Source organism: Tasmannia lanceolata, unplaced genomic scaffold (genome assembly GCF_043159265.1).
Source record: "Tasmannia lanceolata isolate RefF3 unplaced genomic scaffold, GAP_Taslan_0.1 ptg000037l, whole genome shotgun sequence".
NCBI lineage: Eukaryota > Viridiplantae > Streptophyta > Magnoliopsida > Canellales > Winteraceae > Tasmannia > Tasmannia lanceolata.
In genome coordinates, this window is record NW_027518714.1 from 50,813,136 (window position 1) to 50,885,224 (window position 72,089).

At 39.8% G+C, this 72,089-nt stretch overlaps 3 protein-coding genes across 4 annotated transcripts; 2 read left to right on the forward strand and 1 right to left on the reverse strand.

Annotated features, from left to right (window-relative positions):
- Positions 1 to 672: 672 nt before the first annotated feature.
- Positions 673 to 26,930, reverse strand: ELO3 (radical SAM domain-containing protein / GCN5-related N-acetyltransferase (GNAT) family protein). Its single transcript, XM_077371595.1, has 9 exons — positions 26,379 to 26,930; positions 20,321 to 20,390; positions 20,045 to 20,217; positions 19,392 to 19,566; positions 17,705 to 17,871; positions 17,073 to 17,292; positions 16,859 to 16,963; positions 2,050 to 2,202; positions 673 to 947 (listed from the first exon to the last, which is right to left on the reverse strand). The coding sequence occupies exons 1-9, from the start codon at positions 26,861 to 26,863 to the stop codon at positions 789 to 791; spliced, it is 1,707 nt and encodes a 568-aa protein (XP_077227710.1). The 5' UTR covers positions 26,864 to 26,930; the 3' UTR covers positions 673 to 788.
- Positions 26,931 to 35,666: 8,736 nt separating this feature from the next.
- Positions 35,667 to 38,478, forward strand: LOC143860804 (small ribosomal subunit protein bS21c-like). The gene is made up of 2 exons (XM_077371622.1): positions 35,667 to 36,190; positions 37,957 to 38,478. Exons 1-2 carry the CDS (start codon positions 35,748 to 35,750, stop codon positions 38,069 to 38,071), a joined length of 558 nt encoding a protein of 185 aa, XP_077227737.1. The 5' UTR covers positions 35,667 to 35,747; the 3' UTR covers positions 38,072 to 38,478.
- Positions 38,479 to 51,705: 13,227 nt separating this feature from the next.
- Positions 51,706 to 53,173, forward strand: LOC143862337 (uncharacterized). Of its 2 annotated transcripts, XM_077373362.1 has the most exons (3): positions 51,706 to 52,172; positions 52,287 to 52,416; positions 52,607 to 53,173. In XM_077373362.1, the coding sequence occupies exons 1-3, from the start codon at positions 51,899 to 51,901 to the stop codon at positions 53,064 to 53,066; spliced, it is 864 nt and encodes a 287-aa protein (XP_077229477.1). In that variant the 5' UTR covers positions 51,706 to 51,898; the 3' UTR covers positions 53,067 to 53,173. The 2 variants fall into 2 exon arrangements, 1 of the variants encoding a protein (XP_077229477.1); XR_013240260.1 differs by lacking the exon at positions 51,706 to 52,172 and having other exon boundaries at positions 52,283 to 52,409; positions 52,607 to 52,745.
- Positions 53,174 to 72,089: the final 18,916 nt, after the last annotated feature.

A 72,089-nucleotide genomic window follows, 5' to 3' on the forward strand; every position in this document is an offset into this window, starting at 1 on the left:
CACCGGATTTCGGCTGAAATTTCAAATTTTCGGTATAAATTTCGATTTCGGTGGGGTCCGAAACGGGTACCGAAACCGAAATTTCAAACCATGCTCACTACCTCCCTTTTTTTTATTTTTCTTTCAGCAGTTGACTGGAAGCTACAGTTCCAGTAGACTCCATTTATTTTTCCCAGCAACAGGGATAGTTATCCAAAGATTGACCGGCAATATCCTCATGCTAAACAATACCATTAAGTCAAATATCAAATCAGAATCCATAATAATCTTAGTTATGTTAATGATGCATTTAAGGTTCTAGAAATGAAACATATGGGTAAGGGTTTGATGCATCCCTAAACCAAACAGTTCATGGTATAATTATTAGAGGATTGCTAAACTCATAGGAAGCCCTTGCAGAAATCAGCTGAAAGGGCGCCCCCATTGGCTGCAAGTCACCAAAATGCATTTATAATGGCTGCAAGGGTCAAAGAGTTTGGTGACTTCCAGCCAATGGGGGGGCCTTTCAGCTGATTTTTGCAAGGGCGCCCCTGAGTCTAGCACTCCTCTAAATTATTATTAGATAGACTATCTTTTATATTAGGTGTAGAAAAAGAGAAATGAAAAGCAGGAAAAAAAGCCCAGTGATAATTTTTCCTTTTTTTTCTTGTGGTTTTGAGCTTAACCCCCAACTTAAAAGGTTAATGTTTATTACTTAACAATAAACAATCAAGAAAAAAGGAGCAAGGCTTAAATATAAACTAAAGCACATTCCAAAATAGGCGTCAAAATTGTTGTGGTTTCATATATTACACAAGATGCTTTACCATGTAAGGACCTTCAAGCTCGTAGCCCAATTTCCTATAATAATGGCGGGTTCCAACGCCTGAGATTACAGCTATTTTTGTGGATCGATGCTCCCTGTGAGCAATCCTCTCTGCCTCTTCCATCAGGAGTGTGCCGTATCCCTGCATGTACCAAACACCGCAAGCTGAATCAGCGGAAACCATAAACTTACAAGCAAATGTAGGGAAAAGAAAGTTACAGAAGTTGGGATTGTTTTTTTTTTTTTTTTTTGAGAGAGAGAATACAAGTTGGGATTGTTAGATCTTGCATAGCACAATGCCCACTTCAAAGCATTGTTTCAAAATGCAGCCAAAGCAAATCCTAGTCAATTCAGCATCCTAGTCGATTCGGCACAACACGGCTGAGTACTCGGTTGACGCAGTTATAACTCAGGAGTTGAAGGAATTTTCAATGACTTTGTCAGGCAAATGCAGCATTGGACAAGAATGCGGCGCTAAAAGAGAGTTGACTTGGGGGAGTCCATGATGACACACAGGAGTTTTGAAACTCACCTCCAAAGAGCCTATATGATTCAATGAGAGTGGCATTTGTTTGAACCATTATAGCTATTTTGACCAATAGCAGTATACATGAATTATCCAGTATGAACATCGGCATAATACCATCTCGGACGCAATATGTTGGGCCACAACAAATATCCGGGTATTCAGGCTGACGCTTCACATATTATTCAAAAAAAAAAAAGCTGACATTTCACATGATTGAATTGGCAAAGATAACAAAGCACCCTTTCATAGTGGCAGGGCGAAGTGTGTCACATCATGATTTAAGCCTTGAGTTTGCGACATTTAATGTTCTTAATGAAGTGAAGAATCTTACTTAGAAAAGAACTTCCAATTTTTTTCATGGTCCAAGGCCAATTATGTGGCAGATTTGCTAGCTAAGGCTGCGGTTGAAGAGATGAGTTTTGAATTGAGCAACCTATGCCCTTATTGTAGTTGCTTTTATTTTTCTTAAAAGATTGTGTTTTCTAAAAAAACGAAAAAGAATTTTCAGTTCTAGAGCGACTAAGTTAATCATTTTTTTTGAATGGCAGTTACTAAGTTATTCATCCTTGCATAGTTTTGGGATTTTTTATTTTTCTTTTGTAATACTAGAGTTTTTATATGATTATATGTTAGACAAGAAAAAATGCCTACTGGCTGTCAATTATTATAGCTTCATCCCCCAAAGAGTTCAATGTGTAGTGTTCTCAATGCGTACCTGGTGCTGCAGTTTGTCGGCATCACGTCCGTGCACTGGAACTGCAGTTCCATAAACATGAAGTTCACGTACGATTGAGCACCTTCCCATTAGTTCTGGGCATGTTGTGTTCCGCCCGCATTTACGCAAGCGTAACAATCCAACAAGAATATCCTGCATACAGGCTCAAATCCAGTCAGGAATGGTGCATTTCACAGGGACTATTAGTTCCTCTTTTTGAAGCAGTAATGAATTTATTACGAGAAAAAAGAAGAAGAAAAAAGACATCAAGGCAGAAAGGACAAAGTAGTTCCCACAAGTTTGAGTCATCAGATCAAGGAAAGGCTATACACTATCCATGAATTATTGTGACAAGACAAATTATGAGAACAAAAGCATAATAACTAAATAAATATTGAACAAGATGTGAAACTTTACTGCCTTCCTTGGATGCCACAAAAATTGGTCCTTATTTGGAATTTTTTTTTTTTTTGAATGGTAAAAAATGGGGGCAGCGCCCACCAAAGGTGTTGCAAGTAATGCAACCCTAAGCCCGTAGGGCGGGGGTAGCTGCTGAAAATAAAATAATTGTTGAGTTTATTTTATTTGCAAATGGAATATTATATCATTTCTGAAGCTATTATAAGTTTATAACCATTATTTGCAAATAATCATATGCAACTTCAAAACCATATGCATATAAGATTTTTGTCCACATAATTTTTTGAAATATCCAAAAGGCCCTTGGATAGCCTGAGTTGGGGAAGGACTAAAGTTTTTCAGGTAATGCTGGTATCCCCCCTCTCCCAAAGCAAAAAAAAAAAGGGTACCCTGAATAGCACTAGGCGTTGTAGTACTCATAGTACTCATGTTGTCATATTAAAAATTAAAAACCACCTTTCTTTTTCTTTCGAGAAAATGAGTATTTTATTGAAAGAAAACAGAAGGCTCCCCGACCGAGGTGGTCAGAGCTACAGTAGGGAAAACATAAAAACAAGGGAAACAAGAAAGAAGCAAACAGACGGAAGAAAGTGAAAAATCTCTAATCTCTCCTGAGAAACATCAGTATGAGCCAAACGATCTCCGCATGTGATGAAATGAGTAGTAATCCTCTGACAATTTTATTTTAGAATTTAGGGCCCCGATCATACAAGTAGCTGGAATCACACCAAAATTATTTATCATAAATTCTCATTTGATGTATGTCATCCTCTATCTTTTCATTTCCTTCTTTTGGGAAGAAAAACACAGGCTTTCAAATATTCTCGAAAAACTCAATTGGATCTCGAAAAAGTTCTAGATGCACAAGCATAAAATCGGGGATCTTCAATAGTTTTGGTCTCCTTAGTTTGATAAGAAAGGTTGACATATTGATTATGATCACATTATGAAATTGCATAGTGTGTGTTAGAATAAGTCTAGCCTAATATGGGCATTCTTGTCATTGTAGTTAATCTCTTCTTATATAAATACTTAGTGAGGGGGAGTTTAGCTCTCTAACTCACTTTTCTCCTTTCTTAATTTCTCTTAACATGGTATCAGAGCCCTAGGGTTTCTGATCCCTAGGGACAACCATCAGCCTCCATCTTCTCCATCTGCATCCCTAACCCTAATCCTTCCCTTCGAAACCCTAACCCTAACCCATCTTCCTCTTCCTCCATCTCCCGCCTCCCTCTTCCACTCATCCCACCACCTCCTCCCTCGCGACCCTCTCTCTCTTCCTCTATGGGTTCCCCACGCCCGCCCAACACCCCTTTCCCCTCTCAAGCCGCCCCGACCACCTCTGCCCATTTCCCCCCTCCCACGACACCCCTTGTGGGTCCCCCCCCCCCCCGCGACACCTCCTTTGGCTCGCCCCACCACGCCAAGCACCCCCCCCGCGCTACCCTCCCTGTACATTTTCCCACCCCCACGACACCTTCTGTGTCCCATCCCAATCCACGCCCCCCCCCCCCTCTCTCACACATTCCGCCCCCCAGTCACTAGCCTCCATTCCCCTTATTGTGACCCTTCTCACTTATCGTACGTCCTCCCTCATTCCTTCTCCCATTCTCGACACTTTATAACCCTAATTTTCTCCATGTATTGAGATCCCTCACTCCTACGAGGTCCCATCTTCTTCACTTCACTCGTCTCCTTCATGGCTCCATTGTTTCTAGTGGTCCTTATCTATGGAATCGTAATATGACCGATTGCTTCCTTTAGTTGGCTTGTCCTCGTTGTAGTTCAGTCTCTTAAGGCCAATTGTTGTGGGCATTTATGTTTCTCTTCTCCTTTGTGTCATTATGGATCCACCTGTCATTGTGGATCCCTCTTTGGGCATGACCACTGATGTCCGTCCCCAACCTACTTCTTCGGCTAGCTCTTCTCTCCCTTCTCATAACTTGACACCAGTGGAGAACTCCTATCCTCAGCTGACCACTCCCAAACTTGATGGAACCAACTACTTACCCTAGAAAGTTGCGATTGAGACATACCTCCTTGAACGGGGTAAGGTCAGTTTTCTTCGTCGGGATCCTCCCCCGCCCAAGGGCCTACCTAAACTCGCTGGAACAGGAAGATGCATTGATTCAGAGTCATCTCTGGCAAAGCATGACCCCTGCCATTTCCTCCACCATGATACTGTGGGACCCGATCCTGCGAGAGGGGCGCAACTCGCCTCTCTCTTGGTCTTTCGGTACCCACGCGAGCGGCGTGCACTTTTGATTATCGATATTAATCATCTTTTTCATGAACTTGAGACTACAAAGGCAATCCGAATTTCACACAAAAGAGAATAACCAGAGTCGCCACCTAGGTAAGGGACCTAGGACCCATAAGTGACACTGCGATCTGCGTTCCCAGAGTCTATATCCGTTACCTGATTACGAACGGAAGGTATGATAAATGCACCATATGCACCGTTCTCTCCTGTTAATCCGGTCTTCAATTCCAAAGGTTAACTCACTTGAATTTCTTTTAAAAGGCTCATTTAAACTCTCTCAATGTAATCTACTGAACATGCACCCTAACTGATCTAATTTGGATGTGGTTCCTAGATACATCTTTTGATTCTCTTGATTTGGTTCAATCTATGTGAAAGTTCTCTTTCCTATCAATAGTAAACAAAACAATAGTAAATCCGCATTACGCACAAACAAAAATAAGAAATCAAATAACAAATAAATAAAATTAGGGAAAAAAAGATTCAAGAGGCCTATAACGATCACCATAAAGACGGATGAGCCAACTTGATATTTTGGCATTATCATCACAAAGAAGAGATTCCGAATTTGAGTTCCTTCATATCTTCAGGGATGATTGAATCAAGGGGCTAAGAAGCTTCAAATTTTCTATTACATATCCGTTGCAACCAGTATTTTGGTGTTTCCGCTTGAACCGTATGAGATGAAATTCTCATATACGGTTCTCAGAGGGGGAGTCCCCTTGGTTTACCTATCTCAATAAAGTATATGAATGGTTCGAGGAGCGTCTCGAGATAACGTATATGGGGGAAATCCTAAGTGATTTAATTGATTTATGTTTAACTTTAGTTTATTTAATTTAGGATATGAAAATGATCAAGAAGTAAATAAAACACAACTCTAAAACCCTACTGAGGTGTGTATAGGGTCGATCTGAGCTTGAAGTGCCATCCAAGTTGCCTACATACCCAAGCCTCACTAGGATCAAGATCGACGTAGTTCGGTGACCTAAACTAAGCTACATATGCCTAACTCATCTAGGACACCGATCTAGACTGCACTAACTGTTTCAAGAGTTTATGAGAGATTAATTAATTCAAGTTGATTACATTTTCTTATCTTAGGACTCCGTCTACGATGCAATTCCTATATGGTCCTATCTAAATGCAAAGATTTCCCTAAACTAATGCAGGTGAGTCCTACAACCTAGGTTAACTAGGCATGTCCTATAGGGGAAGAGAGTTAACTACGTGAAACCTAATCTAAGGCTCAGTTGCTAACAAGAGCAACCGGCTGTGATTGAGGCTTACCAGATTCCTAACTCTACGACTCCCTAAGACCTAAAACTCGACGTGACCTAAGTTTTCCTAAAGGGGCTCTAAAGGTTCCTACGAAGTGGGAACGTGATCCAACGGTTCCAGAATTGATCTGAACTTGGGTTTGATCAACCCAACTTATTAAGCTGATTAATTTCAACTTTTTAAGGGTTCCTAACACCTAGAAATTCAAGGTATTCTAAGGCTCTAAGGGATCTCCACTCATATTGAGGTTTTGACCGATTTAACAGGGTATAAAGACATTAATTGATTTTTAAGGGTTTTCACTTCAGTACTACATATTCTGCTCATTCTGGAATATTTCATCATTCTGGAATTTTTGAGAATTTTTTGATTTATTACCATTTTTAATGATTTTTAACAATATTCTCAATTTAGCAAGGTTTGGATTAAAAACATCAAATCTCATTCAATTTGGTCCAAAACAGTAACATAGCATGCTCATAACAGTGGAAAATTTCAGTAAATATTTCAACCATTTTTACTGGAGTTTACTATTTTTAATTAATTTCTTTAGATTCATGCTGATTTGAATAAAAATCATTAAAAATACTAAATCGTGCTCAAAAATTCTGAAAAATTCACAATATGATATTAATAGATCAATCCATGTTATTCCAGAAGATTAGCTTCTGAAAAGTTCATTTGATAACAAAGAGCCACACATGTAGAAAACACTTACTTTCCATTAAATAATTCAAGAAAATAGTGAATAATTAAGAAATTCCTTGAAAACTTTTCTATGAACATAAAATATCAAAAAAATACTAGAAATAAAATTTCGTTGAATTTCAAGTTGATTTGATATACCAACGAATTTTTCTTGGCAAAATAATCTTTTTCGAGGCATTTTTCGAAGAATTCTTAGACCACCAAGATGAGAAGAATTCGATTGGAATTGATCTAAATAATACTCAGAAAACATAAGCCACGGAAAAATTTAGGGTTTTAGATTAGTTGCTTTGAAAAACGACTCAAAAGGTGATTCAAACCCTATTTCTTTAAATCTTCTTTTTTTTATTAATTAAAACGACTTTTCCACCACCAAAATCAGTAATAACATGGCTTGATCTATTGAATATCATTTTAGATCTATAGCAAAAAATATCACATGTATTTTCTATGAAAAAACATGGAAAAACAGACAAAGTACACCCTTAAACGCCACTACGAACTAATCATGAATTGTAGATGTACCGACCTTTGATTCGCTAATCCAAACGCGTGAAATCCTCACTTAAGAATCCGCCAAATATGATGTCCGAACGAGAAAGAGAAGTAGGCCAATGAGTCTCTTTTGTGTGAAACCCACTTTGCCACCCCCCTCCCCCCCCCCCCCCCCCACAAAAAAAAAAAAAAATTTAGGGGCTGATCGAATTTTTTCCAAAGAGAGGGGAGATCCACGAATTTTGTGACAAAAAAAAACCCAAAAAAAAGTCCCTTGCATTGATTGCTTTTTGGGTTTATATAGATATTGAGATGAGAGAAAGAAAGCAACTTTCTATTCTCATGACCTTCTAATTTTGCTGTGTTTCTTTATTGTGTTGCCGTTTTTAAAAAATATTAATTTGTCTTAAAAAGAAAGACTATAAATATCTTATACAAATTAGACAAATTGATATACTTTGCATTTCTAAATATTGTAGTTTCCAAAATCAAAAGAGAATGCGAGATATAATGGTGATTCCCGTCCAAAAAGCACTGCCCAACTTTAAAGCTCGTTTTTTACCTATTTAGTGGAAAAATCAGGAAAAGTTGTAAACTAGAAAGTTTTAGCCCTTCTTGAGATGTTTCTAACGAATATAAGTGCAAAATATTTGGACGAGTGGTTAAAAAGTTATGGTCATTTTAGTGGGCTGGAATTCCCGTCCAAATGGTACTGCTCGATTTTCAACCTCATTTTTTACTTATTTCGTGGAAGAATCACGAAAAGTTGTAAACTAGAAAGTTATAGCCCTTTTCGAGATGTTTCCAACAAGTATAAATACAATTTTTTGGGAGAACTTGTTAAAAAGTTATGGTCATTTTAGTGAGCTGGGTCTGTTATGTCTTTCTCTATAAGTGAGGTAATTCACTTTAAACATAAAAATAGTGGTCCCCCAACCATTGTGGTCGAATTAAAGAAATGAGAGCGGGCTCACACCATGTGTTAGGCACATGGGTGGGACCCACCATATGACCGAAATAGATGGTTCACCCCTATATCAATTGATTTTCAGTATTTCGATCATACGGTGTGAACATATTTAAAGCTCTCAAGTCCCCCCTCCTCATATACGATAACCTGTCTGATTTTCACCGTGGTCTTCCATAGTTTGAACATCCCAAACACTTATGATTTCTCTTTGAGAGCATAGACTCAAGTCTTCCTCGTTGCATCGTCGATGAAAGTAACGAAATATCTCTTACCACCATAAGAGAGTTCTTGAGCCGGTCCCCATATATCAGTATGTACCAACTCTAGCTTTTGCCCTAGTTGTGTCGCCCTTTCAACTGGAAACTGAAGGCCTTCTGTTTCCCTTGGAGGCAGCTCTCACAGAAATCCATTTCCACCTTCTTTAGCTCTAGAAGCAACTGCCTTGAATCCATCTCCACCATCTATTTCGGTCATATGGTGGGTCCCACCCATGTGCCCAACACATGATGTGGGCCAGCTCTCATCTCTTCAATTCGACCAAAATGGTTGGGGGACCATTATTTTTATGTTTCAAGTGAATTACCTCACTTATAGAGAGAGACTTAACAGGCTCAGCTCACTAAAATGACCGTAACTTTTTAACTTCTCTAAAAAATTTGTACTTATACTTGTTGGAAACATCTCGAGAAGGGCTATAACTTTCTAGTTTACAACTTTTCGTGATTCTTCCACGAAATAAGTCGAAAATGAGGTTGAAAATTGAGCAGTACCATTTGGACGAGAATTCCAGCCCACTAAAATGACCATAACTTTTTAATCACTTGTCCAAATATTTTGTACTTATATTTGTTGGAAACATCTCGAGAAGGGCTAAAACTTTTTAGTTTACAACTTTTCATGATTTTTCACTAAATAGGTCAAAAACGAGCTTTAAAGTTGGACAGTGCTTTTTGGACGAGAATCACCATAATATCTTGCATTCTCTTTTGATTTTGGAAACTACAATATTTAGAAATGCAAAGTATATCAATTTGCCTGATTTGTATAACATATTTGTACTTTCTTTTTAAGACAAATTAATATTTTTTTAAAACGGCAACACAATAAAGAAACAAAGCAAAATTAGAAGGTCATGAGAATAGAAAGTTGTTTTCTTTCTCTCATCTCAATCTCTATATAAACCCAAAAAGCAATCAATGCAAGGGACTTTCTTTTGGGCTCTTTTTGGCCACAAAATTCGTGGATCTCCCTCTTTGGGAAAAATTCGATCAACCCCTAAATTTTTATTTTTATTTTTTTTTTTTGGGGGGGGGGGTGGGGGTGGCAAAGTGGGTTTCACACAAAAGAGACTCATTGGCCTACTTCTCTTCCTCGTTCGGACATCATATTTGCGGAGGAATTCGGCAGAGATTCTACAACAAAGCGTCGTCAAAGGGATTCTTAAGCGAGGATTTCACGCGTTTGGATTAGCGAATCAAAGGTCGGTACATCTACAATTCATGGTTAGTTTGTAGTAGCATGTTTAAGGTGTACTTTTTCGGTTTTTCCATGCTTTTTCATAGAAAATACATGTGTTATTTTTTGCTATGGATCTAATATGATATTCACTAGATCAAGCCATCTTATTACTGATTTTGGTGGAGGAAAAGTCGTTTTAATTAATAAAAAAAAGAAGATTTAAAGAAATAGGACTTAAATCACTTTTTGAGTCGTTTTTCAAAGCAACTAATCTAAAACCCTAAATTTTTCATGGCTTATGTTTTCTGAGTGTTATTTGGATCAAAAGAGTATTGGAAATACAAAATTCCAATCGAATTCTTCTCATCTTGGTGGTTTAAGAATTCTTTGAAAAATGCATCGAAAAAGGTTATTTTGCGAAGAAAAATTCGTTGATATATCAAATCAAGTCGAAATTCAATGAAATTTTATTTCCAATAGCTTTTTGATATTTTAAGATCATAGAAAAGTTTTCAAGAAATTTCGTAATTATTCACTATTTTTCTTGAATTATTTATTGAAAATTTCGTAATTATCATATTGTGAATTTTTCTGGATTATCATGGAAAGTAAGTGTTTTCTGGAATAACATGGATTGATCTATTAATATCGTATTGTGAATTTTTCAGAATTTTTGAACATGATTTAGTATTTTTAATTATTTTTATTCAAATGAGCATGAATCTAAAGAAATTCATTAAAAATAGTAAACACCCGTAAAAATTGTTGAAATTTTTACTGAAGTTTTCCATTGTTATGAGCATGCTATGTTACTGCTTTGGACCAAATTGAATGAGATTTGATATGTTTTTAATCCAAACCTTGCTAAATTGGTAATATTGTTAAAAATCATTAAAAGATTGTAATAACTCAAAAAATTCTCAAAAATTCTAGAATGATGAAATATTCCAGAATGAACATAATATGTAAAGAACTGAAATGAAAACCCTTAAAAATCAATTATGTCTTTATACCCTGCTAAATCGATCAAAACCTCAATCTGAGTGGAGAACCCTTAGAGCTTTAGAATACCTTGAATTTCTAGGTGTTAGGAACCCTTAAAAGCTGAAATTAATCAGCTTAATAAGTTGGGTTGATCAAACCCAAGTTCATATCAATTCTGGAACTGTTGGATAACGGTCCCACTTCGTAGGAACCTTTAGCCTTTAGGAAAACTTAGGTCACGTCGAGTTTTAGGTCTTAGGGAGTCGTAGAGTTAGGAGTTCGGTAAGCCTCAATCACAGCCGATTGCTCTTGTTAGCAACTGAGCTTTATATTAGGTTTCACATAGTTAACCCTCTTCCCCTATAGGACATGCCTAGTTAACCTAGGTTCTAGGGCCCACCTGCATTAGTTTAGGAAAATCTTTGCATTTAGATAGGACCATATACGAATAGCATCTTAGACGGAGTCCTAAGATAAGAAAATGTAATCAACTTGAATTACTTAATCTCTCATAAACTGTTGAAACAGTTAGTCCAGTCTAGATCGGTGTCCTAGATGAGTTAGGCATATGTAGCTTAGTTTAGGTCACTGAACTACGTTGAGCTTGATCCCAGTGAGGCTTGGGTACGTAGGCAACTTGGATGGCACTCCAAGCTCAGATCGACCCTACACACACTTCAGTAGAGTTTTAGAGTTGTGTTTTATTTATTTTTTGATCATTTTCAAACCCTAAATTAAATAAAATAAAGTTGAACATAAATCGATTAAATCACTTAGGATTTCTCCCAAATTCGAATTTTAGGAAAACTTTCACATAGATTGAACCATACCAAGAGAATCAAAAGATGCATCTAGCAACCACATCGAAATTAGATCACTTAGGGTGCATATCCAGTAGATTACATCGAGAGAGTTTAAATGAGCATTTTAAAAGAAATTCAAGTGAGTTAACCTTTGGAATTGAAGACCGGATTACCGGGCGAGAACGGTCCATTCATCATACCTTCTGTTCTCGTAATCAGGTAACAAAATTAGACTCTGAGAACGCAGATCATTGCAGTGTCACTTATGGGTCATAGGTCCCTTACCTAGGTGGCGACTCTCATCATTCTCTTGGGTGAAATTCGGGTTGCCTTTGTAGTCCCAAGTTAATGAAAAAGATGATCTATATCAATAATAAAAAAACGCACGCCGCTCGCGTGGGTACCGAGAGACCAAGAGAGAGGTGGATCGCGCCCCTCTCGTGGGATTAGGTCCCACAGACTAGCGACTCTCCGAACAGGATCCACAGATACTCCTCCCGACTGCGAAGGAGATCTGGGATCAGACCGCCTTGACCTATTCTGGAGTTGAGAACCTCACCCGTATTTGTGCCACTGATTCTGAATGAATGCGTTTGCGTCGCGGTGACATGTTTCTTGAGACTCACTATGCGCAGTTTATTTCTTTATGTCAGCAACTTGACGTTTTCATGCCTCTCACTTCTGATGTTAATGATTCTCCGCCTGCGGCGAGAACAGATTCGAGTGGGACACTATCTGGAGAGCCTAGGCCAGGAGTTTACTCATTTGCGTCATCAGATTCTCAGGTCAGGCAACATTCCGTCGTTGCGAGAGGCCTATTCTCGTACAAAGCAGTGTCTTGGCGAGTCTCCATCACGGCTCCTTGCTGACAGTTTTGTTCTAGCGGCATATGATGGTCGTGGTGGTACTCGCCCTATCAGGGGAGATGGTTCTTTTCACAAGCTCGTTGACCTTGGTGGTGGCCGTGTTGGTAGTGGACGTGGTCGTCCTTATTGTACCCACTGCCAACGTGATGGCCACCAGATAGAGACTTGCTATACGCTTCACCCTGAGCTTCGTCTGCCTCGATCCGCTCATCTCACGACAGCTAACCCCTCTGACATAGTTGCTTCTGGACCTACCTCTACACCTGTTGATGATTCCTTCAGTTTTACGAGGGTTGATTATGAGGAGTTACAGCGGTTTCGACATAGTGCCTACCATCCCACTGCAGGCTTTGCTCAGCAAGGTAGTTCTCCCACGACCTTAGTTTCTCGATCTGGGTCCTGGATCACTCAGGAGCCTCAAATCATATGGCTGGTAACTCATCTCAGCTCTCTTCTTTTCGTTCATTTCCCTTTGATTTTCAATCAATTACTCTAGAAATGGATCTACCAAGGAAGCAGGATTCTTCCCTGGGAGCCTTCGATTTCCGTTTCGATTCCCGCTTTCGATTCCTGCTTTGGAAACCTTGGGATCTACTACTCCCATTACTGGTATTGGCACCACGTATCCTTCCCCTCACTAACCATTATCATCTGTCTTATGTGTTCCTAAGTCACCCTTCAGTTTACTTTCTGTTAGTCAACTTACGGAAAATCTTGCTTGGTCCTCATTTTTCCCTATTGTGTGCTCAAGATCTTTCGACTGGGAAGACGATTGGATCGGGACGTGAGGTGGATGGCCTATACCACCTTGATTGCAGTCCTTCTACTACCGCTTTACATAGTTCCGTGGATGCCTTTCAGTGGCACTGTAGACTTGGTCATCCCTCGCTTCAGCGCCTCCGGCAGACATCCTTAGCGCCTGCTTCTATCTCTTCGTTTCAGTGTGAGTCTTGTGAACTCGGGAAGCATCACAGAGTGTCTTTTCCTTCCCGGGTCGTTAGTCGAGTTGATAGTCCTTTTCATTTGGTTCATTCGGATGTATGGGAACCTTCTAGGGTCGCGTCAAATAATGGATTTAAGTATTTTATTGTCTTTATTGATGATTATCCATGTATGACATGATTGTATTTAGTGAAAGACAGCTCTCAGGTCTTCTCTGCTTTTAAAACCTTCCATGCTGAAATAAAGACTCAATTTGGTTGCAATCTTAAATGTCTCCATACTGATAACGCTCGGGAGTTTTTCTCTGGTACTCATGGCTTTCAAGACTATCTCTCCTCTTCTAGTATTACTCATCAATCCTCCTGTGCTTACACCTCGCAACAGAATGGTGTAGCCGAGCGGAAATTGTGATATCTCCTTGAGGTAACCCGTACTCTACTCTTTTAGATGCGGGTCCTTAAATCCTTTTGAGGGGAGGCTATTCTGACTGCGTGTTTTCTGGCGAATCGTTTTCCATCCTCTGTACTGGGTGGTACCTCTCCCTATCACACCTCATACCCACAGCAGGATCCCTTTCCTCTTACGCCTCGTGACTTTGGGTGAGCCTGTTTTGTTCATCATTTGGGTCCTGGACGGGATAAACTTGATCCTCGTTCAGAACGGTGTGTCTTTCTGGGATACTCTAGTACCCAGAAAGGCTACCGCTGCTACAGTCATCATCTGCATAGGTGGTTTGTGTCAGCCGATGTTACATTCTTTGAGTAAGAACCCTTCTTTAGTTCTAGCTCCGTTGCTAGCTCCCACAGGACGGATCCCGAGATCTCCTCTTCTCTTCCTGTGCTTCTGGACATTGCTCTGGATCCCTCATCATTAGCTTCTGACTGCCCTGCTAGTCCAGTTGAATCAAGTGTCCCATTTTGGCTCCACCAACTACTACGAAACACTATCAGCAGCGTCAGAAGCAACACAGGCCACCTCCATCTCAACCCAACATATCATCTTCACAGCCAGAGATCCCATTACCCCCTAGCCAGGTATCATCTCTTCCTACTGTTGTTGTGTCTGATTTCCTATTGCTTGTTTGCCTCTCGTACTCGTTCTCATTCTACTGCCCATCCTATATCTGATTTTGTTTCATATGATCGTCTAACTCCTACTTTCAAAAGTTTTGTGCTCTCTGTCTTCGGCTGTGTTACCACAGTCTTTGGATGAGACTCTGGCTCACCTAGGATGGCGCGCTGCCTTGGATCTTGAGATGGGTGCTCTACATTCTTATAGGACATGGGATCTGATTTCCTTACCCTATGGTGCTCGACCAGTTGGTTGTCGTTGGGTGTTCTCTATTAAATATCTACCAGATGATACTGTTAAGCGACTGAAGGCTCGTCTAGTTGCTAAATGTTATACTCAGACATTTGGAGTTGATTACAATGAGACTTTTTCCCCAGTTGCGAAGATACCTTCAGTTCGTGTTCTCCTATCCCTTGCAGTCAATCATTGCTAGCATCTTCACTAGTTGGATGTGAAGAATGCCTTTCTGTTGGCGACCTCCATGAAGAGGTGTATATAGAGCGACCTCATGGGTATGTTGCTCAGGGGGAGATGCCCTCTTCTATCTGTCGCCGCAGGAAATCCCTATGGCTGTGTTTGGTTGCCTTAAAAATGGGACTTTTGTAGCATTTGCACGGGATTTGAAAAGCCGAACGGCGTTTGGTTGATTTTTTTGGCCCAAAACTCCTTTTGACTATTGGGATTGTCGGAAGCTTGTCTGGTGACGTAGAATACAAATGAGAGCCCATTTGCATACCACTAAATCGGAGTTTTTTTGTGGGATTTATTTTTGCATGGAATTTTCAACCACTTCCACTTTTTGCCTTTACAACCAAACTACACTTCTGAAAGACGCCACCTATCTCCTCTCTGACTGACATCCAACCCATCTTCCATTTGGCCCAAAACTCCTTTTGACTATTGGGATTGTCGGAAGCTTGTCTGGTGACGTAGAATACAAATGAGAGCCCATTTGCATACCACTAAATCGGAGTTTTTTTGTGGGATTTATTTTTGCATGGAATTTTCAACCACTTCCACTTTTTGCCTTTACAACCAAACTACACTTCTGAAAGACGCCACCTATCTCCTCTCTGACTGACATCCAACCCATCTTCCATTTGACTTCTAATTCCAAACAAATCCCACTCACCAAAAAGAACCAAACACAGCATATATGGGTTGAAGCAATCTCCATAAGCATGGTTTGGCAGATTCAATGAGGCTGTTATGAGGTTTGGCTTGAGACAGTGTGTTGTGGACCATTCAGTATTCAGTCATCAGTCCTCAGCAGGATGCATTTTATTGATTGTATATGTCGATGATATCATTATCACAGGTAGTAACTCAGGGGGAATCCAGAAACTGAATGCTTTCTTACAAAAGGAGTTCACTACAAAAGACTTGGGACGTGTCAGATATTTCCTTGGATAGAAGTGGCATACTCCTCTAGTGGTTTGTCTCTATCACAGAGAAAGTATTTCTGGATTTGGTGGAGGAAACAAGAAATCTTGGTGTAAAACCTATGTCTGCACCTATGGATCCCAATGTAAAACTAGTTCCAGAAGAAGGGGACTTGTTGGAGGATCCTGGCAGGTATAGAAGACTTGTGGGCAAGCTCATAAACCTTATTGTTACTCGTTGTGATATATCCTATGCCGTTGGGGTAGTCAGTCCGTACATGAGCTCCCCCCGTACTTCACACTGAAGTGTAGTAGTTCAAATCCTCAAATATCTGAAGGGTGCACCAGGAAAGGGCTTATTATTCAAAAGACATGATCATATGCGAATTGAGGGATTTTCCGATGCTGATTGGGCTGGATCTCCTGCAGATAGGAGATCGACTACCGGGTATTGTACCTTTGTGGGAGGTAACCTGGTATCATGGAAAAGTAAGAAGCAGGACGTCATCACAAAGTCAAGTGCAGAGGCAGAGTACAGAGCTATGGCTCACAAGAGTACAGAGATCACTCATGTCTGAGATTGGTATTGTATCTTCTTCACCTTCACAGTTGTACTGTGACAACAAGGCCGCTATTTACATCGCGACAAACCCAGTCTTCCATGAGCGAACAAAGCATATAGAAGTCGGTTGTCACTTCATTCATCAAAGGATTCAGAAGGGGGAGATATGTACTGTGTTCACTCGATCTGCAGATCAGTTGACTGATATGTTCACAAAGCCATTGAATAAAGAAAAGCTGAGCGATATTTGTAACAAGCTAGAAATGTAAACTTATACATTGTAGCTTGGGGGGAGTGTTAGAATAAGTCTAGCCTAATATGGGCATTCTTGTCATTGTAGTTAATCTCTTCTTATAAAAATACTTAGTGAGGGGGAGTTTAGCTCTCTAACTCACTTTTCTCCTTTCTTAATTTCTCTTAAGAGTGTGGATTAGAGAAGATAAGAGCGAAAGAGGTGAGGACTGAGAAATGAAGGACTTGACCCCTTAAATAACTATCACGGCAAATAACTATCATGGCAGGTTTCCCAATGAAGAGAAGAATATAACTATCACGGCAGACATATATACATTAAATGCAAGTATTTTGAAAACTAAGTTCCTACCTGCCGTGTATCTTCATATGAGAGAAAAGTTTCCCAACCCTCATTGGCTGCATAATCACGGCGAACAAGCTCCACTTCTCCAGGCTTTATTTTATGATGAATGTCCTGAAAAAAGATACACGCCAAATCTGTTATAAAAGATTTCCATTTGGACAAATGGACTCTTTAAATTCCATCAACATAAATAAATGACCCCTATATTGTATTGTTCTACCTGAATCCCAGCTTCACGTGTTCTAACATCACGACATTTCAAGCCCAAGTCATCCATCCGAGCCAAAGCTAGCTCACGAAGATTTCCTTTTTCAACTCCAGAAGTAACTAGAGGCATAGGGATGTCTCTTTGAACTCTATAAACACGTGTCCAAGGAGGTACCATGGCAAGGATCCTTGCTACTATGTCCACAAGGAGCTCTGGTGGGTAATTTCTATACCTACAATAAAGGATGGCTTAAAAGTATTATGTATTGGTGGAGATCGGAGATTGTGGTAGCACCAACATATAAAATAGTTATAGGAAAACGCGTGTTATCAGGAAAGCTTAATAACTCAACTCAACTAAGACTTTGTCCCAAACTAGTAGGGGTCGGCTAATGAATCTTATAGAAAATTTTCAAGAAGAAAAAGCTTAAGAACTAGTTTAAGATAAATGTAGTTGTTATAGAAACAAACATGAAGACTATAGAGTTTATGTACCACTACAGTGAACCCTAAATCAGAATCACAATTGTTGGTACATAGATACAGAAAGGGTATCCCCTAGTACCCCAACAAAATTATGCATTATTCAAATACATAACCTAGGGTAGATGTCAGGAAACTGGTAGTTTCAAATGAAAATTGTACCTGCCAGTTTTCCAAAGCTCATAAAGCCCAGTTCCACGAATTACTAGTGTTGGATAGATTTTAAGACCATCTGCCCTAAATGACGGGCTCTCAAAGAATTCCCGAAAGCTTTCCATATCTCGCTCAACTCCAACATTTGGAAGATCAGGCATCATGTGTGCAACAACCTATAGAAAATGCAAGAAAATTAACAATGCAGAAGGAACCATGAAAAAGGAGAGGCTTAGTCAGATGAGGAAACAGCAACCAACTAATTTGATTAGCACTAGCAGTATGTTTTTCTAATGAACTTTAAGACGTGAGGATTACTCAACTTTCAAAATAGTGTTACAAGAAGCATCGGACGACAATAACTGAAAAGCCTTTCATCATCTAAAGAAACAAATATACTAATTGTTGGTAGACATAAAGTGCATCTTGTCGTCTATTTCAAAAAAAAAAAGCAAAAAGAAAAAAAGAAGAGCATCATTTTCGTCTTCCTTTAAGTTCCAAATATGTTTTACTGTTTTACCCTAGTTAGTTGACATATTGGTGGTAAATAATGTAATTTGGTTTATGCTCATTCCTTCAATTAAATCTAATTGTGAGAGGGCTGCCCATCTATAACCTGTTCTTTTCTACATGTATTAGAGTGTGCGTCCATAGGGGGTTGATGATTCTTTGCGTCAATTCAAAAGTCACAGCAAGAATCACAGTTTCAATCAAGATCTTTTGTTCTAACAACTAGAAGAGATTTGCAAGGGAGAGAAGAGACGTCAGCCATATGATGATTCAACACCCAAAGGGCACCACTGTGTAGATATTGATTTGTGCATATTTACTGTGACTTTTTATAAAAAAAATCATGGGGGATTCATTGGTGACATGCTAGTGTGAAGGGATTTCCAAAATTGAAAACAGAAACCCCAGTTCCCATAAATCCATAGGTTTCCTTATATAAGATCTTTCTTGATAGAAATCCTCAAGTGAAATGATCATGTCTTTTGTTGGGGAATCCAATTTTTATGGTGTGATTAGTTAATATTTGAGGGTGTTGCGTTCTTTTTCAGACATACTTTACAGGTTTTTTCTTGATTTGATACTTGGCATACTTTTTATGAGAATTTGTCATGAGCTGTAGCACAATCATACAGTATTTGTGGGTTGTTTCTTATTAGATCTTGTGGTGTGCTACACAAATATAGAAGCTAATCCATTTCAGTCATGTGAAAAGAGAAGCTGAACGGGAGGCTAACAAATTTGATAATGAAAGAGTGTCTCTTGCTGATTTGATTACCACAGGCTTTATGCCAGAGTAGCAGCTGTTTTGCAATATTCTTCCATGCTACGTTTTTTTTTTTTTTCTAATTTATGTCCATTTCAGGTTTTGTTCAGTAGTCATAGCTTAGCGCTTGATCATCTCAATCAGGAGTATATATAATTGGAGGTCTTTTTAATAAACTTTGTCGCTATTCAAAAAAATATATGCAATGTTGTAAGAAATTACAATATCTTAGGCTTATCAATGCAATACAACAAGGGAAAAATCCACATATGACATAATTATAGAGATAACCAAATTTACAGCCAACTCTAACAACAAAAATGACTACCATTAAGTACTAACAGTGTCATTAGAAAGGAGGTAAATTTGAAATGCCCTTAGAATTAAAGCAGATAAAGTTTATATGGAAGGGCATGTATACACCTTAAAACCAGCATCCTTTGCCAAGCAAAAACAATCAGCTACAGCAGCCACCGTGTGCCCTCTGTTTGTGTCACGAGCAACATCCTCATATGTGCTTTGGACACCGATTTCCAATCTCGTACAACCATAAGAAAGCATTTGGCGCAAATGAGGTGCAAGGCAATAATCAGGCCTCCTAACAGATTAGGAGGAGGAACAATTAGATACATGGTGACAAATAAATAATTTAAGTTACGAAATAAAATTTACACAAGGGGAAGAGACTGTCCAACACAAAAAATGAACTAACTACATCTTCCCTAGCATGCACAAAGGGGACCCCTAGGATACAAGATAAATCCCACATTATATCTAAAATGTTAGCTAATCTCCAAGGCCCAGACAATGGCATTATTAAGAGTCCCCTTCAACCAAAAATCTACCACAAATGCTACAATGTCTTTATGAAAAAAGCTTACACCCTCTATAAGTCAAAGGCCTGACAAATTTACAATGTCAGCAATAAACACTGCTTAAATAATCAGGAAGTCTGGAAGTGAATTGTTACGGCTTGATGTGGTAAAAACTTCACAAGGAAGACTCCAACCTATTAAGAAGTTGCATGATATTAGTGGAACAACATGACAAAATTTTTAATTAAAATAGTTACTCACGTTTCAATAGTCATGCCTATACATTTCACTGCACTGTGCTCCGAATAACACACAGCTTCCTCAACATTGACGGATGTATTTCCCGATAAAGCATCATGAAGATTTCTTATAAAATAATCACGATAATCTGCTGGCAATGACATGAAAGTACCCCCCATCAATATGAACTCAACCTGCAAAAGAGTTAATAGTCGCAATAAAGAAAACATTTAATCATGGATAAATCAGTTATTATTTCTGCAGTCAGAAATGGAAAGTCAATTGGAAAAAACAAACCTTATCCACACTGTGACCCAGTCGCTTCAGCTGATCTATTCGGCTTCTAGCCTGCACATATGGGTTGTATCTGAAACAATGGAACCAAACAAAATAAAACAAAAAATATCGAATAACAAATAACATGTAAGAAAGCAAAAAGATATGATGGAGAACATTATCGGAAAGATTATGCAGTTGGAAGAAAAATATAAGACATTTCATTTTCACACCTTGATGAAGCAAATAAATCACATCAAAAGTTTCAGACTAATTAAAAAAGAAGGGCAATATAGTCCAGCAAGCATGGTTGGCACTCACTCTCAATGACATCAATGGTCCATAATCCAGAGAATAAGTTGAAATAAATTGAAGGAAATACTTTTTTTTATAAATTGAAGGAAATACTTATTCAATTTAGTGTACATGGATCCCAGGATCAGGTTGGAGGGTTAAAATTCAAAGAGAGGCTGCCTACAGCTCTTCTTTATGCATGGAAACAATGCATAAAAGTGTAGTATACTAGTATCATCTGGAAAGATAAGAAAGTTATATTGAGGCATTAACTGAAATTCTTAATATAATTCCAGGAACTAATGAAACATAATTATGCTATCCAACTGTAGAAGGCTAGAAGAAACAACCATTTCCAATATAAAGTAAATCATAGTTACTTGTTCCTTTTATAATTACTCCGTAGGAAAATAGTACAATGTTCTTGCATATGCATGCTTTTATGGGAATATTGGGCAGTATCCAGAAGTCGTTATGTAGCCCATTTAAAGTATCAGATTTGATGTTTCCTCACAAGTTATCAGAGTAGAAATCTCTGATCACTGAGGCTCTAAATTTTCATAGCTTTTTATTAAGAAGTTAAGTAAAGATCATGAGCCTACGAAGCTGTAATCTTCGCAACAGTTTCACCTCGATCGATCCCACTGGCCAATCCGCCCACCTATTTTCCTCTTAAGGCATTCCTTTCTCTCTTTAACCATTTGATGGATTTCTTCTAATACTTGATTTCTTCACTCAATCTCCGAGTTTCCTCTCTTTCTTTTGTTTCTTCGAAATGTGAGAATTTGGATCACATTATTGCTGATGGAGATTCCCTTAACTTGATACGCTGGGTGAAGGGCAAGATTGGCTTTCCTTGGAGATTTGTACACACAATCGATGAAATTGTTGATGTGATTGGAGGTTAATGTGGAGTTCAGGCATGTCCTGCGTGACGATAATGGTGAGGCGGATCGTTGTGGCTCGTGTTGGCATTGATAGACCCCAGATCATGTTTTTTTTACTTCTTCCCCACTTAAGACATTTGTTGGGCCTTCTTTAGCTCTTTGGTGCTGTCTTTGTTTATTTCTGCTTTTGTTTTGTTTGGCTTGCTTCCTTTCTAAGACCTGCACAGTTTTTGTTTTCTTCTGCCTTTCAGCCTTTTAATGCTATTGCCATTATTAAAAAATACTTTTTTTAATGATAACATATTAAAACATTGTTTATAGCCCAATAAATTAGAAAGATGGTGTTGAGGAATACATGTTCTGAGATTGCCGACGAGCTTTTTCTAAGATCCTATTGACTAGATACTCTGCAAAAACCTACCAGCACTATAATTTCATTCCACATTATCTGAATCAATAGTGAATACAAGGAATTGTAAAAAGACTTAACAACGGAATATATGCTACCAAGGGAGCTAAATCATTTTCCTTAAAGCGTTGACTATGAAGTTCTTATTGATATTTTTTGTTCCCTTTTATTGAAGCTCTTTTTTCTCTTCATTTAATATTTTTTTAATGGCTTCTTTGATCTCTTCATTCATTGGTTTAATCTACACTAAAAAATCTTGGTTGGGTCTCGAATCGGAGCTGCTATGAATGATTGGAAGGTGACATTCAATATTTTAATCAGAACTTGAGGTTCAGGGCCTGACCAGCATGTGGATCTTAGCCAAGCTGAATATGTGATGTGCAACATACCATTTATCTGCCACATTAATGATAGTTTTGTCTGCCACCTTCACGCTTATTTTAGGGAAGTCTTAACGTTGGCTGCTGGGTGAATAAGTACTATAATTTTTTTTGAGAGTTCAGATAGTTATGGCCTCTAATGTGAGGTCTTATTCTCAACTCAACTCAACTCAATCGGCTAAATGAATCCTTTAGAAAATTTCATGAAGGAGGTGAAAGGAATCTACCTGGCTCTAGTTGGGTTTTTTTACGTGGATCATTTTCTTCCATTCTATCCTATCGAAGGTCACGTTCTATGTTATGTTCCTAGCGATCAATTCTTTCTTCATTGTTTCTACCCAAGTTGTTTTCAGTCTACCCCTACCTCTTTTTACTCCATCAATTTGGCACGAGTCGCCTCTTCTCACCGGAGCATCCAAAGGCCTACGTTGGATATGTCCAAATCATCTTAAGCGGTGCTCTCTCATCTTCTCCTCAATTGGTGCCACCCCCACCTTTTCACGAATGTCTTCATTTTTAATTCTATCTAACCTTGTGTGGCCGCACATCCATCTACGCATTCGCATCTTCGCTACACTCTTCTTATGCACATGATGCGTCTTGGTGGCCCAACATTCTGAGCCGTACAGCATGGCTGGCCTCACAGCTGTCATATAAAACTTTCTCTTCAACTTGGTAGGGATTTTACGGTCGCACAAAACTCCTGAGGCAAGCTTCGACTTCAACCAACCTGCTCTTATTCAATGATTAACATCCTCTTCAATCTCTCCTTCCTTATGTAGAATTGAACCAAGATAGCGAAAGATATCCCTCTGAGGTAGGGGTGGACATGGTTCGGTTCAGTTCAGTTCCATGGTATACCCAGAACCGAACCATATGCAATCGGTTCCCAAAATTTGGAACCATAACCGAACTTGATCGGTTCGGTTCGGTTCGGTTCGGTTCTGGGTTTACCCAACCTTTATTTTATAAATTTTTTTCCACATAACGATTGAGATTTTATTCATTTTTAATAACTTACAATTAAAACTTTAAAAGGCAAAGCAAAACGTTAAAGGAGGTGAATTTATCCTCAAGCAGTAAGTGTAAAGTCTAAAGCATTTTTTTTCTCACGGAAACCGTATTGGGGGTGGGGGGGAGGGGGTATGATCCTACTCGGTTCTCGGTTCCACGATCCCAAACCCAGAACCGAACCTCGTTCTCACGGTTTCAGGAACATAGAACCGGAACCGAACCACCAAATCCTAGAACCGAAGTGAACCAAATAGGCCGGTTCGGTTCGGTTCTTCGGGTTGAACCGGAACCATGTCCACCCCTACTCTTAGGTACCTCCTGTCCGGTCATATTTACTACATCCTCGTCCCGCCTCTTTACATTACTAAAGTTGCACTCCATATACTCTGTCTTAGTCCTACTCGGTCTAAAACCTTTGGATTCTAAAGTAGTTCTTCATAACTCTAACGTAGCATTTACTCATGCTTTGGCTTCGTCGATTAATACTATGTCATCTGCAAATAACATACACCACGGCACCTCATCCTAAATACCCTCCGTAAGCTCATCCATAACTAGCGTAAAAAGATAAGGGCTTAGAGCTGATCCTTGGTGCAGTCCTATTGTAATTGGAAACTCACTAGACGTGCCATACATAGTTCTGATACTAGTTACTGCTCCATCGCACATATCCTTAATCACATCAACATATTGAGTAGGCACTATTTTCCTTTCAAGGACCCACCACATTACACTCCTGGGAACCCTATCATACGCTTTCTCCAAATCAGTGAAAACTATATGAAGGTCCTTTTTATTTTCTCTAAATCTCTCCATTAACCGCCTAATCAAGAAGATAGCTTCCATAGTCGATCGTCTGGCCATGAAGCCAAACTGATTCTCTGGCACCTTAGTCTCTTTTCGTAGTCTATGCTCAATTACCCTCTCCCAAAGCTTCATGGTGTGACTCATTAGCTTAATTCCCCGATAATTGGTGCAACTCTGAATATCCCCTTTATTCCTATAAATAAGTACTAATGTACTCTTCCTCCACTCATCAGACATCTTCTTTTCTTTTCTTTTTGAAATGACTAATCAGGAATCTTCTTAGTCTTCAAAATACTGTTAAATAATCTAGTTAACCAAACCAAACCTACATCACCCAAGCATCTCCAAGTCTCAATAGGAAAATCGTTAGGCCCCCCTAGCCTTACCTAATTTCATATTTTTCATAGCTACTCTTACCTCTGATGTTCGGATTCTACGAACAAATCTCCGGTTTGTATCATCAAAAGAGTTATCAAGTTCTCCCAAATTCGCCACAGGTTCTCCATCAAACAACTTATCAAACAACTTATCAAAGTAACTTCTCCACCTCTCTTTAAACTCGGTTTCTTTTACTAACAATCTTTCATTCTCGTATTTGATGCATTTTATATGATTCAAGTCCATGCTCTTCATTTCTCTCATCTTAGCAAGCTTGTAGACATCTTTTTCACCCTCTTCCGTCCCTAACCTGTGATACAAATCCTTATATGCTTTGCCTCTAGCTTCCCTTACTGCCTTCTTACCTTCTTTTCTATCCAATTTATACTTCTCAATGTTCTCCTCATTTCTACACTTATGAAACATTTATAACACTCTCTTTTAGACCTAATCGCCTTTTGGACCTCCTCGTTCCACCACTACGTGTCTTTAGACGGTGGCCCACTTCCTCTAAATTCTCCAAGTAGCTCTCTAGCCACTTTCCGGATATAACTAGACATCCCATTCCACATAATATTAGTCCCCTCGTCAAGACTCCAAAGTCCTCTGATGATATCTAAAAAGCATAGTAATAGAAAGAACCCAAGCAAAATAAGAGAGAGAAGCAAGATGCAATGTGCTTCCCTTTAGAGTCGAGTTGCTCCTGTGATAGTTGAGCAGAAGAGAGGTCTTCCAGCACCTCGGTTTCTTATATTATGTGTAGTAAACAAAGCTTCTGATCTCTTCTTTTCTGACGTGGTTCAATGGGGCTAAGTGATCTGCCGAAGCTGTGGGATGTAAAAATGCATCGGTAGGGGAGCGTTCCGCTTAGATGGAAGCTCTGAGAAATATTTACCATCCAGAAAGAGGAAAAAACAGAGTCTTTGTCTAAAGAAATGAGTTGAGAAATGGCAGATGTATCAAACCTTTCAACGAGATAGGGCTTTTTCAAATCTCTCAAAATGGAATCTGTTCCAAACACATATGCCATGGTTCCTTACTTCGACAGGGTCAATTTTTTTCATCGAGTCCGGGTGGAGACCAAAGATCTTGAGCGACCAATCCAGTAGAACAACTCAAAAGATAAAGAAGTATCGTTAATTTCTTCGTGCTCGTTCCAAGTTCGAAGTACCATTTGTACAAATAAGAATCCCCTTCCTTACATGATTTCTTCTTCATATAGATAGATATAGGATCTATGGTACTGCGCATACAACTCTCCATTGTATTGCACTCTCCAAGTGTGCTTATTCCCTCCTTCTTCCTTACTCCTTACCATGGCAAGTCTTTGTGAAATAACTCCAATGAGAAGAAAAAGAAGGCGTTAAGAGACCCTCCTGGCCCAACCCTAGACACTCTAAGATCCTTTTTTCAAACCCGCTCCCATTTTGAGTCAAGAGATAGATAAATAGACACATCCTATTGCACTGATCGGAGGGCATTCTGTTCCGGATTGTAATCTTGAATGAAGAATATAGCTCCATGGGCAAAGGCTCCTGTCATGATGAACCCTGCAATGTATTGGTGATGAGTATATAAGGCAGCTTGAGTAGTAAAGTCTTGTGCTAGTCTATCCTTAAACATCTTCAGTTTTTCCCCTTTGAGATCCCACTAGGTCACCTAGTCCTTGGATGTCTAACATCTCTCTTTTTCCATCCAACGTTTGATGAGACAAAACATATAAAAGCTCATAATGGGAAATAATCGTAAGATTCAAATCGTAAACCGTAAGATTTTAACAAGAGAGAACAAAATAACAAATACCCAAACACATCAACTTTAGCTATTTCCAACAAAAAAAGCACATAACACACACACCCAACAAACAAAGCAAAAAACCCAATTGAAACAACAAGATCAAACCGCCATACCTAGCGCGAATTGCCCGCATACTCGTAGGCTCATAACCCGTATAAGACTGCGTACTATACTCAAAATCCGAATCCGGCCCACCAGGGCAATAAACACAGATATTCCCAGTAGTCGCAATATGAGGACATCGATGCGGTTTCGACATGACAGCCACAACCGCAATGCCAGAGGCGGTGCGAACAGGTTTGGCCTTGAGGCGAGGGAGGAGGGACTCGCGCTCTGAGTCAGGGAGGGCGGCGATCATCTCTACGAGTTTTGGGGCTCGAGATAGGCCGTATTTACGGCAAGCGGCGGATTTTAGGGCGTTTAGGTCTACGTTTTCGCCGTTGTGAGAGAGGGAGATCATGGAGTTTACGATTTCGGAGATGGCGCGGACTCGAGCTTCTTCTTCGGTTAGGTTGTGGGGGAGGAACCCACCTCGGCCTGGTGTGGGTTTCTGTTTGGAGGATGGTGGGAGCACCAGGTCGAGAGAGGCTGTTGCCATTAGAGAGATGGGTTGGGATTTTCAGTTGCAATTTTCTAGGGTTTAATGTGAGTTTGTGAGAGAGAGAGAGGGGGGGGGGGGTTTGGTCTGCAACTTAGAGAGGGGGGAGGTGGGCTGCTCTCTGCAACTTGTTCAAGGAGGCCTCTTTAACACACTTGTTTCAGCTTTTTATCACTCGGAAAAACATTTCTTGTTTTCAAGGAGAACAGCAAAAACCGACTAGAGCTAGGAATTTTATTTACTATGGAATGTTTTTTTCGTGAAAGTTTTTGTTCTCTTTTCAAGGAAAACTATAGACAGGGTGACACACTGGAGCTATGGATTTTTGGCACGTTTGTATACCATGCATATTTGGGGCATAGCCTATCTATGTTGGGTCCAACAAATGAATGGTTTGGATCATCAAAGCTCTCTGTATTTTGTTAAAAATACATGCACCAGAGGCGGTTATAAAGTCACCGATAAATTCCTCCCCTTGGTTGTCAAATCACGTTATAAGGGGAGCGTGCATGGAATGCAGGGGAGTGAAAATATCGTCTCCGGTCTCCCTTTATATAATGTGTCGTCTAAGTTATTATCACTTGATAGAGATGATTTTATGGACACAACCTATTTACATTGACACTAGGGGCAAGGCCTATGTATGTAAGTGCACATCAAGGTGGCAAACGGACCGTGCCGGGCTTGGTTGGGCGGCACGGCACGGCCCGCGAGACCGGTTCCCCCTTTATAAAATGTATTTTTAAAAATAAAAAAAACCCAAAAATACCCCCCAAAAGTACCCCAACAACTCTTGTAATGTTCCGTTTTAGGAACATTGATCGAGGACCGTGCTCCATCATGTTCAAGGGCCACTCTTTTGGTCATTCTCAAGAGGGCACCACTTATGGTGCTAATGTGGGCATAAGCCAAGGGACCATCTTCGTGTGGGACCACTCAGTGGGCCGAAGATCAGACAAAGGTGCAAGGTTTGAGCAGTGTGGGGCCCCTTTTGTGTGTTTGGGCATCATCTGTGGGGCCAGATCGTGTGGAGGTGGTCCACTTGTGGGGCATATGGAGTGGGAGACCCTCTCTAGAATACGGGCCAACGTGCCATCTAGTGTTAAAGAGGCTATGTCATGGGCCATGTTTTGAACTATTTATGCTTCCGTGCTGAAATGATAGGGGCACCCCTTTTTGTTGTCCATTGGGGGCCAAGGCCCCTCTTGTGGTTGCTTTCAAGAGGGCATTAAATTGGTAGAGGCACTCCATATGTTCTGGGTAGGTGTAATTGGGGAGTTATAAGTGCCTTGTGGTGAAGGGAGAAGAGATTATGCATGTTTTTATCTTTCCTTTGTAACCAAGAACACCCTACGACTAGTGAAGTCGTGTGTTAGCAAGAGGAATGAACAGTGCGTTCTAATTCCTCTAGCAATTGGTGCAGTGAGCACTCCATCTATTCATCCTTCCTCCTTGTGGCAGTGTGCACTTGGAGCATATCCTTTCCATCATCACTTTAAGTAGTTACCTCTTCCATCCCACCAAATTCCATGGTGGAGCTAGCAAACTTCTCCATCTCAAGATCTAATGTTCTCCTTTTGTTGCTCTTCACTTTTGTAATTGACGAATTTGGACCACTCCAGTCATTATCTTAAGGAAGCTATAGCTGTATTTTCTTTGTAATACCATGTTTGGTGGGTTGAATTAAAGGGAAATGCAAAACAGTCCTCTATATATTCACTTATTGAAAGTGTTTGATGAAATATCTGAGTGAATTGTCATGCATTTTATGTGTTAACAAGCTTGGGAGAAAGGCCATAGAATCATAGTTTTTTGGGGTCATTATAAGTGGTATCAAAGCATCATCCTGCCAGCCTTGGTGCCCAAGGGAACTCAGAAATGCGCTGCGAGAATATTGGTCCACGTTTGGACAGCTTTTAGTTGCTTGATTGCTCCATCCACTACGTCCCCTAGGTGTTTGAGGAAATTCCCAAGTGAAGGTAACAGTTCTGGGCAGTTTAGAACTGCAGAAATACACTTGCAACAACGCCCACCAACTGTTTGAGAAAAGGCCCAAGAGCAAAAACGTTTTCTGGTCGGTGTTTGGGCTGAAAAAAAGCCTAGCTACTGACACCTCCTAGGTGTTCGACGAATTGCTCAAGTGAGACTAGCAAATTTTGAGTTGTAGTGACATTCCTCCATTGGCGCCCCCTAGGTGTTTGAAGAAAGTCCTACAAGAACCATTCTACAGAGGGACAACTATCATCCATGGTGTACCCCGAGTGCTTGAAGTAAGGGCTATGCAAACCGTATAGGAAGGGGCATAACTCAAAACAGCACACCCCAATCTATAAGGCTTGCATGCTAATTGTTTGTTGGGTGCTCTGTGAGACATCAAAGGAGTTTGCACAACCATTATTGTTGGGAAGTTTGTGAGACTTCAAGCATCGCTCAAGCGGTGATTGCATGGACAGAAATTACAAACACAAGTGTTGTATAAGAGCTACTACAACGAGGTATCAAGGTATTTTGGTAGGCACACCAACCATTCGTCGAGTTGTCTAGGAGGGACTGCACATCCAAAATGGGACTGCACACCAACTGCTCATTGTGTGGTCTATGAGGCAGTGAGTGCTATTATTAGTACTACATCCACCATAAGTGGATTGATTCGCAAAGATCCCATGGGGTCCACTCGAAGAGGGTCTAGGGACGATGATGCAGAGGCATGGTTGGTAGAACGCTTTGCCACTGCTATCGAAAACCGCTTTGCCCGTCTTGAGTGTGCCCTACTAAAGGCTATGGAGCATTTGGCAGATCACTCAAGGGAGGATGAACATCTCATGGTGATGACCGAGTCAACCCACCATGAATCCGTGGGATTTGTTGAGCGAGTGCTCGAGCATCAACCTCTCAACACCGGTCTCGAGTGTAAGAATTCACTTGAGCATTACCAAGGAAGGGGGCAGAGAGAGTTGGTGGATGGTACAAGCAAAGGGACATGGGGTTATACCACTCATGATGCTATCAAAGAGGTGAAAGAAATAGATGTTGACTTGTTGGGGGATTCTTTTGAGAGCAGTTGTGACGACACAGACAAGGCATCTAGCCTTCAAGTTCAGATCTTTGATGTTCCTCCATATGAGAGGAAGACGGTCGAGGTGCAAGATTCACCAGTCCATTGTGTGCCACATGATAAGGATATTGCTTCGCATGCTCGTCACTCTGTCATTGACAAGAGAACACGTGGGAATGCCGATAGGAGTTCAGTCGGTAATTGTCCCTTGTGTAGGGGAATTGAAGTGGGACCCTTGGTACCCCGTAATTATCCCTTGTCTAGGGGAATTGAAGTGGGACCCTTGGTACCCCAACATTGATCGACAATGTGGCCATCGGTATTTGTTCAATTCTCATGGACGACATCAAGAGCATGACCCCGATGTGCCACCTAAGTTTCCATTCGATCGTGGACGATACAAAGATGTGCAAGTACGATTCGTCTTGCGATTGCTTGGGGGCAAGCAATTCGGGAAGGGGGGATTTGTAATGTTCCGTTTTAGGAACATTGATCGAGGACCTGCTCCATCATGTTCAAGGGCCACTCTTTTGGTCATTCTCAAGAGGGCACCACTTATGGTGCTAATGTGGGCATAAGTCAAGGGCCATCTTCGTGTGGGACCACTCAGTGGGCCGAAGATCAGACAAAGGTGCAAGGTTTGAGCAGTGTGGGGCCCCTTTTGTGTGTTTGGGCATCATCTGTGGGGCCAGATCATGTGGAGGTGGTCCACTTGTGGGGCATATGGAGTGGGAGACCCTCTCTAGAATACGGGCCAACGTGTCATCTAGTGTTAAAGAGGCTATGTCATGGGCCATGTTTTGAACTATTTATGCTTCCGTGCTGAAATGATAGGGGCACCCCTTTTTGTTGTCCATTGGGGGCCAAGGCCCCTCTTGTGGTTGCTTTCAAGAGGGCATTAAATTGGTAGAGGCACTCCATATGTTTTGGGTAGGTGTAATTGGGGAGTTATAAGTGCCTTGTTGTGAAGGGAGAAGAGATTATGCATGTTTTTATCTTTCCTTTGTAACCAAGAACACCCTACGACTAGTGAAGTCGTGTGTTAGCAAGAGGAATGAACAGTGCGTTCTAATTCCTCTAGCAATTGGTGCAGTGAGCACCCCATCTATTCATCCTTCCTCCTTGTGGCAGTGTGCACTTGGAGCATATCCTTTCCATCATCACTTTAAGTGGTTACCTCTTCCATCCCACCAAATTCCATGGTGGAGCTAGCAAACTTCTCCATCTCAAGATCTAATGTTCTCCTTTTGTTGCCCTTCACTTTTGTAATTGACGAATTTGGACCACTCCAGTCATTATCTTAAGGAAGCTATAGCTGTATTTTCTTTGTAATACCATGTTTGGTGGGTTGAATTAAAGGGAAATGCAAAACAGTCCTCTATATATTCACTTATTGAAAGTGTTTGATGAAATATCTGAGTGAATTGTCATGCATTTTATGTGTTAACAAGCTTGGGAGAAAGGCCATAGAATCATAGTTTTTTGGGGTCATTATAACTCTTTTGGGGGTATTTTGGGAAGTTAAAGCTTTTTACCAAATTACACCCCCCCCCAACAACTAGTTTTGGGGGTATTTTGGATTTTTATTGTTTAAATCTTTTACCTTCCCTAAATACCCTCCCCAACAACTCTTTTTGTGGATATTTAAGTCATTTCATATCTTTTACCAAATTAACTCCCCCAACAACTAGTTTTGGAGGGTATTTTGGGTTTTTATTGTTTAAATCTTTTACCTTCCCTAAATACCCTCCTCAACAACTCTTTTTTGTGCATATTTAAGTCATTTCATGTCTTTTACCAAATTAACCGCCCCTCCAACAACTAGTTTTGGGGGGTATTTTGGGAAGTCAAAAAATAACCCACCCAATCCTATACATACAACTTTCCACCCCATTCATTTCTCACCAAAGCTCACTCTCTCTTTATTATCTAAACTCTCCAATTAACTTCTCTCTCTCCCTAATCAAGTTCTCTCTCTCTCTCCCAATCAACTTCTCCCTCTCTCTCTTCAATCTACTTCTCTCTCTAGTTAGTAGCACTAACTACTCATCAAGAGGGCGGTGATTGACGATTAACATGAGGGAGGCGATTGGCGATCAACAAGAGGGCGAGATTTTGCTCAAATAAGTTGAGGTTGGTACCCATTTAAATATTTAATTGTAATTCTCCTTTCACTAATTTTTTTTAAACCTCTCTTAATGGCTGATTCAGAAGAAGTTTTCTACCCCAACATTGGCCATGACAGCAACCAAGTCATGGGTAATGATGAGTTAATGAAAGCTTGTTTTGGAGGTCAGTAGAGTGAAGACGAGGTTGAATTTGAAGTCCAAAATGAACCCAACCTTAGTGCTAGTTGGAGCCAAGCTCCTTCTCACTCTAAAGTTAAAAGGGGTAGAACTTCAACTGTTTGGTCTACCTTCACCCGTGAAGAGATAAGACGTTCCGATGGAAAGTAGAAGTTAGGGCAGTTTGTAAACATTGTAAAAGGGATCTTAGTTGTAATGTTTCGAATGGAACGGGACACTTAAAAAGGCATGACGACGCTTGTGGTAAAAAGCATGGCCCATTAGACCATAAGTAAACTCAACTAAGTCGCGCGTCTAGTTCAATAGAAATATTTTCCTACTCTCATGATAATAATAGAAGAGAACTAGCGGCATACGTTATACACTCCGAACAACCATTTGTTTTTGGAGAAGATAAACATTTTGAAAAATATGCTAAACAAGCTTTAAATCCCGCTTTTAAAAGGGTGCCTAGAAATACTCTAAAATCAGACAGTTGTAAACTTTTTAATGAACGTAAACAACAACTGATTTCATATTTTGAAGGATTTAATGGGAAAATTGCACTTACTTCCGATATTTTGAGTACCAAAAAGGGTTATTCATATATTTGTGTAACAGCACACTATATAAACTCTAATTGGCTTTTAGAAAAAAGAATTATTAGCTTTAGTCTTATTGATTACCCACATACTGGAAATGTTATATCAACACATATTTTAAATATTGCTCGTGAATATAATATTACAAAAAAATAATTCTATGACTCTAGATAATGCTAGTAATAATACTTCCGCAATATAGTTATTAAAAACTGAATTGAAACCTATTTTAAGTAGAAAACTTTTTCATATTAGATGTGCATGCCATATTTTAAATTTGGCTGTGCAAGATGGTTTAGCTCTTATTGACTCACAAATAGAAAATATTAAAACTTATATTACATTTATCAATTCTTCAATGTCTAGAAGACAAGAATTTGTAAAATTATGCAACACCTATGGAAAAGAATTTTCTAAATTCAAATTAGATGTTAGACATAGGTGGAATTCAACTTATTTAATGTTGAAACATTGTCTCCCATATAAAAATTTAATTCAATCATTTGGTAATGAAAATATACCTCAACCTCTCTGTTACACTGTAGGTCTCCCAGATTGGAACACTTGTGAGGGTTTCATGAGAGTTTTCATGAAGTTTTTTATACTCGAACTAATGCTTTTTCTGCTGTTTACAAACCAACATCAAACATAATTATGAGTAGCTTATATAACACCACGCTTACTTTAAAAAAAATAGATCTGAGAGACATAAACAAATAATTGAAGTCATGAAGGCAAAATTTAAAAAATATTTTAATGAAATTCCACTTTTATATTCCTTTACTACAGTAATGGACCCTAGGTTTAAGTTACAAGGTTTAGAAGTCTTGTTAGAAGAGTGCAATAACAATCTCGGTAATGATCCTGAAGATTCAGGGAATAGTATAAATGAAATTAAATCATTATTAAGGTCTATGTATTATATATGAGGTGGAACATGGAAGAAGACCCAATTCTTCTACGAGCTCGAGGCTTAAAAATAATCCAATTTTTTACTTTAATAAACCTAAAAAGAGCAAAACTTAGTAGTGTTGGTGAAGAATTTTGCAATGAGTTATTATTGTATTTGGAAAATGAACATTATATCAATCCCGAAGAATGAGAAACTTTTAAAATTTTGCCTTGGTAGAAAGCAAATGAGAAAACATATCCAGTGCTATCCGTCATGGCACATGATCTACTAACCCCCTAGTGTCTACAGTAGCATCGGAGTCCGCTTTTAGTGCAGGTAACAGGGTTTTAGAAGACAAAAGAACCAAAATGTCATAAAAAACATTGGAGGTATGTGTGTGCTTGAAGGTTTGGCTTGATGTAGATGCTAGGATACAAGGACTGGAAGGCTCAAGCTCATCATCTGAAGATTGCTGAAGACTTTTAATTTAGAAGTTATTGTAATTTCAAAGTTGTATTTATTTTTTCTCTTTTCTTTCCTTTAAAGGGTTAGAGGCAAGGTTCTATGTCCTCCTCAGCTCCTCTTTTCTTATTATAATATTTGATATTAATAAAATTTAAAGGTGCCGCCCGGGTTCCTGGATAAATATTCCGGGCACAATCGATATTTGTTTCTAAATTATTATTGTAAAGTAATTGTAAATGAAATTGACAAAAGGGGGACCAAGAAAATTGTAAATAAAAATTGATAAAAGGGAACCAAGAAAATTGTTCACAAAATTTGAAAAAAAAGTTTTTTTTTGAAAACAGAACATTTCTCGGAACTCCGTGGGATCCCCACGGAGTTTCGAGACATGTTTTAATTCAAGAAAAAATAAAAAACACGGGCCAGCACAGCACGGCGTGGCGCGGGCCGTGCCTAGCCTCAAGGATTCCGGCCCAGCTTGGCACGGCCCATGAACCCTTCCGTGCCGTGTTGTGCCCAGCCCGCGGGCCTATCCAGGCCTCATTTGGTCGTGCCGTGCCGACCCGGCACAGCCCGTTTGCCACCTTGAAGTGCACACGTATTTCTATATGATATAGTTTGTCTACAAATTAGAGTGTTAGGATCATCCAATGCCCAATGGAGATGATTTTTGGGGTATAATCTAGAAAAAACTGGGCACAACAACTGAATGGTTTGGATATTTGAACAAGCTGGGATTCATTATATATTTCAAAATATAAAGTCACCTAGGAACATATGTAATACACGCTTGGCCCAACCGTTATGGCACTACATACATCATATAACACATATTCTTCCAAAAATTCACTTGGGGCCTCTTTGTTTGAAGACCCAAACTATTCAATTGTTGAGCCCGTAAATAGGCTGTGCCCAAAAATCATCTCCATCGGACGATCCTTCCAATCTAATATGACGACCCCTCATATAAAAACCTCAACATCTTAGAGAGATTGTTTTTGGGGCAAGGCCCGAGTGCGTTAGGTCACAACAAATGAACAGTTTGGATCTTTCGAACAAAGTGAGCTCTAGTGTTTCATTTTCTATTTTTAAGACTGCACTTTTTATGGTGTTTGAAGTTTGAAGAGAACATTCATTGTCTGGCACCACGATGGATTCATGTGCTACTTGTGAAATTAAGTATGTGGCGTATCTTGTTCAAAGATCTAAACAATTCAGTTCTTGGCCGCTTTAAGAATTGCAATGGAACCAAGATGGTTGGATGATCCAAACCATTCATTAATTCAGCCCCAACTTAAAACTTATATATACCGTGCCTAGAAAATGATCCTAATCCTCCGTCTGTTGAGGGATGGTTTCACCTCCTTAGATCGATGGGTTAAGATCATCTTAAATTTAAGTAATCATCCCCTCAAATGAATGGTTTAGATCATCCATTGATACGGCCGCCTGGCCCTTATTTATTTTGCTACACGAGCGTGCACAATATAAAACCCCGACTCCTCTTCTCTCCCTTTCTGTACAAGGAACGAGAAGAGAAAAAGACTTGCATACTGGCATTAGTAGAAACTTGCAGGTTTTTTTCATGGCTTCTCTTTCTAAATTCCTTTCATTCTCACCTTCACAATTAACTCCCACTAAAAAAACAACCTCCCTCATTCTCCCCTCATCCACCCAACTCTCATTTCCTACCCTCTCTTCTCAATGTTCTCCATCCGTTACTCACACAACACACAACAACAATCTAGGGTTTCTTCCAATCACATCAAATGATCGATCTTCTTACGATTTTATCTCTGCAGTATACCCTTCTCTCGCCAATTCCAACATTCTTTTCTTCAAATCCGGGTACAACGTTCAGGTAATCGTGGGCGAAAACGAGCCGGAAGAGGTTTTGCTTAGGCGATTTCGGAGAGAGGTTTTTAAGGCAGGTGTGATTCAGGAATGTAAGAGGAGGAGAACCTTTGAGAACAAGCAGGATAAGAAGAAGAGGAAGATTCGAGACGCGGCAAAAAGGAATCGCCGGAGGTATAATGGAATTACTTCTACTTGCTTTTTTTATAAGTTTTTTGATGGGCACGATGCTATGAAGAATCAAAAGCCCTCTTTGAGGTCTAGAATCTTCCTCATATGCATATTGCTATATTGTTTTGAGACCTTGTGAGATTTTGTAGGCTAAGGCCATGTCTCGTACCCAGGATTTTTTTTTTTTTTTTTTTAATTAGTGTCTCCAGGTGGTGAGAGAGGGGTAGAACATAAATTTTTTGATGGGCGCGATGATATGAGGAATCAAAAGCCCTCTTTGAGGTCTAGAATCTTCCTCATATGCATATTGCTATTGTTTTGGGACTTGTGAGATTTTGTACGCTAAGGCCATGTCTCGCACCCAGGATTTTTTTATTTTTCTTTAATTAGTGTCTCCAGGTGGTGAGAGAGGGGTAGGACAGGGACGAAACAAAAATCAAGAAACTAGTGTCTCCAAAGGTCCTGAGTTTGAACTTAGGACCTTTGGTTCTGATACCATGTGAAACTACCAATTACTCCAAAAGCTTAAGCTGTTGGAGAAGGCGTTATTTAATCTTTTATACTTTAACACTCCCCGTAATGTTTGGCCCCTCTTTCTAGGGTTGGCCTAAACGTGGCACAAGTGGCCCCTCTTTTGGGTTTGGCCATTGCATGTGGATTTTTACTATCAAGGAGTTTTGAACTCAGGACCTTTGGCTCTGATGCCATGTGAAACAACGAGTTATTCCAAGAGCTTAGGCTGTTGGAGAAGGCGTTATTTAATCTTTTATAGTTTAACATTTCTCACCACCCGGAGACACTAATTTATCATGAAAACAATTCAAGTTAGCCAAACGTGCCCTAAGAGTTAAGAAAGAATCGCAAGATGCAAAACAAAATCACTTCTACCTTCTTTTTGTAAGTTTTTTGATGGGGGACCATCCAAGATGATATGAAGAATCAAAAGCCCTCTTTGAGGTCAAGAATCTCCCTTCCCCGTAGGCATATTGTTATTGTTTTGAGATCTTGTGAGATTTTGTACGTTCAAGTTTGATTTCATAGCAAAATATTAGTTCTTTCCTCGATCATCCTGCATCATTTTTTGGATTGCTCTTAATTCTTTGCTCTTTTGAGTAGTTGAATTCTATTCTCTTTGGTTTGGTAGTTTTCTTCTTTCAGTTGGAAGGAGGAGAGTTAATGTGGGTTTTTCTCAGTAGTTCTAAGGAGCGGGTTTTTTGTATTCTTGTGTGATTTATTTTCTTTTCAGGCCGTGGCTTTCTTTGTTAATATTTTTTATTTATTTTTTCTTTTGGGATGATTTTGCAGTTTATAGAGTGGAGCATTCTTTTACGTATGTTTTGAATTTCTATGTGTTTTTGGGAGAGTGTAATTTGATTATCTTCGATTCTCTGTTTTCTGTAATGTTCATGAGAGTTTTTGGGAATTTGTTTGGTTTCTAGGTTTCTGAATTTTTTATACCTATTGTTTGCTCCATAGCTGTAGGATACTCATCTTGAAACCCCAGATGCTTTTTCTTTCCCTGTCTTCTTTCTTTTATTCGCGTTCCTCTTTCGTGTCTCTTGATTTCTTACCAGAGCAAAACCCAACATAAAACCCATTCTGCATAGTTTTCTTTGTGGTTAACCAACTAGTACTTGTGGCTATCTTATGTTTAGGGAATAGAGGAAGTAGAGCAATAACTTCCAGCAATCAGTTGTTACCTTTCTTTTAATTTTTTTGATGCTAGTAATTTATTGGGTCAGTCTTGATTTTGATCCGTTTTTTATCAGGCGACCTCCACCGAAACGTCCACTACCGGATAAACAGGAAGAATTAAAGAGCAAGAAGGATGAGCATGAAGAGACAGACAACTGGGAACTTCCTGAAGGAGAGCTTCCCTATTGACGTAGATCTACATTATGCACTTCTTATTTTTGGCAGAGACGACGGAAAATAATTCAGGGCTACTGTTTTCTGTGGGTTTTGGAGTGAAATTTCTACAGACAATCATTTTTGGTCACATGCGGTACTATCTATATCACATTTCCTGAGATTTGCTTGGAACAATGCTGTTGTTTTGGTTTCTGCACTGCTAGTTACTGTAATTTTGTTTGCAGATTTTAAATAGTCATAAAAGTAGAAGATTTTAAATATTCATTGACAAAGGCACTTATTGTATGTGAATTGGGCTTGTGCTTTGTTTGGCTGAGTTGCAATGGAGGCTGACTGTCTTATCTTTCTTCTCCAAAATGTTGATCGATATGGTCTGGCTAGGTCTATCAAAGGATTTTCTTAGTTTTTATTGAGGCTGACTTTGGTGTTAATTTCATCTGTCCATGTTTAATTCCTTATGTAATGAGTAACTACTGAATTTGTTCTTCTATCTAAATGTAGAATAGAGGTTTGATACTGATAACGCATTTGGAAATTGTAATTAAGATTCATCTGTCATTGCATATGATCAAGTGTAGGGGGCCATGTGAGTTTTAATCGGTGTTTGAAACTTATATCTCTTCTCTCTTCGTCCCTTTGTGTGCTTCTTCGGTTGTCTATTGCATGGTTAGCGAAAGCTCTCTACTTAGGTTAGAAGATCGCAATTTTGGAAGCTAAATACTCTTGCTTGCCAAATTAATCAGAAGAGTGCAACATGCTTCCTCTTAATCAAGATAACATTTCAATTCAGGTGATTATATATATATATATATATATATATATATAAAAAGAAAAAAGAAAAAAGGAAAAAGAAAAAAAGTGTTCTTCCCTTTAGGTAAGTCCAAAGGAGTATATTTTAAACTTACAAAAGTCATCTTAGGTTGCAAATAAAACTTCATGATTTTTCTTTACAAAAAGCTTATCTTTAAATCTAAATTAATAACCCATTAAGCTTGTTCTATAGAGATATTTTGAAGCGTAAGTCGAATTTCTCAAAAGGAATTAGGTACAAAGCCTATAGGGGTGATAGAATCAAATTATGGAGTGATTGTTTGTGCAAAGAGAGACCGCTTATGAATTCCTTTACCTCTGCGCTGCAGTGGCAACTGGCAAAGAAGCAACGGTTCAAGAGTCATTTGATCGCTCAAATGGAAGTGTTTCTTGTAAGGTGAAGTTCCGAGGGGTTGTTTTTTGATGGGGAGATTGACTGGGTTTGCCATATTCCTGACCTGGATGGACCACATTTTTATCATGAGAGAAGGTAGCGGCAAAAGGGTGTAGTTCTAGAACTCCACCAGGGTATTTAATGTCAAATCCTTTCACCTTCACCTCCTCCTATTATGCTACCCTCATCAGTTAATAGTGTGTGGAGAATCCCAGCACCGCCTATAGTGTGTCTTTGTCTGGACAACTATTATCGGCAAGATCACAACGGTTGATCATTTCCGCAATCATCGGATGTTGATCGTAGATCACCGTGCTCTATAAGTAGAGGCGGGTGAAACAGTATATTACCTATTTCTTCACTGTAGGATTACTATGGAGGTTTGGTACTATATTCTTGGCCGATTTGGTATGACTTAGGTTTTTTCCTTCACGGCTCACTGATTTATTCGAAAGCTAGCTGATGTCCCTTTAGCTAAGGAAGGGAGATTCCTACATCGATTGCTCTTATTGGCTACGATATGGGTAATATGGAAAAAAAGGAATGATCACATCTTTAAAAATCAACAATGTATCCAAAGGTCCCCTTTCTATATACTTGATGAGTATCGAACTGTCGATCCTGCTATATTTCTGCAACTTCTCTAGTTATGCACTGAGTAAGTTTTGGAGGGAGGTTTGGTCAAGTAGGGAGAAGGTCGACGTTGGTGCCCTTAAATGGTCCCCGCCCGAGGTCAGCAAGTTGAAACTAAATTTTGACAGTTGATGCTTAATAACCCGGGATTGGCATTGGGATGGGGGTCATAGAGTCATGGTTATAAATTTCAGCTGAAACATTTTGCTTTGGCCGAAATATTTCGATTTCGGCTGCTACTGAAATGAAATCCACTTGGATTCGGGGAAATACAAGATTTCGCATGAAATTTCGGATTCTCTCCTGAAATTTTGCGATTTCATTAATGTTTAGGTCGAAATATGCAACTTTTCAGATTAAAAAACAAAGACATTTTCATAGAAACCCTTACAAAAATCAACTCCACTCACAGAAAAGAGAAGAACCACTTGATTCATTTAAGTTAACTCTACAAAAAAATAACAAAAATTAAAAAGAAAAACCAGTGGTGAAGAATCTTGCTTGGATTTCGGCTGTAATTTCGTACCGAAATATTTTTTGTTTCGTTGATGACTGAAACCGAAACCGAAACCAAAATTTAAAACCTTTCTTAGAGACGATGCAGGCTTCACCAAGTGGGCATTTTTTGGTCCAATAGGGATCCATTATTCCAATGAGGGGGAGGTGATGTTTGTCTTATATGGAATCAAAGCCATAGACATTAGAGACTTGGTTTGACTTGTTGTGGAAGGAGATTCACTTAATGTTGTTAGATGGATGAATCGTAGAAATCCCTTCCCCTAGAGGTTTGTGGATGCCATTGAGGAAACCTAGGAGTGATTGGAGGGTCATTAAATTCTTTTTTAGCACGTTAGGAGGTGGACTAATAGTGATGAGGATCGCTTAGCTCGATTGGGGGTTGGCAGAGACCGTTTGAAGTTATTTGATTTCCTCCCTCCTTGATTTATCAGATTTTGTTTGATTTTGCTTGATTGTATATTCTTGTTTTTGCCTTCACTTTTGTACTCTATCTCGGTCCTTGGGGTTTGTGTTCTATTTCACTCCTCGATGGGGATTCTTTTCACCTTTCCCTCACGGTGCTACTTCGCTATCGGTCACTCGGGAGTATTTAGCCTTACAAGGTGGTCGTTGTTGACATGGTTTTAAATTTTGGCCGAAATCCGAAATTTCGGGTTTACCAAATTCGGCCAAAAAGTCGGACATTTTGGCCAAAATTTCGGGATTTCAGCTGAAATTTCATTACTACCGGATTTCGGCCAAAATTTTAGGATGAAACGGAAACCAAAATTTAAATCCGTGGTTGCTGATTTAGAGTTTAGACACGATTTCAAGTGCCCATTGCTACTCGGGTCAGAGCGTAAGCTAGTGATGCTTTCGGCTATTAGACAGTAACCATCATGGTGCTTCACTTGACCGCTTCGCCTAGTAGCACGACGGTTGTATTACTCATTTACTCTCCCACAAACCCGTTTCCACTGTTTAGGCTGCTCCCATTTCTCTCTCCGCTACTAAGAGAATCACTTTTGCTTTCTTTTCCTTTGGCTACTAAGTTGTTTCAATTCAAAGGCATCGAGAGAGATTTGATCTTCCTTAAGTAACTCAGCGAGTGCTTTCTAAGGACACATAAGAAAATAAAATATGGGCAACCGCGCTGGTCGTAATAGATCGACTTGAATGCTAGTTCTTGTTCAAGCATTCGACGTTCCATTTTCGGGCAGGAAGACGTACCATGATACTCTGTTTCGTTGAGCCTTGCTTTGGACTCTTGTATGATGGTCAAGATCTATCACCACTCTTTTGAAAACAAAGAAGGGATCATCTTTTTTTTTTTTTTTGTTGGTTTTCTCTTTACATAACTTCTATTTGGATTTAGAAAAATAGGACATCGGATTTTGCAATGGTGAAGTGGAAGATTTGCAATTGGGGCAGGAGTGGGTGGGTGGGGGGGTGTTGGTTCCCCGATCTCTTGCTGAAGACGAGGCGGCTCATTCTCGCTTGGACATTGATCTAAACCTCGAACTGCCTTTTAGCCTGCTTCCCGAACGGGAGCTTGCTTTTTGCTCCACCCATATTAATAAATAAGCAGCCCGCTCAACCACCCTTTTAATCATAATCAAAAGATATATTCTTGTTAATCGTTTCTTTTCCGAACAAATTGAAGAACCTAATGGATCTATCTAATCCTTGGTTGCTACGAAACATATCGGCCTTGCACTGCGGAAGGAACGTTCTGTTATGATAAGGAGGCTGAGATTGAGAGCAAGCAACCTCGTTTTGCCGTTTCGGTCACGGCACGACTCTGCTCACCCGGAGGAATCTTTGACAGTGGTGTTCACTGGTATCTTTCAATTTAGGGAATTGAAAGAAAAAAATAGCTTGTAAGGTTGAATATTCATTAATAAACCATTTAATTATATTAGTGACTTTGTATTCAAATACCATATAAAGCTTCTGCCTGTGATTCCCGTATTCCTGTTTCCTGCACTGGTGCCCTCGCACCGATCATCCTTAGCATTTTCCTCGGATCACCTGACATGCTGAAGTCAAAGCAGATGTCCCTCCAGCTGCTCATGAGTTTCTTCCATCAAGTCCGTGAATCTCCAAGGAGTAGGGCTTTTACGATACAACCACTTAGTAACGTTAAGGGAGTCCCCTTCCACATTCAAACAGTCTAACACACTACTATCAGAGAACCGAATGCCATGCTGCACCGTTGTTATTTCTGCCTCGTTGGAATCTTTCATCCCAATCGGGTCAGCAAAAGCCCACTTAAAGAAGCAAGTCTCATCTCTTAGGAGGCTGTTGACTTCACCGGTCCAGGATTGCCCATGCTTGATCCATTGGGATTCATCTTTAGTCAATCATGGTCCGGGGGAGACAACTGAGCTGACGGAGAATTGGCCTTATCATCACTGGTGCAGGCATACTTCCAGAAGAATTTGAGGGCATAGCTTGACATTAATAAGAAACAAGGAATCACTCTTACCAACCTGATGGTAATCGCTATCACCTTGAAGAATATGAGATGAGGGCCTTTCAATTTACCCTTAAACACATGATTATCCCGTTCTTTCTAAGTGGTCCCAAGGGTAGCAAGAAAAATAGGACTTCATAAACTTTCCCCTCTTCTTGGCCATAGAGCTAATACCCAACTATCAACTAGATCTTCCAGCCTAAGGGGAAAACCCCAAAGAACACGAAAAACAAGCTGATATGCTGCCCCATACTTTTCTCGCTAAACGTCAGTGAATGAAATGATGATTCTCCTGCTAGTAAATATAGTGCATAGTGATCCACGATAGGGAATCTACGGATTTTTCAATGATCTACTGGAAAAATCTTGTCCAAAGTCGTGAACCACTCGAATGCACATAGTCTTGGTGGCGTTGGAATCCTCCATATTTTGTTTGCTGGAGAGGATGGCAAAGCTGGGGCAAGACGGAGACAAAAGGTTTTGACATTGAAAACCCCGACAGAATTTTAGATACAGATTCTTTTGTCGCTTCCATTTTTCTTCAAAAAGAGAGATGAGAGAATATTTTGGAACCTGGCCACCGAATCCAACTATGTCAAAAAAATTGTGACAGAACTTCATTTTCTAAGAGATCTCGCCATTAACCCAATCAAAAGCTTCCTTGACTGTGGCCTCAGTCACTCACCACCTCGAATAAGTCCGGGAACAACACCATAAACGGCGAATTTTGGCACCACCAGTCTTTCCAAAACATCACTCTGCCCCCCTTATAAGCTCTATATTTGATGCCATTCATGATTCTGACCTTCAATCTCAGAATGTCTCTACAAACTATAGCATTGTTGATTTACTTACCATCTCATTAACAACTGCGCGACAAATCCTATATTTATGTTTGATAACCTTCATCCATAAATGACACCTCCAAATCTCCACAACCACAACGCATCATTCATTATTTTGAGATTGTGTATGCCAAGCCCACCAGCTGCTTTAGTGTCTGCTAAGTAGGGGTGCAACTCGGTTGGGTCGGGTTGAGGCCACCCAAACCCAACCCGAGGAACCATTTAGTCAACCCGAACCCGACCTGACCCGAGTTCCAACCCGATGGGGTTCAACCTGACCCGACCCGACCCGAGGTACCCTTTTTGCTGACCCGACCCGAGTTCAATCCAACCCAACCCAATCCAACCCGAATTTTAAGCTTATTTTTTTAAAAAATGATAAAAATTTCGGGTTACACTCGAGTCGGGTTACCAAGCACTCAGCCCGAACCTAACCCGAACTCAATCCGGGTTGGGAAAACTCAACCTGAACCCACCTTTTTTTTGGGTTGAACCTGACCCGAGTTGCACACCTACTGCTAAGGGTGCAACTTGGGTCGGGCTCAACCCGAACCCGTCGGGTTCAACCCGATTTTTTTCCGGGTTGGGTCGGTACCTGCTCGGGCTAGGTCAGGGTTAGGGTTAGAAAAATGTAACCTGATTTATTTCAGGCCGGGTTAGGGTTGAGGCGTCTGCAGCCCGACCCACCATAAAACCCGATGTTTTTTCATTTTTAATTGGTTTTTACAAAGTACCACGTGCATGCTTGCACGTTGGTTTTGGCGGTGCGCAGAAATCGATTTTACAGAGTATCGCGTGCATGCTTAGGTATTGGCTGTGGTGGTGCATAGAAATCGATGATGGGCTGTGTTGGAAGGGGCTTCAGGTAAAAATTCTCATACGATAAGGGTAAAAATGTTACCATCTCTCTCTTGCGATAGTCTCGTTAACCCTAACCCTAAATTTCGAAGGCTGAAGCAGAACACAAGATGCAAAGGGAAGGGTTTGATGGCCGGGTGAAACAATGCCAAAAATTTGACCCGCAAAGAGGAAAAAGTTCAGCTTCTTCGTGCTTTTGGGCAAGAGAGTTTCTGAGGGCAAAAGAGGGCTTGGATTTGCTTCACCATGGATGGACGATCTGCACCATTCGTAAGATAAGTCTTCCATCTTTTTTTTTGCTCCTGTTTCACTCCCTTTCTTCTTCTTCTCTCCCCATGACAGTTATTCTTCTAGTGTAGCATCCATAGGTTTCATAGTTTTATTTCATATTGTTGTATATTATCTGCTTGGACCAGTAAAGTATATCGTCTTCTTGGACCACTAAACCCCTTTCTCTCTTGCATTATTCAAATCCTAGGGTTGGAAGTCAGGCCGGGTTAGGGGTGGTCGGGTTGATGCATCTCTGGTTGGGCTCGGGTTGGGTCGGGTCAGGTTAGGGTTGAAGTGACACACCTTATGCTCTGTTTGGATGCCGGGTTTTTTTTTTTACCTGGGATTTATGTGGGTAAAGGTAGGAGACAAAAGAGGGGACAAACATTAATTAGAGAAAGATATTATGATGAGTGGAGAGAGAGGGTAGAGAGAGAAAGAGAGAACACCATTTTCAAGAGAAGATTTTGCTGATGTCAGCAAGAAAAAGCTGATGTGACCACTAAAACTTTACCCACATAAATCCTGGGAACAAAAAAAACCTAGCATCCAAACAGAGCATTAGGGTTGGGTTCAGGTTGGCCTCAACCCAACTCAAGTTGACTCAAGTTGCACCCCTAAGGTCTGCAAGCATCTTCCAATTTAACTAGACGGATCCTCCTTTTCTCGTATGACCCCCCGTGGGAATTTTCTCTTAAATTGCTCAATTCTTTTGATTACGCTTATCAAACATCTGAACAATGAAAGATAATAAATGGGGGAGATTTGCAAGAATTGCTTCACTTTTTCATCCTGTCAGCAAGAAGCTTCGCTGATACTTTGTAGACATACTCCACTAAGCTAATAGGTCTGAAGTCAGAGATTTTGTCCTCCCTCAATTTTGGGAATCAGCAAGATAAATGTGGCCCTTGTTCCTTTATCCAACATAAGACCCTCGTGGAAACCTTTGAAAAATGCCACTATCTCCTTCCATGGAAAAAGCCCAGCTCTTATCTCTTCTTCCTCGAACAGTCTTTCTAAATACTCTCGATCCGACTCCTCAACTTGATCGAATTCCACTCCTGTCGGATAAGGATGGCAATCCTTTTTTTTTTTTTTTTTTGAGTACTTAAGGATAGAAATCTTTCTCGGCAGAGTACAAAATATTATATAACTTCACAATCTCCTTGTAGATCTTCTACTTCTCACATCTAACTCCCCCGATTTGTAGAGACCCGATAAGATTGCTTCTTAATCTGATACTAGCCATCCCATGGAAATAAGCCATATTTTTATCTCCTTCTTTCAGCCACCTGGATCTCTCTATCTTTGTCTCCAAAAAATCTTGTCCTGAATCACTAAACAATTATACTCCTCTTTTGAAGGTCCTTTCTCTACCAGCTCAGATGCCTCAACTTCGTCCGACTCCTCTTTACTTGATGCGATCCAGTGGCAGATGCTTCCTGTTGGCTAGACTTTGGTGTGGCTTCCTGTTGGCTAGACTTTGGCGTGGCTCCTGATTCCAAATATTAAGCTTGTTTTCAATAAACTTGAGCTTTTGGCCTATCTTGACATCCCCCGGACCTCAGGAATCAGCCTCTTAAGACCAACTGACAAGCCTCTGCTTCATTTTCAATTCATCAAGCCAAACAAATTCAAACCAGAAAGGGGGTGGGCCCCACGATTCCATCCGAGGATCTAAAAGTATCAGGCAATGGTTAGAAATTTTCACGACAATGGCACTTTGGAAAGTATATGAGAATGGTCCAATCTACTTTTGCTCTAGTATCTCGACCAGGCGTATCAGGTTCCTATCAGTGGAAAATTTATGAGCTCATGTCTATTAATTAAATCAGAGAACGCCTTCATGCTAGAATTAATCCTATTACAACCCTCTCTTTCCTCACTTTATCTCATGACATTGAAATCTCCACCTAAGAACCACAGATTCTGCCACAAACCTCTAATCTCATCCAGTTCTTCCCAAAATCAACTGCGCTTAGCGTTAAAGTTCGGGCCGTAGACTCCCATAAACATGAATTATCCTCACGTTTTCTAACCATTAACGAGAGAGAATACCTTCCTCTATGGTCATACTAGAATACTGCTCCGTCCCAGACCACTAGAATACCCCTTGACTCACCCGTTGAGGCCAAATACGTGTACTCACTGCTGCTTCTACACCCCTACTCCCTAATCACAGCCCTATCAGTGGTTTCCAACTTTGTTTCCTGCAAGTAAGCCAAATCCCTTTTGAGGGTCTACTTCAAAATTTTTAAAAAAGTAGAAGGAAAAGAAAAGGGAAATGATCCCCCTCCCCTCTCCGTTATGGTTTCTGTGAGAATGGTTCACTGCTTGAGGATAAATTCACCCCCTTTAACGTTTTTTTGTTTGCCTTTACTTAACGGATAACATTAAAGTGGGGGATTGTATCCGTCAAAGGGTTGGGGGGAGGAGAATATCATTACCCAAAGAAAATATTATATTTGGTGAGAGACAAAAAGATATTTATTACAAGATGTCAGTCATTCTATGTTTGGCCAAGACAACTTGAGCTTGTGTAAGCACTAGTCGTTGACATGGTGACTGATATTGCAATTGCTACCAAAGCTGATGTGGTTTCTTGATTTTCAAAGCCAGATGATGATAAATGCTGATACCTTGCTAAAATTACAGCAATCACAAGCACTCTACAATGGCTTAGTGAAAACTTTGGAATTTCTAATTTGGAAAAGTTTACTTGGATGCTTATATATTCTTGAATTTCATTCCTTTTTGCTTTGGATTTACCTGCGGTTGCTTTTGTGCTTGGAGAATTTATAAGAACATGCACCAGTATATAGTAGCTTAGTGATTTATTGTATTTTTTGGGCTCTATATTTTTCAGCATTTATTTGGTTTAGTAAGGACTTTATGCTTTTCCTGTTTGAGTAGTGTTTCCACCTGGTCATATATCTATGTAGATGGGATTGTTATTGGATGCTTTTGGTTATATGATGTTTCTTCCTCTTTTTGTCTCATTTTCTTGGTTAGGCCTATAGCTATGATATTTTATTGCATTTTTGGGCTCTATGTTCTTCAACATTTATTTGGTTTTGGAAGGTAAAAGGAAAATAAAATGATGTCATTTTACAAGTAAAAGTATATTAGAAGTAAAAATCCTGTTTACTTTCTCTTTCCTCTTGATATGGGAGGAAACTCAAAAGGCTATTAGTAGGGTCCATATGTTCAGTATAGGTATGTCGAGTGCCATTATCAAAATAGGGAGTGTGGTGTGGATACTATTTCCATTTTTAATTAACTATTAAATGCTGCTATAATTCTCAAAAGTCAAATGCAATTCCTATCCCCCTTTCAGTATTTTCATCTCCTGTTATTCCTCATCTCCTTGAATTAACATTCCTTTTGTTTGGAAAAGAAATAATTTCTCAGTGAAAGACTAAAAGGAAGTGGAAGGGTGGAATTGCTTGAAAACAGGGTGAATATGGTGTTCTCCAAGATTGAAGGTCCTGATTTCACCTACATGTCACCCAAAGGGAACTCTATTTTTTCTTGGTTTGTTTAAGTTAAAAGAGTATATAGTGTTAATCTTAATGTTTCTTGTATATTGGGTACACTAGCATCTAAAGATTATTATCTATTTACCAAGGCGCTGTTTGTTTTGGATTTTGAGAACGGATTGTGAGTCCAAAACTGATTATTGGACTCAAATTTGCACTTATGCCCTCTTCGTTTGAGAATTGTGACAACTGATTGTTCTCCCCAACCCAACAAAATCAGGTTGGGGATGTTGTCACAATCTCAAACAGACAGGGCCTTAATTTTGAGTCCAATAATAAGTTTTTTTGTTTTTTGTTTAGTAAAGAGTCGTCACTAGTTATTTCCTTATGCATCATGTTCCTTTTGCAACTATTGAGATCCAACTCACCCGTAAAAGCTAGCTGTTAAGAGGAGGGTGCTCAAGTCCTTATAGGCCCTTCCACATCCATTCACTTTTCTGATGTGGGATCTTTGCTTTCGTGTTAAACCTCAACAGCAACCCTGATAAATTATTCCATGGAATGTTTGTGGGCCCGAATCATGTGATTATTGACGGTACCCATTTTGGAGAATGTTAATAAATTCCAAAATCCATTTCCTCGTCCATTGGCTAAAAAAATTAAAAAATTGGATCTATGTCCAACAGATCACACCTACCAAGAAAAAGTATTTTGTTTCGGTTCGATCCGTAGTCACATATGAAATAGCTGATGGTTGTTACTTGGTTGAGAAATCTCATCAACCTAGTAGACAAATGGTTCCCATAATTCAGTGTAAAGGGATAAAAATCTGCTTTCGACCTGACATTGCATTTGCTAACCGCCCTAAAAATTGCATGGTTGTATCCTTTATTTGCCCTGAACCTGTCTCGGATGAGGTCCCCAACAAGAACTCCAAATTTGTTGTCTGGGTTTTCACTTGGTGAATATAGTTTTCTTCTCCTCTTCTCTATATATGGTTTGATTACCTTTCTGGAGGCTTTGACTCTGAATTAGAGCACATTGAGCCCGCACTTTCGTAGAAGCAAAGGAATCCTCTATATGATCATCATCCTTCAGATTTTCAATGAAGGACTTGTTCCATCCATACCAGAAAATTAGGATCTAGAGCAGATTCATTGTTTATGAGCATTATTTTAACGAGATTTTATATGGTGTGTGGCCGTATAGTCCAGTATTTTCCATAAGATCACCCTAACCCTCCGATCTAGAGGTTTCCATAGGATGATCCGAACCGTTCATTTGATGGGCAGGTTGTGCCCCCAAAAAACATTTCCATAAGATTATCCTAACCCTCCAATCTGTAGAGGTTTCCATATTGTGCAGTCCCTCTATAGATTGGAAGGTTAGGATCATTCCATGGAAATAATTTTTGAAGCACAACCTATCTACGTTGTGGCCCAACAAATGAACAGTTTGGATCATTCTATTGAGTGGGCCATACCGTCCTTTTTGAAAAATCCTATTTTACTTATTTAGAAGTTTAGATTAACTGTGTACAATATAAGCAGGATCGACTAGGACACTCCATTGGACGGTTCGATTTGAAATGGATTGTGATGAAGACTTGGGAGGTAGGATCTGAAAAACAGTTCGAATCCGATCCGACTAATAAGGGATTTGAATAGATAATGACTAAGAGTGGTGGATCCATTGACACCCTTATAGTCACCCCATAGGAAAAAGAAACCTTACAAAAGGACCCCTCTGTTTGAAAACCCTTAACTGCATCTCCCATATCACCTTCCTAATTACTGCTCCAGTATCGCCTCCCATATATCCTCGGTTATTAAATAGCTCTACTTCATAATGCAGCATTCTTTAATCTTAATCCCATCGTGGGTGATATGGTCCAGCACTTAGCCCACATGCTCTAATCATTGCCCCCAAATTTCCATTTAAGGAGACACCTTTGTGCCCAGACAGATCAGACAAGACTCTGGACCACTCATATTATATTAAGATTGGCACACAAGTTGCACTCCCCCCTCTCTGTATATGTCATTCTCTATTAATAGTGTGTTCACCCTCCGCCAGAACTAATAGAATACTAATAACATGTCATCTAAGAATAATAAACTCACCTTTCCCATAGGCCTCGTTCAGTTGATCCATTTTCTGCTAAAAAGGGGCGGAAATTACCTTTATTTTTAGTCAAAACGTGTTCACTGCATGTTCATTTGTCTAGAGTGGGTTAATTTTTTGAGAAGGGGAAATGGTGTGATTTCCGTGGCGTTTCCCAGTTAGGCCCACATGGCCATGGCCACCCCATTTAGACGATCCCAATTGGAAAGACGGTTTTCTCTCGGAAAGAAAACTCGAGCCCTCTGTTTGGTACCTAACCAATACGCCAAAGGCACCAGAAGTGATGGAATGCTTTAAGCTAGACCCTTTTAACCTGTCCCATACCAGGTTGGGTTTAACCTAGTCCCATACCTAGACAAGACCCCACTCAGGACCATAAGATTCCACCACACTTCCGTATCTGCCGTCCTCGGCTACCCACTTTGTGACTGTTTTCACTCTGGCCTTTGTTCCCGGTAGCTTTTCCACAGGCTACCCTTTCCGTGGCAACCCACTTTGAGGCAACTTCAATCTAGCGGCTTTCACTTTAGCTTTTTACCAAGAGCATAGTCCTCTTCACAAGTCACACCTTCCGTGACTCAAACATGGGACATGATGGACGCTCTGATACCGAATATTAGGTACCTAAGCAATATGTCAAAAGCTTTAGAGCTGATAGAACATTATTAAGCTAGGCCCTTTAAACATGCCCCCATACCAGGCTGGGTCCCACCTAGTCCCATACCACACTCCTCTATCTGCCTAACCCAACTTCCTTTTTTCTTTTTGCCACATCATTTCCTCGGAATTTTTTCTCCTCCGTTGTTCACAAAAAGAGTCACTCCCAACTAGGGGTGCAACTCGGGTCGGGTTCAACTCGGAAAAAGTTGGGTCGGATCGAGTTTCTCCAACCCAGGTTGAATTCGGATCGGGTTCAGGTTGAGGGTTTGGGCAACCTGACCCGAGTGAAACCCGACATTTTTTATCAAATTTTCGTTGTTGTTGTAAGCTTAAAAATTAGGGTTGGGTCGGGTTCGGGTTGGAAAAAGAGTTCCTTAGGTGGGGTCGGGTTGAACCTCGTCAGGTTGGAAATCAGGTCAGGTCGGGGTCGGGTTGGAAAAAAGGGATCCTCGGGACCCGACCCGAGTTGCACCCCTAGTCCCATCAACAAACCTGGCGGCCAGCTTTTAATGGGACCAAGGAATCCTTCACATATATTTATTTAAGGCGTAGAAGAAGACCTTGGATGCAAATGCAAAGCTTGTCAACGACAGCAACCCCTTTGATCATCAAAACCTTCCGGTTCATGCATCCAAGAGGAAGTTTCCAATGTGGGTTTGCCTTCCTTTCTCATGCCATTGGATAGTGGTCCTATTTGTTTAATCATCAACATACATATTTATATCTATATACAAGCTTAATGCGTCTCTTCAATCATGGATCCCTCAAAAGCACCGTTTCTTTATATGTAGCATGAACTGGCAGCATCTTTGTTTCAACCATATAAGCTTCTTTGGGTACAGCGCGCCCCTCTATTCTCCGACCACCAAATCGCTCGCCTTTCTTGTGTTCTTCCTTCTATCATTTTCATTTGGGCTTAGCAAATATAGTTCCATGGGAAGACAACCTTGCTGCGAAAAGATCGGATTGAAGCGAGGCCCGTGGACGATGGATGAAGATGAAAAGCTCATTAACTTCATCCTTAAGAATGGTATACACTGTTGGCGTCTGGTTCCGAAGCTCGCGGGTATTTGTGAACTCTCTCTCTCTCTCTCTCTCTGTATGTGTGTCTGTTTCTCTTCATCTAATTGACTTTAGACTAAAAGGAGAGGTTTTGTATGTTTTGTGGCCAATGATGAAGGTTTGATGAGATGTGGAAAGAGCTGTAGATTAAGATGGACTAATTATCTGAGGCCAGATCTTAAGAGAGGGGCACTTTCGGAAATGGAGGAGGATCAGATCATCCAACTTCATTCACAGCTTGGTAACAGGTCTACACCCATGGAGATTATTGCACCTTTTGTCACTCATAAGCTCGTATAATTCTCTTCTACAAACCTAATTTTTGAATATTTATGAAACTGCCCAAATGACCCCAAACTTCAATGTTATATATGTTAACCATCCTACTTTATTTTATTCCTTTTTTTTTTTCCTGAAATGATCAATGATCTTATATAGGTGGTCGAAGATCGCCGCACATCTCCCCGGCCGTACGGATAACGAAATCAAGAACCAATGGAACACTCGGATTAAGAAGAGATTGAAGATCCTTGGATTGGACCCAGTGACTCATACACCAATTGAACAGCCCGAAAATTACAAAGAGAAAGGTGGTCATGTTTCAAAGGTTAGTCCTTGGGAAGAACAAGAGAAGAACAAGTCCAAAGTTGTATTACTGGACAATCCTGGGCAGGAAGAACTCCCATTAGAAGAGGTAGAGTTGAGACAAGAGGGATATGAATTGGATTTGCATGGTTATGGAATGTTATGGAAGAGCAAGGATGAAGAGATGAAATTACCAAGCTATCCCTCCGACAGCTACAACACTTCATTTTCCTTGGAAGATAATCTCTTTTCTTTTATGGGTGAAGAGTCTTTTCTATTGGAAGACTCCACTATATTGGGATGGAAGTGTTGATTCTATTCCTTTATGATATGAACTTTATTCCTTAATTAGAAGAGATTTCTTCTTTGAAGAATCATCAATAAGCCTACTTCTTTTCATGATGTTTCATCACTTAGATAATCAAGAAAAAGATAATAAAGAACATGACATTGATGAAAGCTCATTTGGAGAATCTTCTGTCTGTTAAGGGTGTGGACATTCACAGTGTCTAGTGATTTAAAGAGCTTCAGACCTTAAAAAGGTTTACTTTCCATGGTTTCTTCCAACTGCTTCTATATAAATACCAAAGCATGCTTTTTTAGTATGGTATCCTTTCTTCCCTCTAGTAATAAGCTGCGGTCAAACCCTTGAACCCTTAGACTCAGCTGTCTTGGCATGAGGCTTGACCCCATGTGGGTGTGGCTTAACACATCTAGGTTTGCATAATTGTCTATTTTCCTTTATGGGTTATTGCTTTAATTGCTTTTGGGTAAGATGGGTGCACTCAAATCTTGTCTTTTTATCTTGTTTATGCTTAATTGCTTAGATATTGACAGACATTACGTTGTATTTGTACATTTGTGTAAAAGGAATGACCATGTAGATAGCATATATACCGATCTAACCATGTATATCAATCTCTGAACTTTACTTCCTGATCTAGAGGTAACGATTAGATGGCGGGGCCCGCTGGCCTCATTCTCTAGCAAGGACAGGCCCATGTCTAATACCAGTGAGATACATCAAAACATATGGTGTATATACATGTTGTATCTGCTGGGAATATTCGTGACAGCAAGAAAAGGAAAGGAAACAAGGAATCTGATGGGAACCACCATTTATGGCTACTTTAAAATTATATAAGAGGACTGCTAAACTGAAAAGCACCCTTGCAAAAGCCTAAATACAATGGCGCCCCATTGGATCCATGTCACACAACCGCATTAGTAATGGCACTGAGAAAAAATTAAGGCCATGCTTGGCAACCATGAAAAATATATTTCATGGAATATTTGTGGGCCCAACTGTGTGAAAGGTGCTGAAAAGGAAGGGGTGGGAGAGAATTAAGTGTGCACATATATACCATAAAAAATCCCTAAACTAGTGAAAAGTAAATACCCATTTAGAATGGTTTTTTATTCGTGGTTTTTAGTCATGCTCCATCCGACCCCTCTCAAGTCTCTCTATCTCACGTCCATCTCTCACACTTTGGCCCCACAAATATTCCATGGAATATTTTTTCATGGTGGCCAAACATTGAATGATAAATGTGGTTGGGTGACATGGATCCAATATGGTGCCTTAGGGCTTGGTTTTTTCAAGGGCTCCCTTCAGTTTCGCATTCCTCACTATATATTATATGCTAATCTCATGATTATTTTTTGGGAAGTGATATATCCGCCCCTTCTGATTACTTGGGACACCCAGCAACAGTGTATCAATGACTGCAGAGGGGCTGATGTACTTCACGTCAGAAGGAATTAATGGGGTTGATTGCCACCTACACTTGCCCTGGCTGTCCGAAGTAATAAAAAGGGTGGGTATGTGGCCCTCTTTCGATGACACCAAAATTAGTTCTTATTTGTAAATAAGATTATTTTTTTAATTTTATTTATAACTAGGAGATTAAGTCCTCTTTAAGCAGTTAATTATATAATTTCTAGCACTATCAAAGTTATTATTTACAAATAATCATATTTACTACAAAACATTTGCCTATAAGATCTCCCAAAGAATTTTTAAAGGTATCCAAAGAGTCCCTAAAAGCTCTCTCTCTCTCTCTCTCATATATATATATATATATATATATATATATATATATATATATATATATATACACACACACACGGCAGAAATAGCACCAGATAATGCATGCAAGTGGGTGAGGCCATCCCTCTGCAGCTTTCATCATCCCTTCAGAAAATAAATAAGAAAGAGTAATGAGTGATTCAATCACTGGTGTTTTTTTCCTGCAAGTTGCAGCCAAGTTATTGTGATCTTCCAAAAAAGTAATAAAAAGTTCTTGATGTAATTAGGATAATCCTTATTCTAACTTGATGTGGCCTGGGCAAGATCACCTGTTAATTTGTGGTGGGCCAGATCCAATCGATCTGTTGCTTAAGGAGATAAATGCCACCATGTTTATCAGGTCCACATGGTTTTAAATTTTCACCAAAACCAATACAAAACGGCCGAAATGTTTCCGTTTCCATCCCCACCGAAACCGAAACCCAAACGACCAGAATGCATAAACGAAAATTGCAAATGCAATATGGATATGACAATTAAAAGCCCGTTGGAAAGGAATTTTTACTGTTTCTGAGTTCTTTTTCAACAACTTTTAGGGCATATCTACCAACCATGAAAAAAAAACTCCTCCGAAGCTTAATGCTCTCGCGAGATTAATGGCCTTATGGCTTTCAACTTCAAGAGCTCGGTTGGAAAATGTTTTCTTCCATTTAGGCTATGTTTGGTTGCACAAACGCACGACATCCATTGGAATTTCAAATGCTGACGATTGTCGATTCCTCATTTGGTTACCAATATAGCATTGAAGTTCCAGGAGACTCTCGAACATGTTTCAAGACTCTCCAACATGTTTCAGACATAATTATTGCTTGTGGAACTCATATCCCCCTTCTCAAATTCAAATCAAATTGTACAATTAAGGTAAATTTTCTAGTAGAAGAACAGTGGAAAAGGACTTGTCTTTTCTCTCTTTCTGTCTCTTTCGTACCTCTCGTCACTCTCTATATTGGTAATGACACCGGTACACTTTTCCACTATTCTCTTAGTGGTAATTCTAGACAAAGCAAATAATTGTCTCCTCCTTCTTACTTCTTATTTCACTACTCTCCGAGCCACCCCCGCACAAAGGTCCACATAGTGCTTTTAACTCTCACTCACAATCAAATAGCTTAACATGCTTCATCAAAGTAACTCAACTGTGCAACGTTGGATTTCAATTGAACATGAGGACTGATTTCAAAGGCTAATATCACCTATAGTTCATAACTCCCCAATGTAACCCATAAAGTTGTTTCTTGGGCTTTCGATAAGGGCCCATTTGGATGCCCCTTAAATTCGGATTAGGATTTAAATTTTAGATGTAAAAATCTATAGATTTGAAATCCGAAATTTCAAAATTAACAAATTTTTAAATTTTCTGTTTGGATGATCTCGTGATGATTTGAATTAATCTCTTATTTGGCTACTGCTTGGATTTGAATTTTAAATCTTGGAAATAAAAATAAAAATACGTCCTACCTGATAAAAATTACCCTATTTATGTAAAATGACCAATATACACCTATCTCATTAGAAATACTCAAAATACTCCTATCTAATAAAATGATCAAAGTATCTATAGTATGGAGAAGGACCTAATTACCCCCCTCCCTCTCAAAAATTTGCCAAACCCCCCTCTCTCCTCGCCCGCCCCCCCCCCCCCCCTCCCCGGCCTTTTTCAAAAAATTGCCAAAACACTGTAACTCTTAAGAAATGACCAAAATATCCATATCTCATGGAAACTAAACAAAAAAAATACTCCTCATACACAATAGCCACAGTACCCAAATCTAATGAAAAATAATAAAATTACGCAGATATCATGAGAAGTAACTAAAGTACCCTCTGTCATAGAAAAATAACAAAAAACTGTTAGATTTTAATTTTCAAAATCATGATTTATGTAGTCAGAATTGTCATTTGGAAAATGTTTTCTTAAAAGTGTTTTGGAAAAGAAAAACTTTTCTTTTAGAAAAATTTGTTTTTTGCAAGAGAGTGTAGAAGTAGATGTAAAAAGATAGCTCCGCATGGGAAGTGAAAAAAGAAAGAGATGGGCTTATATAGCTTTACAGTATTCTCTTATTTGTTTCATTGCACATTGGGTCTCAGCCAAGGGTGGAACCACGGGACGGTGCAATGCACCGTCTGCGCATGCCCGCGTGGCTTGGGCAATAGGCTGTAGGGCGCTAGCGGCGCTTTTTAGGTGCACTTTGCACGACGCATCGTCGCAAGGAGCAATTGCAGCACTAATTTTTTTTCCAGATTTGATCTGGATCGTCCGATCAGCATTGGTGGGATCGGTCAGATTAGGTGGCCGAATGGTTTTGTCGCGAGGGGCCATGGGTTTGGTCCCATGTGCTCCAACGGCTAGTGCTCGAGTGGGTACGATCTGATTCGTCGAATTGTGGTGTAACGGCTAGTGGATGATGACTGTTGGATTGGGTCCCATCTACACAACGGTCAAGAGCCCAAAGGGTACGATCTGCACCGTGGATGATTGATCTAGTGGTTATGGGGTTGGAGGGTGGTTTTACTCAAGCCAACAGTCACTACATGATTGATCTGGACAGTAGAATCGAGGATGTGCACGATCTAACGGCCATAATCAAACCCGCTTTGAATAGATACATTGTAGAGGTGTGATTCAAACAGAAGAGTCACCAAAGACTCTATAAAACAGTACAAAATGCCCATTCCATATAGAATTCGATTTTTACTTTGGCAAACCCAAATCTTCTGATTCCAGAAGCATTCTCACTCTCTTAAACCCCCTACTACATTATTTTCTACTTTTTTTAGGGAAAATACACTTAGACCCCTGTGGTTTCTCACACATTCAACTTAACCCCTAATGTTTAAAAAGTTGCAAGCAGACCCCCTGTGGTTTCAATTTGTGTAAGGTAGACCCCCTCAGTTGACAGTTCGTCCACAGATTGAAGGGTTAGGATGATCCTATGGAGCTGATTTTTTGGACACACCCTATCTATGTCAGGGCCCATCAAATGAACGCTTTGGATCATTCAAACAATGTGGGCCCACTGTGTTTTTGGTAGTATTTGGATTCGGGAATGGGGTTTGGGCCCACTACCAAAAACACAGTGGGCCCACATTGTTTGGATGATCCAAAGCGTTCATATGATGGCCCCTGACATAGATAGGGTGTGCCCAAAAAATCAGCTCCACAGGATCATTCTAACCCTTCAATCTGTGGACGAACCGTCAATTGAGGGGGTCTACCTTACACACGGGGGGTCTACTTGTAACTTTTTAAACATTAGAGGTTAAGTTGAATGTGTCAGAAACCACAGGGGGTCAAAGTGTATTTTTCCCTTTTTTTAAAAACTTCGTCAAGTGTTCTGTTTTTCTGCAGAAACAAACACTTAGGACTCAAATACTTGACAAATCTGAAGGTGATTCGGGTTTGGCGTTGTTTAGTGCAGAACGTCATCAAACAATTAATTTGGAACCAGGCTTCATTGTATCTTGGAAGCGAGTTCGTGTCCCCTTTGCACACTACTGGTGGGGGCGAATATCGTTTTAAGGAAAGCGTTTACGTGCCTTGAAGCATCTCTTATTTTCTTATCATTTCTGTTCTACACCATCTACGGATTCATTTTCTCCAACAAAAACCAACACAGATCTACCACATGCAATAAAAACCAACTAATGATCCACCTCATGCAACATCTCCTTTTCTCCAACAAAAACCAACACAGATCTACCACATGCAATAAAAACCAACTAATGATCCACCTCATGCAACATCTCCTTGAACTTCTCCATCAGCTTCTCCTTGACATGGTAGTTTTATGTCCTTTAAGTAGCTTATCCATTATTTGGTCCTTTACTCTATGCCCGTTGTGCCTATTATCCTCCAACTACAATCAAACAAGGGGAAATGATAAATGCGCCCCTTTTTCATCACTTTTGACACTCAGAGGCAGCATATCAATGACTGCAGAGGGGCTGATGTACTTCAAGTCAGAAGGGTTCAATGGGCTGGTTGCCACTACATTGCTGCTGGGTCTCCCAAGTGATTAAAAGGGGCGCATTTATCATTTCCCCAAACAAGGGATCCATAGAGATAATTTAAAGACATCAATAAAAATAAAAAGGAACCGGAACGAACAGTGACAACTACTAATCATCCACAACCAAAATATAATATTTGAAACCACAATTAGATTAAATCAAGGCAAAAATCCCCAAATGTTGCACAAATGAGCAGGCTGTTTGATAGAAGCAGAGACAGGTAGTATATGACCTATTTGAAAACTCTCACAAACTTTATTAAATTAGAAAAAAAATCTCAGAAATGCAAATCATTGCTAGACTTGAGAAGAGAAAGACCAAGCCTGCTATACTATAGGGGCTGTTTGGATACAAGGATTTTAAAATTCTGGATTTCCTCATAATCTTGGATGGGAGATGAGAGATGAAGGAGATCATCCATTGTTTCTTATTTCTCACCCCACTTTTCGTTGAGCGAGAGAGTAGGAGATCGTCCCGTGTTTCCAGGTTTTAGAAATCTCTGGATGGGGAGACACTTCTACAACCTGGATTTCTTACTTAAAATCCAAGAAAACAATTGATATCCAAGATTTTAAAGGAGGCCGTCTGATTTCTCACCCCTCTTTTCCACTGCTTTCAAACTAAAACCTGGATTATAAACTCGAGGTATCCAAACAGCCCCTGTATGTGTGAGTGCTCTAGCTCTATACAAAGCGCTTCATGTTGCCTGCCAAAGGCATCATAGCCTTGTTTCAACATGGCACACTACACAGCCAAAGGCGTCATAGCCTTGTTTTTGAGAAATGATATTTCCACACCCTTGATTCAACATTGGCACTACACAGTTCATTGAGCCATTGAAAAATGGTCATAGCCTTGTTTTTGAGCCACTGACATTATATTTATGTATAGATACGTTCTTTCAAAGTTCATTGACTACCAATGTAGTTTCTTTGAAAGGAGCAATTTGAAATAGCGCATACTATGATTTTGTTCACCCATTGAGGACTCTGTGAAAGGAGCCAATCAGAGCCTTGTTTTGGGATCTAAATTGCAGTACTCATCCATTGAATATCAAAGAAAAGACATATGTATAGATCAATAAAACGATATTTTTTACTTAAGCACATGACACTGAGGTTTAGGTACAGATGTTGAATCATCAATTGCACAAAAGAAATTGTATAAGAGCATTGGAATTGCAAGATTGAGAAACATCCAATTCAAAAAAGGAAAAGAATCCACTACCACATTTCTTAACATTTTATCAACAAAAGAGGAAGGGCTCTCTAAAGTTCAAACAACAGAAACCAGCAACAAAATTTCTCCAAACTTACCTCACTGGTCTCCATCAAATTTCAACTCTTAAAAATTGAAAAAAAAAAAGAACATTGGAAAAAACAACAATAAATAACAAAATAGAAGCAGGGTCGAATCTCAATGAAAAAAAAATGGGATATAGAGGCAATCCATGAGTAGCATAAGCAAATCATATTGAAGAGTTGGACTGCATTTGACCTTTTCCTTAACCTCAACAAACTATATGAGAATTTTGGATTATCATAAACTTCCATAGCTTTTAATTGATTTTATTTTTCTTGAAAGATTACAATTTTATTAATGAAGGAAAAATACATTACATCACTGTAACAAGATTACAACACCCAAGATCAGATTCAACCTGTGATTACCAGAATCTTTCATTCCCTGTCCACTCCATCCTTCGCGAGTTTGTCTGCCTCCTCATTTGCAGACACCCGTTTATGTTGTAGAGATGGGTTGATGGCTGAGACTAAATCTCTCATTCCAGATATTATACTCACTAGCTTTCAAGAACCAGGTGCTTTGTTACTAGCCCAAGTCCCCTTCAATAATCAAAGGTCCTGATCTAGATTTTGAAAATCATCTTAAGCACCATAATAAGGCTCTTGCTTCCACCTCATTCGCTTCGCAGAAACCAATGCTTCCTGAGAATGATAAAATCTTTTGTCCATTAGAGTCGGGGAAAATTCCTCCAATTCCCGTACTACCTGGGTTTCCTTTAGAGCTTCCATCAAAGTTGAACTTCACCGATCCGAGAGGGGGAGGGACCCACATTGGAGATTTCTTGATCTTCATCCCCTTTTCCATGACAATTGTGCACCAATCTCTGAGGATGTCATTCACTAAACTGCCCAACACAGAGACTCTGTCCCAAGATTACGCAAGCGGATCTGGCATCAGTAAGGGAGGGGATAAAGGGCAATGCTTTGATTTTTCTAGGGTTTCTATTGCAGTGATCGACGAACCATTTAAAGTACGGTCATGTCTAATGCTAAAGTAGAGGAATTGTTGGGTGGGTGAGAAACCTAACAGCCAAACCCTTTTATCTCTCTCTCATCTCGCCGTTAAAACAGAAATGGAGGAAACCCTTTTGCCTAATCTTCCCAACGAAATCGCTATACAATGCATTGCGAGAGTTCCTAGATCTTTCCACCCAAGGAAAGGCCGAGGAACTCTCGCAATACATTGAATAGCGATTTCCTTGGGAAGATTAGGCAAAAGGGTCTCCTCTATTTCTGTTTTATTGGAGAGATCATATGAGTGAGAGAAGTGAAAGGGTCTGACTGCGAGGTTTCTCTAGCCCTTTCTCCAAACCCTCATTCCCTCTCCACTGATAACCCTTAGTCCTATTCCAAGGTAGGGTTGGTGACCATTTTGGCTTTCGAGAAATCATTTTGGCTTTTCTCTACTCATTTCTCCAACCCTCATCCCCACTCTAGTAATAACCCTTACTCGGTTACTCCACTTCCAAAAGCAATAAAATAAGGTAGGGATGTTGACCATTTTGGTTCTCGAGAAATAATCTTGGCTGTTGATACTAGCATTACTATGTAGTCATAAACATGGTTTCAAATTTCGGTTTCGGAATGCTTCTTGGTCGACACCGAATCGGGCGAAATCCAACGAAATCAAATAAGAATATATTTTTTCTCGTACAAAATTTCGGCAACAAAATTTCGGCCGAAATTTTGTGATAATATTAAATAATATACAAAATCCAGATATTTTGGGATTTTCATGAAATTTCGGGATTTCAGGAAATCGAAATTTAGGTAGAAATTTTATACGGTTTCATGTTTATATCATTTCGATTTCGTTCTAAGCTGAAACCCCGAAATTTTGGATTTCGGTCGATAATTCAAACCATGGTCATAAATACTAGTCATAAATACTATTAGAGTGGGTGGCAGAGGAAGAAAAGGGGTCGAATAATATAACTTGCCTTTAATAACTGCAGCTGGTCTTTTCTTTCTTCAGTTGGATTCGAGTGCTTTTTGGGTACTGTAATAGAGAATTTATATGATGGGTGGCCGTGAAAACACGTGAAGTCTAAAAAAAGTAGGTACGACCCACTTTTTTCTATGATCCAAATCGTTCATTTGTTTGGGCACAACTTAAATAGGTTGTGCCCAAAAAATCATTTTCATGGGATGATCCTAGCCCTCCGATCTGTAGAAGATTCCATAAATCATTTTTTAGACTTCACGTGTTTTCACGGTCACCCATCATATAAATTCTCACAGTAATAACCTTTGACAGCTGCTTAAAGAATAAAGAGGGCCTCTGGGAAGACGTTACACATTTTTTTTTGCTAAAAAAAGACGATAGGTATCAAGACAGGAAGGGGAGGATCTTAGCAGGGTTGAATTTTGAGTTCTAACCTGACTACTAGACTCAAAATTGGCTCTTTGAGAATTGATTTTGAGTTGAAAACTGAAAATTAGACTTAAAATGAACTACATTTTGGATAGCACTTTATTTGGATTTGAATTTTGATTTGACTTTTGAGATAAGGAAGTATTTGGATTTGAAATAAAAAATTTCCAGTTCCAGATTCACATGTGTAAAAATATTTTGTTTGGATGTCAATGTGAGGCTTTGAATTTCAAATCCAATATTCCCAAATATCATGTTTGGATGCTCTTTGGAATTGAAATCTCACAAATCAACATCACTTTACTTCTTTGCTATTTAAGCAGCAGCATCTGTGTCCTCTACTCAATGTAGGAAGAAAGAGTTTGAGTTAAGACAGCTTCTTCCAAGCTTCTTCCAAGGTTCACTACAGGATGTCCCCTAAGGATCATGAGGAGCTCCGTCGGCCGGTGGAGGAGTTACTACATATAGGATGTCCCCTAAGGAGGATGAGGAGCTCCGTTGGCAGGTTGAGGAGTTACTATATATGGGATTCATTAGGGAGAGTGTGAATCCATGCATTGTTCTTGCTTTATTAGGGACGAGAAAGATGGTACTTGGTAGGGCTGCAACTCGAGCCGGGTTTTACCCGACCCGCATCGACCCGACCCGAAAATAGCCTGGGTTGGGTTCAGGTTTCATGGGTTTCGGGTCGAGCCGGGTTGAGCATTTAAAAGCCCGCATGAATCTCGGGTCGAGCCGGGTTTGAAGGGGCCCGACCCGACCCGACCCGAGTTACATAAGTTATAGTATGTACATTTTTTTCTATTGTTAATTAAAAGTTAAAAGTGAAAACCCACGCACCCACTGTTATTGTATGTGAGTGTAATTTCTGCTTCTATGAGTTGAGTTGATTCAAGTGTTTGATTCAGCATTATTTGATTGTAATTACAACATTGTTTGATTCAAGTGTAATGTGAGTGTAATTACATCATTGTTTGATTCAAGTGTACTGTGAGTGTAATTTCTACTTCTATGAGTTGAGTTGCCTTGCCAAACAAGAATTTTCCTTAAAAAATTGCGTCAACGTGAAATAACCCGACCCGACCCGAGATTTATCATGGGTAGGGCCGGGTTTGGGAATCGTGGGTTTTCCGAAAAAAAACCCGACCCGACCCGACCTGAGATATTTCTCGGGTAGGGTTGGGTTCTCCAAAACCCGACCTGAGTTGCAGCCCTAGTACTTGGCAGATGTGTGTTCAAAGTCATGTCATCAATCATATCACTATTAAGTAGAGATTTTCCATTCCTCACCCAGACAACATGTTAAATCAGCTGAGTGGAGCTACGGTCTTTATCAAGATAGATGTAAAAAGTGACTACCTTTAGATATGCATTCGGCCAGGTGTCACGGACCTTTGGTTTGGGAGCGAGGTCCGTGCAGCACTTGCATTGTCTCTCGACAAGCAAGTAAGCCTAGCTAGGTTGTGAGGGTCAAACCGACAAAACAAGCAAAAGAAGAAATGATGAGTTTGCGAGCACACACAAAGTAATGGGGTACACGAGTAGCCAAATTTTAATCGCTGATTCTTAAATAAGTTACAATAGGACTATGCCAAAAAGGACTACAACTTTTAAGGGAACCCGATCACACGTTGGCTAGAATGAAATCCCTGCTAGGATATGCACTAGCAATGCACCACTCGATGGCCAAGCAAGCTTTCAGGGTAAAGAGCTATAGAAACCTACACACTTAGCCGAGAATGCCCACCAAAGGTGCTCTTAGCTACTACTTCCCAAGACGCAACGAGAATAGGTGAGTTTGGGTTTTAATACCGACTACATCCCTACTACAACATATACATTGACATGACTACTACATATTACATTGATGGACCAAGTGACTAGCTATAGGCCATGCGAACAACGCTGGACGAAATGGCCCCATGGCACTCCCCTACCCAATCATTGACGCCGTTGTCAACATTCTGTCCATGTAGACACGTGCTTGATCTTCCATTAGGTGGAGCTTTTCCTTGGGTTCCCAGCTAGCTTCTGATTCTAGTAGACCTTTCCACTTCACGAGGTATTCCATTGTTGGCCTTCGAGAACTCCCTTGTGGCATGATGCGTTCAGCTATAATGCCCTCAACTTCACGTGTGAAGGAAGTTGGATCCTGTTCCTCACGAACTGATGTGTTCCTGCTGCTGTCTTCTTTATTGGGTCGATATGGCTTCAAACAACTTGCATGAAAGACAGAATGGATTCTTAGCCAAGATGGGAGTTGGACTCAGAAGGAGACTTTTCCAACTCGTTCAAGGATAGGAAGCAGGCCCTCATATTTGCGAACCAAGCCTTTGTGTACTTTGCGGGTTTTGGCCTCAAATTTCTTCTAGTTCATCTTCTCTTGTTTTCTTCTCATTTCCTGCTTAATTTCAGCATTTTTCTATTCATTATCTGTTCTAAAACAGAATTTACTAGTTTTTGGACTGTTTTGATATGATTTTTCATTCAATTATTTTTCCTTCACTAATCTGGATTGGTTTTGATCTTAATTAACCATTTATAAGTAGATATAAACTAGATCTATAAAAGTTCAAAGAACCCATACATAATTATAAAAAAAAATCACCAACAGAGAGATAATTATCAATAGAATTGAAAATAAATGTACATAAATACCCATGGTTGCAACCATTCACCAGTTCAATAATAAATACCAAAAGGTGCTTGCGTAGGTTCTAGCAGAAAGAATAAAAAATGTGCTACCAAAGATAGTCTCGCCGAGCTAGTGTGCATTCATAAATGGGAAGCAAATTGTGGACTGCTCGCTAATTGCTAATGAGAAAATTGATTTCTATTCCAAGATGGGGAAAAAAGGCATGTGTGTAAGCTAGACATGGAAAAAGCCTATGATAGGGTGGAATGGGATTTGGCTTGAAATGGAGATCATGGATTAGAACATGCATTTCATCGGCCTGGTTCTCAGTGATTATTAATGGGCCACCAAAAGGTTTCTTCAAGTCATCTAGAGGACTGAGACAAGGAAACCTTTTTATCTCCTTTCCTCTTTGTCCTAGTCGTAGAAACATTAAGTAGACTTTTAGACAAAGGGAAAGTAGAAGGTTTGGGCAAGGGTTTTGAGATTGGGGATGATCAGTTAGAGATAACCCATTTATAGTTTGTGAACGACACTTTGCTATTCAGATCTACGTACCTCCTCGATGTGGTGAACCTTAAAGCGGTTGTGAGATGCTATGAGATGATAATGGGTCAAAGAACAAATTTTCATAAATAAATTTTTTTTGGTATTAATATTCACCAAGAGAATCTTGTTGACCTCGTTGGTGTGATGGATTGCATGGTGGACTCCTTCCCCTCTACATATCTAGGCTTACCTTTGGGAATTGGTACTCCAAAAAAAGAAAGTTAAGAATCCATTGTAGATAGAGTGGAGAAGAGGCTTGATAGTGGAGAAGAAATTTGGTGTCTAAAGGGGGTAGACTTACCCTTATTAAAGCATTATTGGCCAATATTCCAATGTATCAACTCTCTCTATTCAAATGTCCAATGAGCATCATTCTAAGGCTAGAATAAATTTAAAGGAGGTTCCTATGGGGTGGGATTAATGAAAAGAAGGGTATTCCTCTGGTAAGTTGGGAAGAAGTTTGCAAGCCTCTCAAGGCGGGGGACCTTGTAATTAGAAAAATAAAGAAACAAACCAAGCGCTTATAGGTAAATGGCTTTGGAGAGGAACAATCTCAGCCTATGAAGCATGGGTACTCTCCGGAGGCCCACGAACCCGTATCGGGTGCGTATTGGGTGCGGGTGCGCCCGGGACGTTGTGGGTGCGTACCGGGTACGCACCCAAACATCATCGGGAGGATGAGGGCACACCCGCACTCTCTGGATGCCCAACGCACCCGTATCCTATTTTTATAAATCCTCATTGTTGATCATCTTCAACATGGAGACGAGAGAAGAAGGAGACTGGCAATTAAATTTCACTATTTAATTTTTTAATATTTATAAATATATAATAAAATATAAAATATATTATATTCAGCATACCCCCAACGTACTCCTCATTCTATTTTAAAAAAAAATCACATATCCACGTACCCATATCGTGCCGTAACCACACCCCCGTACCCGTATCCGTGCTTCATAGGTCTTAGCTATGGGCCAAAGTCATTGACAGCAAGTATGGGGCGTGCAAAGGACATTGGCAGTCATAAGATAAGTTTAGGAAGAAAGGGAAAACAATTTGGAGGGATGTTATGCATTTCCAGGCTAGATTTTTGGAAGGGATCATATTCAAAGTTGATGCTGAGGACAAAATAAGGTTTTGGTGGGACAAATGGTGCTCTGAGATCCCTCTGAAAGAGTCCTGAAAGAGGTTTATTTGTACTTGTTCGCATTGGCGGTGGATAATGATGTAATGGTAAATAATTGTTTCAATCGGACAGATAATAGGGTCATATGGGCCCCTTCCTTCAGAAGGTTCTTTGACAGGGAACTTGAAATGGTAGGAAGATTTTTGCAAACGTTGGAGAGTTGTGACACAAAGTTAGAGGGGAAAGACAAAAGAATTTGGGTTTGGAACTCAGAAGGGGAATTCTCAGTTAAATCTTTCTACCAAAAGCTTCTACCTTGCCCCGTTTCCTCAAAATTAGCCAAAGTGTGGGACATTCAACGACCACCGAGGGTATGTATATTTGGTTGGGCTGCTAGTCTTTAGAGAATCCTGACAATTGACTTCTTAAGAAAGGGAACATGTTGATTATCGATCATTGCGAATTGTGTATCGAGTCTGGTGAGTTTTTTAGACCACCTACCAGTGCACTGTAAGGTGGCTAGAGAGGTACGGGGCATATTACTACCAAGATTTGGAATAGATTGGGTTTTTCTAGCTAAGTTTATGAAGTTATTGGAAAATTGGAGAGTTACGCCATGGAAAAGCAAAGGAAAAATACTTTGGCACGTTTCATTTCTAGCCACAATATAGGTGCATTGGAAAGAATGTAATGCAAGAATTTTTAAGGGATACGCCAAAGGTGCTTCCAAAGGTGTTTCCAAAGGTGCTCAGTTTCTGTTCAACGAGATAATTGCCTTAACAATATCATGGGTGAAAACTTTAGAAAGCTGTATCGACATATGGCTTATGACATGGATGGAAAGAGATATGTTGCACTTCTCCAAATGAACCCAAAATAATTCAACCTTGGGTACCACCGGCCCATGGAATCTTAAAATTGAATTTTGATGGCTCTAATTTGGGCAATCCAGGGCATTCAGGAATTGGAGGATTGCTGCGGGATGAAGGAGTAGTATTATGGGCTTTTAGCAGTCCGATTAGTTTGGCAGATGCGAATGAGGTGGAGGCCCATGCTATTTATCAAGGAATCAAATCGCTCCATAATGAGGACTCGAACAAGGTGGTGATTGAAGGAGATTCTCTAAATGTCATCAAATGGCTTAGAGGTTTACATTTGCCTCCCTGGAGATTTGCATCTTTTTTTGACGAGATGCAGGATAGATTGGGCTCAGCATCCATCTCTTTCAATCATGTTAGACGGTCAACCAATGGCGAGGCAGACAGACAGGCGAGAGAAGGAGTTTCTAGGGAGAGGATTGAGCTCTTTGATTTTCTTCCTCCCTAGCTCCTGATTTTGTTGTACCATGTTTTTCTGAGCTGGATAACATGTTATTTTGATGTAACCTTGGGTCCTTCTTGGTTTTGGTTTTTTTAATGAAAACCTTTTACCATTCAAAATAAAATAAAATAGTAAACACCAAAAGGATAATTGTAATAATTCATTCATATGCAATAAGAAACTGTTGGAAATTTTAAAGAGTTCGAAAACTCAAAATTGCCCTTTTGCCTTGTCTTTAAAATTTGGGGGCAAAGATTAAAAATTTGGTTTCCCTCTTGTTTCAAAAGCTAGTGACTTCTGAGTTCTTTTTTGAGGACTTGAACCCTAGACCCTGGAGAGTGTGTGGAGTTGGTTCCCAACTACAAGAAAAAATAAATAGTTCCACACTGGAACTTTTGAGAAAGTTTCTCATCCATATAAGATGAAGAGTTGGAGAAAGTCTTAGGCCTTCAACGGGCTTTAGAATTTGTTGGATCCTTGGGTTTTATATGAACACAAGCCCATGTGTAAAAACACACGCGTGCTAGGCCGGGCCGTGGCCCGTGGTCCGAGGTCTGGGTTTGGGTTTAAATGAAAAAAAGATCTTTTAGTGCCCAAAACAGTTTAATTTTTTATCCCACGTTTTTTATATTAGCACCCCAAATGGTTGTGATAATAACACCCATTGAAGTTGCAAAATCGTTTCATCTCCAACGGTCACAAATGTTGGAAGAGAAACGTTCAAGGCTCTTAAATGGTGGCTTTTTTCAACAGTCATACCCATAAATGGTGGCTCGTTCCAACATACACTTTGGAGTCTATGAAAGGGAAAAGAGAACACGTTTTGGGGTGGTTTTTGCCAACAGAAAAGGAAAGAGATTTGGATAGAAAAAGGGTTCTGGTTTTCATGTTTTGCTTCATCTCCTTCCATCCGTTCCTTCCGTGTCTGGGAATAGTTCTAAGGTTGTTCTAGGTGGACCACTCAGCGAGTGCATGTGGACTGGAGCCATTTTTGGCTATTTAGCTTGGAGCGTCGATTCGCGGATCCCAGCTCCACCGGTAGGGGGCGGATACGACTTAAGGAGAGTGACCTTGTGGCACAACTCAGCCTTCTCTCTTCGAATCTGATTTTTTCCAAACAATTTTCATCAAAATAGATAAGTGCAATCTGTTTTCCATGTTTAATTTCAATTATGGTTTGATTTACAGTACATAGATTTTTGGCTTCGAGTTGCACTATTCTGAGGTCGCGTAACATGTTTTCGGTTCAAGTAACCTATTTTGGGTTTGAATAACTTGTTTTGACTTCGACTTTCTGTTTTGGGTTCAACTAAGCCATATATCATTTCTTCATTATTTGTTTATAAGATCATTTCTTCATTATTTGTTTATAAAATCTGTAGAAATCTGATCCATCCATTTTACCTAACAATCTTAACAATCATAAATTTGGGGTCCTTGAGATATGGATTTTCCAATAGAAACTCATCACTAGAAACCCAAACACAATTACAAGAACCCAAACCACAATATTTACAATTGCAAGAATCCATATACCTTATTACATGAACCCAACACCAAGGAGAAGCACAATTATCAATACAATTGAGAAAATACATACACAATCTAGAAACCAATAATTGAAAATCATATCCAACTACAAATATCCGCCCCAAAGATAAATTCATGAAATCGCAAGAATTCAAGTACATAGCTACAAAAACCTAAACAAAACGGACATTAAAAAACAGAAAACTTAACAAAAAGACATAATTATCAACGACAGTGCAAAAATCCATATAGGAAGCCCACCCTAAAAATCCAGACGTAATTACAAAGAATCAAAGACCATGCAATTGTGAAAACATGCAAAATTATATGAAATCGTAACAAAAGGAATCATATTTATGAATAGGAACTTCAAATACCCTAGCACATTCATTGACTTCTCCCAAAAGCACCCATATGCATAATAAAGTCATGAAGACCCATCAAGAAAAACACAATCAAATGAGAAATTTAAAATAGAGAGAGATAGAGATGACTGACATTACTTAAAAAACCCAAGCACAATCATTGAATCCTACAAAAAGAACACATAAACAATTAAAATCATGAAGACCCATTAAGAGAAACACATAATCAAATGAGAAATTTTAAAATAGAGAGAGTAGAGAAGAGGTTTCCTATGCCTGCTGGCCTCGAGTAGTCCAAACTTTATGAAACCTCGATGAGTAGGGGTGTCAATGGACCCAGATGGTCTAATGGGCAATCCGAATCAGAACTTAGTCGGACAGGGCACAGACACTTGCCGAGACCATGGACACATTTCAGGACCCTATCACAGAATATGAAATTATTACCGATCGAATCCAGACAACCAACAGAAGCCTGCAGGACAATCCTCAACCCGACTGTATTATACTATTTTACAAAAATAACCTCTAACTTTCTATAGCTCTAAGTAACATTTTAGGGGTATTTAAGTAAAAAAAGCCATATGCATATTTTCAAATGATTCTTATTTTAATATTTTTTTCATTCATCTCTCTCAAGTCTCAAGTTGCCCTCCTATCTTGGTGCTCTAAACATTGACAAGTCCCTAGCCCACTGCGTTGTCACCGGCTCATGCTCGCAGCTACTGGTCACGCTTGCATTCGCGCTCTCTTGGGAATTTTAACTGTGTAAAATGTAAGTAGGACCTATTAGGACACTCTGATGAATGGTCCGAATTGAAATGGATTGTGATTATGACTAGACCTGGCAAACAGGTAACCCGGGCGGGTACGGGTAAGAAATACCGGCGCAGGTACGGGTAGCCTTTCATGAACCCGGAACCCACCCGGGCGGGTACGGGTATACCCGTGGGTAACCTGGCAAATTTAAAGAAGAAATTATATATATATATATATATATATATATATATATATTTATTAAAAGAAATTATATGATGAATGAGTGTATGAACACATAAAGGTGGTACGATGGATGTACAAGCCTTGATATTTGATCCAACAGCAGCTTCTTAACAAGTCAGCTGCTGTTGGATCAAATATCAAGGATGGGATGATGAGTACATGTTTATACGCCCATTCATCATACAATTTTTCATCTACTTTAACAAATGTTTGTTTTGGTACAACCAAAGATACCAGTTACATGGTCTGATTGCTTTGACTTGTTTTGTTGGCCCACCCAGATAGTCTATTTTTTAGTGTTTAGTGTTTAGGCCTTAAGAATAAAAAGTTGAAAACCGAATGGCGGGTAACCCACGGGCACCAATGCCCGACCCAGACCCACCTGTGGGTCACGGGTACGGGTATTTTTTTTCGTGGGTAATGAAATTGGTACCCGTACCTTGCGGGCCGGGTGCACCCGCGGGTACAGGTCCCATTTTGCCGGGTCTAACTATGACATAGAAAGTAGGATCCCAAGAACACTCCGAATCCAATCCGACCGATAAGAGATTTGAATGGATATATAGTGACTAAGACATGGCTGGATCCGATCCTAAGTGGATCTGTTGACACTCCTATCGATGAGGAGAGGACCACCAAGGTTCAGAAACTTCCTTATTATCTTTAGAATTGAAGATCTCCCTCCAACATCTTCGTAGATCTGAACTCTGAATGAACCTGAAATTGGGGAAAATTTTCACCCATGTTTAATTAAGTTGATATTAGATAAGATAATAATCTCTCTATCTTCGGACTTCATCTTAAGTTAATAGCATAATTAAGTTATTATTTAACAATATTAACAAATATATACTATGTCCCAATATTTTTATATAGTATTAATAGGGAGTGTGTAGGCAACTTTGCACAAAGCCATTTCAGGGCCCCTCCTTTTCAATAGAAACTAGCCACCTCATAGTGGAATTTGTCTTATTCATTTAATTATTAAGAGTGAGCACTTCTCTTCTGAAAAATTGGGGGTGCAAAAT

Coding starts and splice junctions, on each gene's coding strand:
- ELO3 (XM_077371595.1), bottom strand. CDS start 26,863: ATGGCAACAGCCTCTCTCGACCTGGTGCTCCCACCATCCTCCAAACAG. Junction 19,567..20,044: donor ATAGGCATGACTATTGAAAC/GTGAGTAACTAT, acceptor CTAATCTGTTAG/GAGGCCTGATTATTGCCTTG. Junction 17,872..19,391: donor CAAAGGATGCTGGTTTTAAG/GTGTATACATGC, acceptor CATTTTCTATAG/GTTGTTGCACACATGATGCC.
- LOC143860804 (XM_077371622.1), top strand. CDS start 35,748: ATGGCTTCTCTTTCTAAATTCCTTTCATTCTCACCTTCACAATTAACT. Junction 36,191..37,956: donor GCAAAAAGGAATCGCCGGAG/GTATAATGGAAT, acceptor GTTTTTTATCAG/GCGACCTCCACCGAAACGTC.
- LOC143862337 (XM_077373362.1), top strand. CDS start 51,899: ATGAACTGGCAGCATCTTTGTTTCAACCATATAAGCTTCTTTGGGTAC. Junction 52,173..52,286: donor TCTGGTTCCGAAGCTCGCGG/GTATTTGTGAAC, acceptor CCAATGATGAAG/GTTTGATGAGATGTGGAAAG. Junction 52,417..52,606: donor CATTCACAGCTTGGTAACAG/GTCTACACCCAT, acceptor GATCTTATATAG/GTGGTCGAAGATCGCCGCAC.